This window comes from Tauraco erythrolophus, chromosome 16, assembly GCF_009769465.1.
Source record: "Tauraco erythrolophus isolate bTauEry1 chromosome 16, bTauEry1.pri, whole genome shotgun sequence".
Lineage (NCBI taxonomy): Eukaryota > Metazoa > Chordata > Aves > Musophagiformes > Musophagidae > Tauraco > Tauraco erythrolophus.
In genome coordinates, this window is record NC_141480.1 from 5574652 (window position 1) to 5646740 (window position 72089).

General features: G+C 41.6%; 3 protein-coding genes across 3 annotated transcripts in view; 1 reads left to right on the plus strand and 2 right to left on the minus strand.

Annotated features, from left to right (window-relative positions):
* The first annotated feature begins 24404 nt into the window (after window positions 1–24404).
* On the plus strand, window positions 24405–26037 carry LOC147527632 (rho GTPase-activating protein 24-like). The gene is made up of 2 exons (XM_086621479.1): window positions 24405–24658; window positions 25830–26037. The coding sequence occupies exons 1-2, from the start codon at window positions 24405–24407 to the stop codon at window positions 26035–26037; spliced, it is 462 nt and encodes a 153-aa protein (XP_086477605.1).
* A 7809-nt stretch (window positions 26038–33846) lies between these two features.
* On the minus strand, window positions 33847–59127 carry MAPK9 (mitogen-activated protein kinase 9). The gene is given in 13 exon segments (XM_086621735.1): window positions 33847–35686; window positions 36466–36537; window positions 38193–38256; window positions 38780–38904; window positions 39438–39620; window positions 43808–43879; window positions 45151–45316; window positions 47670–47808; window positions 48879–48937; window positions 50126–50255; window positions 55031–55083; window positions 55085–55204; window positions 58886–59127. Coding segments are annotated over 12 exon segments (1275 nt in total). The 5' UTR covers window positions 55154–55204; window positions 58886–59127; the 3' UTR covers window positions 33847–35543.
* A 3426-nt stretch (window positions 59128–62553) lies between these two features.
* GFPT2 (glutamine--fructose-6-phosphate transaminase 2) overlaps window positions 62554–72089 on the minus strand; it is a 13790-nt gene continuing 4254 nt past the window's right edge. The window contains 17 exon segments of the mRNA XM_086621815.1: window positions 62554–62645; window positions 63250–63291; window positions 63294–63329; window positions 63332–63358; window positions 63361–63409; window positions 63766–63933; window positions 64604–64731; window positions 65349–65463; window positions 65599–65756; window positions 66039–66159; window positions 66504–66601; window positions 66707–66802; window positions 67361–67524; window positions 68227–68344; window positions 68632–68711; window positions 70218–70279; window positions 71711–71845. Of these exon segments, the coding sequence (XP_086477941.1) occupies window positions 62554–62645; window positions 63250–63291; window positions 63294–63329; window positions 63332–63358; window positions 63361–63409; window positions 63766–63933; window positions 64604–64731; window positions 65349–65463; window positions 65599–65756; window positions 66039–66159; window positions 66504–66601; window positions 66707–66802; window positions 67361–67524; window positions 68227–68344; window positions 68632–68711; window positions 70218–70279; window positions 71711–71845 (1689 nt within the window).

Genomic DNA, 72089 nt, shown 5'->3' on the forward strand with positions numbered 1-72089 from the left:
GAGGTCCCTGGGAACACCATCCCAGATGCACAGGGCTCTTAGCAGGCAGTACTGACAAACAGAAGTGGAGGAGCAAAAACCTTGACAGGAACACCATGTAGGCCAAATCTCCTGTTTCTCTGTCAGTCCAAGCACAAGGTGTATGGAACAGAGTAGGCAACCGCCTTTGGAGAGGAATTAACCAAAAGGGAAAAGCCCTATCACAGCACAACTTTGGTTTCAATCTCCAAGACTTGACAGAATATATAATTCAAGGCCATGTCCATGAAACAAATGATTTTGCAACCTGACATGGCTCGCTCCCCATTTAGGTGACAGCAAGCCTTTTCCTGGCGCAAGATGCAGACCAGATTTTGACACTAGTAGTTGATTCACTGTGAAAAATGGGTGTTGATTGGCTTGGCTTCTTCCAAGCACATCGCAACCCAGAGATTAAAGACCACATGGTGAGGATGTATGAAACTGATGAATTTTATGGGAGCATCTCTCAGCTGCCAAGCAACAAAGAAAGAAAGTCTCTGGCTTCAGTGTTTTCAAACTTGTTTGTCCCTTTCTAGGCTTTCAGAATTGTGAGGTTGGGAGGGGGATTTTTTTTTAGGGTTATTTAAAATGTGATAGCAAAACCTATCTGTACACCACTGAAAGTAGCTCAGCTTTTGGTATCTGCAAGCTGAATTCTCCTTTGTCTGGGACTTTGTCATCGCTGCACGCCTCCCAAAGAAAGTCTTCATGCTTCCTTGGCATCAGGAGAAATGGGGAAGAATGAGGGACCCACACAGAGGAAAAGGCAGAAAAACAACACTCAAGTACAGCCTGTGTCATTAAGAGAGTTCTTTAGTTCCAGACGAGGGTTTGTTTTCCTTCCCATTTCAGGAGATGCTTAAGGGGACTCTAAGGGTCTTACTTGTGCTAAAGCTTTAGCCTAAATGGCAACTTACGTACGGTAAGAGAGACTGTGCTAAGGCCATCAATTGTCAATAAGAGTTCCTCCATGGGGCTTCAAGAGTGGCTGAACAACTCCCTCAACAGTTCACTCAAGTTGTACTTTTTTTGAATGCTTTTGTGTAGACAAAGCAACCCATAGCTACACCTAACAGATCTTGGCCAAGAACCCACACAGATGTTAAGCACTGTAGGACTACAAGCCATAAGCAACCAGATCTTTGTCTCCTGGCCATTGGCCTGGGACAGGCCCTTTACTTCATGCTCTGTGCGATGAACACAGCAAGCACCAGCACGCTTCAGAGAAGTGGGTGGACAACTGAGACACCTCTGTCAAAGCAGATGTCCAACAGGGATGCCACCATCCCAGCTAAAATATCATGAAACAGCAAGGAGTTCCTGGTGTACCCCAAAACAACCTCCTGCTGTGTAACTCTTGCTGTCCATCATTAGCACTGGTGGAATAAATAATGGTTAAAATGGAGTATGGGGTGCTTGATCTTTAGTTCTTACATTAAAAGTGGGTGCAGCAAGTAAGGGAGTGCATAGGAAGGTGCCCTACCCCTTAGCAAATTCTTTGCCATCCATCTGCCTTCCCACGTGTTAAATCCTGGAGACACCACTGGTGTGCAGATAACTGGGTGTTGGATTGCAGCCAGCCCTGCACAAGTAAAGGCACATTCAGGCCTTTGTTTTCTGGCATCAGTATCAAGCTTCCTTTCTAGCAACTAAAGATGCTTAAAGGGCATTATAATAGCTGCCTGAACATCAGAGACACTCCCGTTACTGTTTGATTTCTTCCTGCAATAACGCATGGTCAGATTCACACAAGGTTTGCAAAGGATCAGATCTGCTCTTTTCAGAGACAGCTGGGAATACCCCTGGAAAAATGTGAAAAACACAGCATGTGTTGGGACCGGTGCCTCTCCCTCATTATTCCATGTAAATACAAGCAATCTGACCTCTCCAAAGAGACTTTGCATTTCTCAGAAAATGACCATCTGTCAGGCAACAAGGGGTGCTCATTATTTAAATTAAGAATCTTTTCCCTGCTGCCATTTTTGCTCACATCTCGTTGTAACAGAGTGTCTCAAACACCTCGTTCCCCTAACACGATGAGCTGAGATCACAACTCACCCCCTCCTTTCCCAGCAGCTATGACCCATAGAGACCCAACCAAAGGATGCCAAAATTTATGGGCCAAGAAATGACTTTTAGACATCTTGTTAGGAAACCTAAGTTTTCTTGAGGGGTGTGAGTGCGAGTGGTGGGACCACACAGAGATCCATCTGCAGGCTGGGGCTGGCAGGAGCTGCCTTTGCACTCTCTGCGGGCTGCTGCTCCTTGACATTTCCAAATAACCTGCACTGCACTGGGGAAAAGGGGATGAGGCCACCCAAATATTGCAAGTCACCATCTGTGAACCACAGCAACACCTTACATGCAGTTGCAGAAACATAGGAGTGTAGGAAACTCAGCAGAGCCTTGACTCTCCTGCACAGCTCTGTCGCTTTTGCAAGTATTCGCTGCTGAAGAAGAAACATCTGGGATAGCTTTTCTTGCTAGTCCTTGTTAATCAAGAGGCTATTTTTCCACCACCCCCATCAGGCCAAAAGAATCATATTAACAAATCCTCAGCGTGACATGATTTGCTAAATGCCACTTGTCACAGGACTGCACAGCCACGGGAGACGCGAATGAGAAACCAGAGCAGGGATCAGGCCCCCATGCCTGCAGAGCTCCGTGGCTCTGCCTCGGGCTCTCTGTGGGCAGCCCCTTCCCTTCTCCAGGCCTCATTTCCCAGCTAGACAAGAGGCGATATGGAAAAGCCCTATTTCTCATGGTCTGGGGGCAGGAAAGTAAATTAAAGGCCATGACATCCCCAGATACCTCAGTGGTGTAAATAAGCCAGGCAGGTCTTTGAAACACCAAATTCCTGCTCCGCTGGTGGAGCAAGTCCGGCTTTTAACAGGCTGCTGCCTCCGTCACAAAATACCCAGAGATTTAGCGGGTATGAAAACGTCTGACTTCCCTGCGGCTTGGAAGACAGCGGGAAGAGCTTGTGCCAAGCGCCATTAGGGAGCGCTGGGGTTGGCGCTGACAATCGCGCGTCGCCTGGAGGTGCCGTGCGAATTAAGAACTCTTTGCTAGAGGCAAGTCGCATGGCCAGACACCGGAAAGGATTGTGAAGTACTCATCTTCTCTGCTGGAAAGAGCCTTGGGAGTGCAAGCTATTTATTAAAAAATAAACCCCATCAAACTGCTTTTAATATTTTATGCGAGGGGAAATGCATTGATTTCTGTTATTTTTAATAAGGCAAATTTTAAACGTCTTCGGAGGAACAGGAAAGGGATCTATTCAAAATAAGCGTAGATTCTCCACAAGCAATCCCAGCCCGTGTTTATTATGGATATCGTCACATTGCAAGACACAAAAATAAGAATCAACAAAGCACAGCCTGTTGTGTCAAATTGCTTTCTACTCTAAAAAAAGCCAGAAGGGAGGGGGAGCTTTAGGAATGCTGAAATGACATCAACTCCTCTCTTGATCAAAATCAAGACTGAACAAGTAGAAGTATGTGATCTTTCCAAGTGCTGAATGCCAAGTGACCCCATACCAGGAAATTCTGAGAGCTGCATTATAGATTGAGCCTGACATTCATCAGGGAGACACAAAGAAACATCTAGTGAATGTATGGGGGATGGCTGGAGCTGGTAATAGGTGACCATGAAGAAGATTGGTCAAACGCTAGCATAGCTGTCCAGCTCAAGAACATGAGAAGAAATCCTATTAAACGTGACTAATCAAAGATTTGGAGGGGAACGGTCTAATAATGCCTGTGGTTTGCCTCTGTGGCATGGCTTTCATGCTGCTGAAGGTTTTTGAAGCTCTGCATCCTGGTCATTTGTATGTTTGGTGTCTGGCCACAAAAGCACCCTCTGCTTGAGCTTGTTCCTGCTGCTGCCAGCTACGTTCTGGGCAAAATCAAGCCAGCAAACAAACAAACAAAAAAATCTCTGGTGCGAATTTTAGGAAAGCTGGACAAAAATAAGTCACAGAGCTCATCTCTGGAGCACTCTTCAGAAGAAATTAGTTGAAAGTAAATCAAAGGCTGTCATCCAGGAACGGCAATGGAAAAGCATCGTAGAGACACCAGTTCAAGCAGTGCCTTTAGGAGATGGGCAAGTGTTGATAGGAGAATACAATACTTTGTGCCTTCCCTCTGGAAGTCTTTACTTCTATCACAAGATGCTTTGCCCCAGGGCCTGCCTGTAGGAACAGGCTGTGCAAGGTACCAAAAAGCCCCAGCTGCACACATAGACAAGGAATTCGTTGCTTGTTGATGGCCCAGGTTGCCCACACAAGAGAAAAAAAACAAACAAAAAAAATCACAGGATGTAGCCCTGCTGAAAGTCAGTGCTTTCTATTGCACAGACAGGAACATAACCCTAAAAAAACGGATCTTCCTACGCTGTTTCTCACTGGAAGAGCCTCAGCTTAATTACTGTGTCTAGCTGGGTGTCACACAGCAAAGCCAACTGCAATAGGTTCAGAGGAAAACAAAAACACCCTGGGAAATTAGTGGAAAAAGACTGAGCAAACTGTGACTATTCAGCTGGAAAAAAAGAGCAATAAAGGAATGGGATGAGCATTCCTCCATGTGGATCTGAGCTTCTCCAGAAATTAGAAAACAACGGGAAGCTGAAGAGCAAGACGGGCAGATGGGGTCAGGTATGACTCAGTGAGGTCTCAGCGATGTCCAGCCTGCAGCTCACAAGACCATGGGACATCGTTGCCAGCACACGCAGCCGTGCCAGGCTGAAGCACACCCCCACGCCGTGCCCACCGTGCGGTACCAGTGTCACTCTTAAGACCTCAGCTCTGCAAACAGGGACAGGTGAGCTGCAGCATCTCACAGCACGAGAGCCCCATCCACCCATCTCATGGCCACCATCCACCGGGTGCAGCTCCTGTTTTCCCGTGGGACTGGTGGGGAACACCTGGGTCAATCCATATCTGCATCCCTCAGGACTCACAGCTTTTTTTTTCCTTACTTCTGCTTTGGGTTCCCATTTAGAGAAGCAACACTTTACATCTCCCAGCCAGCTCAGCACCTTCGCTACCAAATTGCTGCTTAAATGAGAATTCAAAGGAACATTTAAAAATTTCATCAATGCCACTTGGACATATGCCTTTGGGCTGTTTATCTTTAAATGAGATGTCACATGTAATTTAGTGGCTATATTAAGTATTGTTTTTCACTTTCAGCTGCATTGCTGTGGGCAGCCCTGTATCAGTGCACACCTTCATTCTTCATTAGGGGAGATAAATGAAAACGGCACCATTTTTCTGAATTAAAGTCCAAATATCTGACATGTCAATACCATCTAATGGAACAAAGCACTACAGATTCCTAGAGCAGGTGTTTAATTTGCATGTTATTACTGACAAGCAAGATTAATGCTTTGCTAAATACTTCGGCTGCAATAACAAGAAAAGCAGAGGGGGTTTATATTTAAAATGGCAAACAAGGACAAAATATTGTAAGTTCCTTTTGCTCCTCAAGTGCTTCTGTCTTTGCAACAGAACTAAAATCTAATAGCTTTGTTAGCTCTTTTTAATTGTCTTCCCACTCCCTCCCAAAAAAACCCCAGCCTGTGGAATAAGGTCCTCAGATGCAAGAAACTTATATTTTAATAATAACAAGGAGGTGCTGTACTAAGTACACTCTGCCTTGACTTTTAGGAGATGCAACAGCTCTCCCTGCCTCTGCTGCCAAGCAAGCTTGGAGAAATCTTTTTGCTTTCTGTGCCTCAGTTCTTCCAGCTGTAAAATGGGGGCAGTGATGCCAACCTCCTTTTCTGAATTCCTTCAAAACACAACATAAATGTGCTACATCCAAACCAAGAGTTTTCCCATGGATTTTCTTAACAGGAGATTGCTTAGATTTTTATTGCCAGGGCTATTCAGAGAGCCCTGAGCAGCCAGAGACAGCGAGGAGCTTTGGGCAGCCCGAGGCTCACATCGCCCAGCTGGGCATCAGGGCTGGGAGAGCCCTGGCAGCACAGGCTGCCCTTATCCCAGCTCACAGGCTGCCAGCCCCGAAACCAGCCCAACGTTACATTCACTGCTGTTGCTTAAGGCTTCAACAGCATGAAACAAAAGCACATGTCATCTTTTCCATCACCCCATCTTATGCTGCAAAGATATGAGCCTCAAAAAAAACACCTTAAACACACCAGATGGGCCTATGGCTTTTTAGGGTAGCGATGTTGATGCTTTGTGCCTCAGTTTCCCTATTTTATCCCTGGCAATGCAAGTGCCCTCCTCTCTCCATCCAAACAACAAACCAGCAGTGCAGAAGTCCCTGGAGGCTCCTGCAGAGCTGAACGTGCCTCCTTTCTCCTCAGCTCCAGCTTGCAACCACTCCACACTCTGTCCTCAGGAAGAAAAACACCTGCATTTCCTGAAATTTGTTTTCATTAATGGGGATGCTTCTGTGACTGTCTCTGCCAGGGGTCGATAACACTTTGGCTCTTTGAGGTCTATTATGGGCGAGATGCAAGAGTTAATTAGACAAGGAGTCTCTCAGTCATTAGGGTGGGTTTCTTTCCAATGTAGGGACCTGGCAGAGCAGGCAGGAGGACAGCAGAGGTGATGTCCTACACACACCAAATGGATCTGCAGCCACTCAGGACAGCTGACAGGATCGAGGTCCCTCACCAGCATGGGCAGGAGGGACATTGCTCCCAGCCCTTCCCCAGGCCCCTCTCAGGGTGGTGCTGGTGGAAGAGCCACCATGGAAAGCAGGTGACTCTGTGGTGTCCAAGGGGGTTTAGAAGGCTGTTTTCCACCTCCATGCTATATCTTGTGCATTTTTGGGTCGCACCACCCAGAAATCCCACAAATTCTCCCTACGACCTAAGGCCAAAGCTATGGGATGGCGGCGATGCTCTCGGTGGGAGCAGGGGTGTAACCTGCTGCTCCACTGCCTCAACCTTTCCTCCAGCGAGGACGACTTGTGCAGGGAAACCAGGTTTAAACCTCATCCCTGAGGCATTCTGCCCCTCAGGATGTTTCTTTCTAGACTGTAAGCCGGCTTCCTACACACGCGTATAACAGCAGAATATCACAGGAATCCGATCTGCTTGTGGAATAATAATAATAAACAAGAAAAACAGAAATGCAATTAAACTGCAGCTCAGGGCCACTTGCTTTACAGCAACTCTTTGCTCTGCAACGACTTGCCATAAGAATTCAGCAGGATCATCCTGTTCTCAGCACCACCATGTGACCTTGGAGCCCCTGCCATGGATTCAGGACGGCTCCTTTGGATTGGTCCCAGTACCATCATCTTGACAAGGACAGGGGGAAACACGCTTGTTTTCAATTTGCAAAGCTGTATAAGTTTATACACATTGAGTATCCAGCTCCTGCTCTCCCCTGCTGACCAAACTAGAAGACTTGTGCGTCGTCAGGCGTAGGAAAAGCTTTAGGACAGCACTTGTCTAGAAAATCTGCCATTTTACAGTGAGCACATCATTTGTCACCCAAGCCGTGTGACATGATAACCACTCCCACTGTCTTGCAGGGTTGCTCATAAACACAGACCCAGTGACATCCTGCCCGAGAGCAAACCCAAATCGGTAGGTCGGACCCTTTTCCTTGGCACAAGCCAGCAGAGCTCTGCCATCTTCAGTCAGCCCAAACACAATGAAGCTGGGGACAGATCTGTCCCGAGGGAGCTGTACAGGGGTAAAACCACCAGCTGTAATGGCAGGATACCAGCAGTGTACGTGTCGTAACGGCTTTAGGTCATCCCAAACACACAGTGCCTTTAGGGATCAAAGTTGAGGTGCAAACCCAGCCTGGGAAAGGCAAGGATGGTTTCGGGGCAGGTCATGCCTGCTCTGGGATGTTTTTGGTAACAGGGTGGGTGGGTGAATAGAGCCCTCCCCACCATGGGATGCATTTGTAGGGAGGATGAGATGCTCCCCCATGGAAAGGGCACCCCACAGCTGTGTTTCCCTTTCTCCCACAGCCCTGTTCCTCTGCGGTTCACATCACTGCTCATCCAATCTATTATGGATGTGTATTGTTCAGTTGCCCTTGAACTATGTCTTTAATAATTTGAGGGTCTTGCATTTCCCTGCTACCTGTGTGGATAACATCAGAGTGATGCAATCGAGAGGGACATGGGCTTTTCAGCACCTCTCCACAGTACGCCTGTAGGACTTTTATAACCTGATCTATTCATTTTCCATGAAAGAACTTTTATTGTTTTGGAGACAGCCAAATGAAGACTACTATTCACTGGTTGTCAGGTTAATGATTCAGAACAGGCCTGTGTGCATTGAGGAAAACGAGTTCAAGGAGCAAAACTAACATTAATTGCAAATAAAAAGCGAGAGTGATGTTCACATTCATTAGCCGCCCTGTCCACAGTGCAGTGATGCTTCAGCGATGCTTCAGTCCCAGCATCGCTGGGAACCACACCTCCACCAAGCCACCATCCTCAAACCAAGCAAGTCCAGCCCAGCAGGTTGGCACGCAGTACGTCTGCATGCTCAAGGCTCCCAGAGGGACACCAGCCAAATCCCATCTCAAACCAGACACAAGGAAATGAACCTCAGGCCAGAGAGGGAGACTCTGAGTTACCACCTGTGACAAAGTCCTTCCAAGGCTTTTGATAGCCTCCAACTCTCCTCTGACAGTAACAGTGTCATTTAGCTGTTTCCACCTTTTCCCATGCCAAATGCTTCCAAAAACACTAAGCCCTCAGCTCCATGGTGTTTTAAAGACTCTCAGTTTTAAGAAGGGCTTCCACTTGCAGGAGATGCTCATGGTGGCACCAGTAGCCAGCACCTTCCCCATCCCTGGTGCCAGTCCTGTCACAGCAGTCACTTGAGACCTTTTGCAGAGCAAACCATCCACAGCTAACATCTCCAACAGCTCTTGCAGCCACAGGAGGATGAGGCGCCCATCAGGGATGGCTGTTACTGCATGGGAACACTAGGGCAGGGACAAGGAGCAGCTGAGGACACCACTCCTTACAGCTGTGCTAAGGGACACGTCCTGAGGTCACACACAATCAGGTCCACACAGCCCCACTCTGAATACTTCTCCATGTGGCCACCAAACTATGGGGACATCCTGTATCCCCCTCCCACCTGGGTCACCATTCACACAAGGCAGATGCCCAAGCCAGACACCATCCATTACAAGTCTGACATCAAGTTTCCAAGCACTCAGTAAGGCATTTAAACATACCAAGCTCTCCTGCAGTTCCTTACATTAAAATAAACCATGGTATTCAAGAAACGCTTCTCACCTGGTATCCCCTTCAGTCAGCTTAAGGGTACGACTCTGCAGCTCCACAGCTACTTCTGCCCTTCAAAACTTGTAATCAAGATGAAAATCTTTATTACAATCATAAAGCATGGACTCAGCCTGTCTCCAACCTCAACCACACTAAATCCCCCCAATTATTGGGGACTTTCTCTCATTTATACCCACCCACCTCATGGCCATTAGGTGAAGGACCAACCTCTGTAACGAGCTCGTCCTTCCTTCTGGGCAGCTAATGGCAAATTGGGCAAAGGCTTTAGGGAATTATTTGCCCTGAAGGGATTAACGGAGCTGAGGGCACCACCTGGGCCAGGATGTGGGGAGGATCCGGCCCCGGCAGCATGGCTTTCTCTAACGCATCCCAGGAAAGGTTAGCCCAGCGCAGTTGTCCCTGATTAACTGCACCGTAGCCCATCGTTAACATTTTTTTTTGGAAAAGCCAGCCTCATATTCCTGGGGATGAAACTCAGTTAATAAACAGCTCCTTCAGCTGCTCCTCGGCGACAGCCGGTGCATCGCAGCCTGCGGGCTGGCAGGGAACTGTTGCCTTTGGAGTCATTAAATAAAGTAAAAACCTGTGTTGCTGTGCTCCTGCTGCACTGCATAGCACAGGCAAGACAAAGAGAGAGAAAAAAAAGTTAATTGCTATTGATTTAAATAAATGCACTCATATTATCAGATGGCAGCAACAAATGGGCAGCGACAGGGAAGCCGCTTCTCAGAAGCTGCGTGAGCGGCTGCCGACCAGTGGGGCTCAACCGGAGGCTCAGCTGAAATGTGGAGACAAATGGGGACATTCCAGTCTCTTGGCCCTAATGAAAACAGAGCTCGTTAACGTGATCAAAAACTTCAGCATCTCCCACTTGTTTCTATCTTGAAAGTGCACTTTCAACAATCGCTTTAATGTTTGGGGGAGGTAAGAATTATTTTACCAAAAGCCTTCCAGGGCTGTGACACTGGCTGGAGCCTCTTCACCATCTCCCATCCAGCCCGGCGTCACACACAGTGCACAAATTCTGCTGCACCAGGAACATTTCATGCGTCCCCCTGCCCGCATCGCCCCCCGGAGCCAGGGAGGTGGTCAGGGGCCACGAATCTAAATCCTCTGTTGCCAAACGTGGACAATTTGTCTGGAGCTAATTTGGTTCCTTCCCATTTGGGGTTTGCTGTTGCTGTCGTGTTTTGAAGTCCTGACACTAAAGGAGCCCTTTTTTGGGGGATGAGGCTCCTGGCATCTCCACAGGGGTGGTGGGTGGCAATTTGTTGTCTCCTGGGCTGGAGATGACCCACCACGTATTCCTACCACCAGTGAGCAGATGGGCTGATCTCCACTGATGATGGAGAAGACCAAGCTCAAGGCACTGAGAGAAGCTTTGCTCCACTGGTGAACCACAGAAATTGAAAAAATCACCCAGTGTGATGAATTGGACCATAGTGTTGTGGCCACAAGTGCAGTCAATGCCCCAATTTGAGAGATGTGCCACCTTCATCCTTAGCCAACCTAGTCATGCTTGGGTCAGGTTGGGTACAGATCCTCAACTATGGTGTAGGTTTGCCCTAAGATAAAAAAAAAAAAAAAAGGCTATTTTAGGGAATTTCCTCCAGCAGTCACATACAGTAGGAAAAATTTTACAGGCCCAGCGGTGTCTGAGTCAATGGCAATGTTCAAAGGTTTGTACGCAGTGAGATTCTTGGTGTCCATGGAACATGGGTTCAGATTTGTGTAAGTGGTTTCTTAAACTGGCAATGTGGAACCAGGCTTTGGCTCTGCCATGGCTCTTTCACCCCAGCAAAGACTTACCACTACAGAAATCCTGAAATATCAATCCTGAAAATACCAATTTAGGAAGTCCTTGTAAATACCATGGCCGCAGTCAACACTTGTGTTTTCAGCTTAGGGTTAGACTTCAACTTCTGGCCAACAAGTCTGATATGTGGCTGCCTTGGGTCCTTATTTCAGCAGTGTTACAGAAATATGAGCCGTGCATCTTTAAATAGCCTGATAAGAGCCTGATCCAGGCACAATTTATGTTGTCCAAACGCTGAGTTCCTTCCAGATAAAGTGTAGTTTCTCTTTGGAGCACAAGCCATGGAGCTGATCCCTCCCGGCGCGGTGATTTACACCGCTGGGTTTCTCCCTGGAGTTCCGATGTCAGGGTGCTGGTGCCTGCAGAAGATGCTTCGGTTGCCATCAGTCATTTGCACTATTTTATTATCCTAGAAGAGAAAAAAATAGCATGGTAATTAATTCCACAGCTTCAGTTGTGGTTTTGCTTTTATTTTATTTATTAGTAATTATGGACTGAGAAAAACGAAAGACAGCACGTGGGCTCTATCTAAATAACTCCTTTGCCCACCATTGCACCCGTGCTATAATCTGCAGGGCTGTCTGTACTCTCAGAGTAAACTCTTTAAAGATTTAATCAAACAAATTAATCCCCTACCTCGCCTCTTCCCTTGTAGCTGTCATTCAGAAGGCAGCTTATTTTCCCGTTTCTAAGAGCCTGATTTCTGCCGAGTGCAATTTTAAACGAAACAGTCCTTAAAAAAATGGCCAGATAAAAGATTTGCTGTGAAAACCCCAGTTTATATGCTGGAGTTTGCTGTATATGAAATTGAGATCCATTTAAATTCAACACCACGCCACCGAGCTCTGCTGAAGGCAGGGGCTGCTCAGAGCTATTAGAAGGAGCGACGGGATTTAGCAGGATGGGGCTCCCCTCCCAGCCCCACCACTGTCTGCTCTGACCTTGGCCAAGTCATTTAAACGCTCTACGCTGTTTAGTCATCTGTAAAATTAGTATATTACTATTTACCAAGCTCCAAGAGATACAGCGAAGGTCACCATTTGCGAAATACTTGGAGACCTTCGGGGGGAACAGACCTTACGTCATGTCCGCTGCTTTCTGAACAGCACCCTGAGCCGGGTCCTGCAGATCCCCCGTCTTCATCCGAGCCTGAAGGAGAGACCCCAGTGCCATGGGATGAGCTGCCTGTGGATGAGGGCCAGAAGGTGAGATGGATATTTTTCAGGTCTAGTAACAAAATACTGGGTTTTGGCAACTAAGCTGGATCACCTCTGCAAACAGTTCTGTGGCTTGAGACGTGATTTGACCTGTTTTACACTTGAAATAACAAAATAAATAGGGCAGTGACTGTGGAAACTCCTCGATGTTCATCTTCTAAATGTGAATGAAACTGAAAATCCTTTAATTGGTTCTGCCAGCCATTTCCCCTGGAAATGCTCCCCATCCTACAGACTGCATGAGCTTTGCTTGAATTGCTGATGAAAACAGCCTCAAAATCTGATGTACGCGACAGCGGTTGAGCCATGTCATAGCTTTTACTTATTACCCAGGCCTTTAGGATCTTCTCTGCAAAGAGATGCTAATACCTGCTAAGAGGCAGAAGCGAATGAAAAAAGCTGTATAGAAAAAAAAATAAATTAAAATTTTTATGCTTCAGGATCTTTCAGCCTTTTCGTTAATGCTGCACCAGAAAGTGATGCTGAAAGATGAGTCGGAGGCAGATGCCTAAGGTGTGATGCTGTGCCCAGCTCAGCCCTCTCACCCAGCCTTTTGCCAGCTCCAAAGTGTTCAAGGGAGCCGCTGCACTGCAAGAAAAGACTTGCCTGGATCAGATTTAGGGGCTGAAGCACACAAGGCAAAAGGAAATTATTGGGATTAAACTAAATTAAAACACCTTTGTGCTACAAAGATGGGGAATGCCCGGCACTGCGCTGAGCCCCGCCGGCTGAGCGCTCCCATCTATCTCCAGTGTCCATGCATAGAAAACAGGCTGCTGGAGAAGCAAGTTAATAGAGCCACTGCTATATTTGCATTTATTGCCCTTTTTTCCATGCATTTAAGGCAGCTGTCGCCATTCTTAATTCCTGAGGGTTACTGTTGGGAGAGCGTCACACCAGTGCAGTGTATTTTCCACCCAGCCTCTCCAGAACATGGGCAAGAATGAGAAGGCTTTCCAAATGCAGAAACCCTGCAAAAATGGTTAAAACTAAGTAGGGCAAGACCGGCACACAGCCCCACATGCCTCTTCGTCACCAGAAGAAGGTACACATGGAAAACCCCCTCAGCCCAACGAACCGCGACGCCCGTGATGGGGCTGAAGGTGCTCTACTCACGGGGAGAGCCTCAGCCCCGACACACGTCCTGCCCACGAGCCGTGGTGCTGCATCTGCAGGGGGGCTGCTGGATGGGTGCTGGGAGCATCGCCAGGTCCCAGCGTGGGCACCCCCCAGTCCCACGGGCCCCCAGCACCGTGTCTGGCTCCGGGGGGCTGTTTGCAGGAGCTGCTTTATCGGCGATGCTGAGCCTCCCACAGAAACGGCTGGATCACCAACCTGAGCTTGGCTTCGAACCAGGGCTTTAAGAGTTTATACAAGTAGTAGCTAAAAGGCATTTGATAGCACAGTGCAGCCAATAAGCAATGAATTATTTAGAATATTTTACTAAGAATAATTGCTGTTTTTAAAGAGACTTCTTTTTTTTTTTTCACCATCCTCCCTGGGGCCTATAAATGATTTCACGGTAGTAATAGTGAGTAAGGAAAAAACCCCAAAATACAAAGCCACCTAAAAGTGGCTGCCTGGGATCAGCTAAACCATGATGCAGGGAGAAACAGTATCTCAAATGTGGTTTCAGCACATGTTTATTAATTAAAGTAAATACACAACCGCAGACAATAAAGCAAACGCACTGCCAAGAGCCGGGTTCACAGCCCAGCTAGTCCAGGCAGGATCGTGCACACTCTCCCACTTTTAAAATTTATTATAACTCCCCCAAAATGCTAAAAAAAAAAGTTGCTCCGGGCCCTGACCTCACACCTGAGACCCATTGTGTGCTCCCCGACACGATGCCGTGCGTGATGCCGCAGGGACCGCCATGGCACATCCCTGGCATGCACCTATCCCTAACAACATTCCTACACTTTCTCTTCCTTTTGGCTTACAGAACTGTCACAAAAATAAGCAAAAGCATTATTTTTCTTACCATTATTTGTTTACTTTTTTTCCCCCTGATGTGTAAACTGATGTTTGCGAGTGGGTGGGCTGGGAGCTCCAAAACTGGATTTGGGCACAGGGCCATTTCCCAGCGATCGGGCACGAGCAGCCAAAGGCCATGGCACAAACACTGCCCTTGGATGGTGCCATGAGGTAGGGATGGCGGGATGCCATGGATCTGGGGACAGCTGAGGGGGCAGTAAGGCTCTTTCCTGGAGGTTTGATGCAAGCCACTCAATTTGGATAAAAGTGAAGGGTGATGCTCAACCCACCTGCCTGATCCGCCATCCTCAGAGGATGCTCTGCCTGCCGAGAGCCCCCTCTCCTGGAAACCCGGCAGCTGCTGTTTGTAAAAATAACAAAATACGTTTTACATGCTATTTTAGGCTGTAGGCACTGCTGGGGGCGGGGACGGGTATGAGAGAGGAGGGATCAGAGATTTACTGCCCAAACATTTAAGAGAGGGGTTAAACTTGAGCGGGGCTGCCCCTGGCTTTTTGCTCATGTGTTTTGCTTTCCTTTCCCAAAATCCTGGGTGAGAAACCGCCCTTCCTTCAAAGCACAGGTGTGAAAGAGACGCTTCATTCGGGACATAGAGGAGTCCAGAAGAGAAAGGGAAAACAAACACATCTCTGAAAACTCAGTTTAAAAAAAAAAAACTGAGGGTTTTCCAGCTGCCAGTCATTTCCCCTGGACTGCAAATGTTTCCTCTAATTAACAGTACTCCTCTCCTTGAGTGTCTACTAATGATAAGCTCCGGGCAAAAGACCTAGAGCAGGGAGCTCTCTATTGATTCCTGTATTGATTTTTTATCTTTTTCCCTCTTGTTATTGTACATGCAAATGGCTGGTAATGACTCAACATTATGACCACTCTCTTCAAGTGACATTTAGGGAAAAGTGATATAATCAGAAGTCCTAACACGGCTGTTTTCCCTCTCAATCCCCCCTCCCTGTGCTTGGCCGGGGTGATCCTAAGCACTGGCCTTGCCTGAGCCCCCTACTCCCCAGGACCATCCAAGCAGGACAAGGCTCATGCACCATTTCACTTTATTCTCCCCAAAATCCTGCCCGAGTGCGGGCTGAACCAGGCACCCCGGGGGTCTCTCCCTCGCGCTCCCCTCCAGCCAAAAGAAGCCCCATCCATGGGGGGACAAGGGGAGCAGAGGGGACTGTCCCATGCCACCCCACGCTCAGCATCCCCAACCCCGCAGGCAGGACCCCCAGCTGAAGGGCAAGTTAAACTCTCCCCAACGATGCCCGCAGCCCCCAGCAGCGGGTGCAGGGAAAAGCAAAACCATTTTCACAGGGCAGCAGTTAGACAGGAACAACTTTCAATCACTTACTTTCAAATCAGTAACTTGTTGGGGCTTTTTATGGCCAGAATTTTAAACCCCCTAAAGCTATCACTTGCTTCATTTTTCATCTCTGTTTTTTCTAATCAGTTTGAACAAGAACATGGATTTATTCCTTCCACTGAGTTCACTGCTATCAACTTGCTTTGCCTAGATAAAATAACTTCAGTAAGTGACGTATATCCTTTCTTCACTCTTTGCTTGGGACTGGTGAATTTTGTGCTCTATTTTCCAAAAACACTAGAAAAAAAAAGTGCTATTTTTCACAAGCCTCATCATTTTCTTCCTGCTTTTTCCATCCTATGACACACAAACAACACAGCCACGTACTCCTCAACACAATCATGTCAACACAAACCAGAAGAAGTAAAAACCAAGAAGCATCAAATAAATTTTGTTTGAATGTGGTTAAAAAAAATAGAGACATCTGTAAGAAATGGCAGGTCTCGGTGTTGGTGAGGAGGCAGGACACCCATGAGCTCCTCCATCCCAGACAGCTCTGGACAGTTTGGCTGGAAAGCCAAAGAATACAGATTTTCTTGGGAAATTCCTGACATTTTCTCCTTCTGGATGAACCAAAAGGTATTCTGGGAGAAGTCTTTTCTCTGGTGTTTTGATATTTCTTTTCTGGGAACCTCCTCGGTGCAGGCAGGCAGAGCCGAGTCTGCCCGGTGGCATCACCTGTGGCTCAGCCGGCCACGAGGGATGGCACAAAACCCACTCCGATCCCTGGCATTGCACTCAAGCAAGTAATGTAACTTGCTAAATAGCAAGAGATTGGGCTTTTTTTTGGTAAAAATTTATAATGTTTTACACATTGACTCCTGCAGCTGGGAGATGGTTTATTCTTGCCCTGAAGAGCAGCCTGGCTCAAGAGGTCATGGCTGCACTCGACCCAGAAACGGTCCCCAGCAGAACGAGCTGCCCCTTCTCGAGGTGCCCTGGTGCAGCAGCCAAAGGAGCGGATGGGAGAGTGGCTGGAGGCTGGGAGAAATGTTCAGAGCAGGGTCAGACCTCAGGTCCGTCCCATCTCCATCACCCTGAGGAAAGGCCCAGGGAAGGGGAACGTGAAGCCGTCTGACCTCATGATGGAGCCCATCTAAGCTCTGACAGCCTCAGCCCATCTCACAGCCACAGGTGCTGCCATCCTGCAACAGAGCTGGATGCTCGGCCAAAATGAAGCAACCTCATCCCTGCCCCAGGAAAGTTTGCAAAAAGCGACTGGGTTTCTGAGCAAAGGTGTCAATGAGGTTAGTGACATTAAATGAGGGTCACTGTTGTGTGCTTCAAGTTGTGATCAAAGACCTGGAGCCTCTCCTATGAAGACAGGCTGAGACAGTTGGGGCTGTTCAGCCTGGAGAAGAGAAGGCTCCGGGGAGACCTTCTAGCAGCCTTCCAGTACCTAAAGGGGCTACAAGAAAGCTGGAGAGGGGCTTTTTACAAGAGCATGTAGTAGGACAAGGGGCAATGGATTTAAACTGCAAGAGGGGAGATTTCCATCAGATCTAAGGAAGAAAATCTTTCCTCTGAGAGTGGTGAGGCACTGGAACAGGCTGCCCACAGAAGTTGTAGGTGCCCCATCCCTGGAAGTGTTCAAGGCCAGGTTGGATGAGGCTTTGGGCAACCTGGTGTAGTGGAAGGTGTCCCTGCCGATGGCAGGGGGGTTGGAACTAGATGATCTTTGAGGTCCCTTCCAACCCAAACCATTCTACGATTCTATGAATCATAGAAGAGGTGACCCATGACACTCAAACCCAGATATGAGAGGAGGGAAAGAAATAAGTAAGAAGTGGGACAGAGGAAAAAAGGAGCCCTTCAGGGTTGTACTGATCCCTGGAGGATCACTTTTCCCAGCTCTCTTTAAGAAAAGTAGAGCTGTAAGCGCAGAACGTACATCACATTAATCTGATGACTCTCCGAGATGTCTAGACTATTGTTGGAGCTGATAGGAAGCTGGCATCATCCAAGCTCTTTGAGTCTTTCTTGCCTTTTTTTTTTTTTTTTAACTAGTAATAAGATTCTTTTCATATTATGCACTGCTGGAAAGTCCCGTTTGCAGGCAGACAGCTGCTGTGTTTATAGACACCATCCAAAACACGGCTAAACACGACAGCTCGCTTTAAGCAGAGCAGCAGGCATTTGTTAAAATGATCATTTCCAGAGGGATTGCAGGAGCTCTCGACTTTCTTTTTGCTATTTTGAAATCAAAGCCTTGTCCTTATGCAAAGACAAAAGTCCCACATGGAAACACACCTTGGGAAGATCCCAAAAGGAAATAAAGTCCTTAAAACTGAATGACATCCTGAAAATCAGCAACTCCCATTCATGTTAACCAGAAATACAAACGCTGAACTAAACTGGCCGTTCCCTGTGAGTGGTTGAGGGTCGTTTCGAAAACACAAGACAGCCGGCTCGCCTGTGCCGCTGAACAAACCGAACACCTGAAATCCTCCCTTGCAGATCTGCAGAGCTGAAATAAAAATGAAGTAGGGCACTGCTTCAAAACTGCCTCCAGTTAAAAACAAACTCCATGGGAAAGGCAGTTTGGGAGGGTTCCTTCCAAGCAGTTTTTCCCCATTATAACACAACAGGAGTTACAGTACAGAAGAAACCGAAGGACGAGAGAGTTAATTTGAACACGCGTTTCAAATGAATTAATTTCCCCCAGATGGAAACCCTACACTTAAAGCAAATAGGTAAACTATGTTTAGGACACAAAATAGGGAGAAATTAAAGCTATTTGCATGTATTTAGTGAGGATGCTTTTGTTGAAGAGCGATGCAGGCGCTGCCCATGCTGCGGCCCCGGTTCACCCCTCCCCATGCTCGCTCTGCCTTCGCCCCAGCCCTTTCCACCATCAGCCCCTCTACCCACTTTAACCCAGCATGACAGACAAAGCAGGTTTGAATTCAAAACCAGCGTGGTATGGGAAAGAGGAGCCGGGAGCAGCTCTGGGCTCACAAACTCTTTCTCTGGGAGCTTTTCCCCACGGCACGGGGCCTGTATCACACCGCAGAGGGAACAGGGTGGCCGCTCTGCGGCTGCACAGCCTCCCACCTAAAATAAACTCATCCTAAATGCACGTTCCCTTGGATATAGCAAAGTACACAGTGCCCTCTCCTGCCAGGAGCCTCTGTTGTTTGGGTTTTTTTTTAAATATTCCCCCTCGTCTGCCTTTTTGCCCTTGTTTAAGTGATGAAAAATAATTTCTGGCTTGCTTTTAGAAGACGTTGGTCAAAACCTGTCAGCGAGCTGGAAAAAATTGCGCAATTTTTCTTCTCCAGTCGTTTGGGCTCAGGCAGCACTGGACACAGTAGCACAAATCCAGACCCAACCGTGACATCTAGTGGGTGAGCGGCTGAATGCTGCTCTTCTCTGGAGAGAAGAGGAAAAAAGGCCATTTTTCCCTTCCCACTCGTTCCTGTTCTCCGGCAACAACAGCCCCTTCCGTTTGACAGCGTCTCCCATTGGGAAGGACTCCAAAGCCCCCAGCCAGCCCCAGCCCCGGAGCGTTACAGCTGGGCAGCAGCTGTTTGCAGGGACACAACGCGGCTCCGTTGGGGAAGAGGACGATGCCGCAGTCAGCTGCAGCCCTGCGACGAGCAAAAAAAAAAAAAAAAAAATAAAATTCAAATGCTCCCAGCTCTTTGCTGGGGTCACAGTAACAACGCTCCAGCTTTATTTTTCAAGCAGCTTTCAGCTGCCCGGAGGCAAGTGCCCTCGTTTTCTGTGATGCTATCTATCTGCAGACCTCCGTATTTATGCACAAAAACATTAAGTTATGCAGACGGGGCAATATACAACATTCCTGACAAGCCCCAAAGCTTTAAAAGCTCAGGTTGTTACGGTATCGAGCCATACATGCCTCCTCCTCCCTGCTGCGATGCAGCAACAACTTTGTATACAAATAAGCATCATAAAAAGGCAAAGATTAAAAATTTAATTAGCTTTCAAAATCAAGTTATGAATGTTTGCTCTTTTATTATTTTGTTTCCATTTCTCTTTGCAAAAAAGATTGCTACCAGACAACGTGGGACTGCTGCCAAAAGTTTAAAGGAGCTCAGATTCCCGAACAGGTCGGTGAGAACCTGGAACCAGAGTCAGTCCCAGCCAAGACTGATTTGTCCTGGGCCTCTTTCTGCAGGTGCAGAGAGAACATTTTCTTTGTGTCTATTTGTTTACCATATTTAGCACAGTAAATATTTCATTCAGAGTTAAAAACACCAAATGATATTTGAAAAAAAAAAAAGCACAGGAAACTTGTTTTTATCTTGCACTTGAATTAAAAGTAAATCAGAGACAAGACTACAGGATTCACCATTCTAACATCATGGAATTCCAGCCTGGAAAACAACAGCAAGAACAAACCTTTCAATTCATTAATGGCAAACAAAGATAGTGTTAAAGTCAATTTTAGGTGCAAAAACATGTTGACTACAGGTAGTTTCATTTAATAAAAAAATATCAGTTCATGCATTTTTGTTGAGTTCTAATTTCCAAACATAGCTTAAGACAAATCATTTTGTTAATATTGAGTCCATGAGAACTGTTTCTTTCATTACAACCTGGAGACGGTGGGGGAGTCCAGCCTGAATAAATGTGCACAAGCAAACAATTCCTACAAACATACGGGTCTAAGCGGGTCTAACCCAGCTCTAAAATAACTCTATAATATATATCAAGTTTACCAAAGACATTTCAGGGTGAGTGTGTCATTGTTACTAAAGAGAATTACAGTATTTTCCCAAAGAATGTCTGAAATTGTTAAACTTCAGACCCATCCACCACGCAGCTCTGACCACATCCCGCTGCCGAGGGCAGTGGCCTCCCAGCAGCGCTTCCCCAGCTCAGGACACCTTCTCCAGCGCAACAGCCCGAGGGGCTCATCAAGAGCGAGGTGGTTCAGGAGCACAGTGACGCTTTTTAGGTGTTAACTTGTCCAACCGTTCTGGTGTACACCTGGTAGCACGTTTTGGCTGCCCATGTGTGAAACAGTTGAGGTTGGCGTAAGGAGATGCCCCACGGGCCGCATGGGGATGACTCTGGTTTCTCCCTTGCTGGCAGCTGAGCTCGTCTCCACCACCAAAGTGAAGAGGAGAAAGTGTTGATAAACCTGGCTTAACAAAAACAGAGTCCAATTATCAGCAGCTTTTGTGCAAATGAAGTTATGAGCTTTTATCTAGGCAGTAACCTCAAGTACGCACGTCCCCGGGGCACACTGACATTGTTTTTGGAACGGTCGCATCTCACCCCGCTGTGGTGCAAACGATACCCTACAAAAGGCGAAGGGAGGGTACTCAGGTCTCTCCTCTAGAGCTCAGAGGCGACGCAGGGGAACAGGCAGCTGGCACAGGACCAGAACCAAGGGAGGCTGAATCCCACAGCTCGCCTAGAGGAACTATTTCAAGCATGTTCAAATTTAACCACACATGGCAGCATCTCTGCGCTCCAGGGAGAGGTCATCGCAGAGAATCACAAGCTCCATCCCAAGTCACTCCAAAATAAGAAACAATTTTTCAAAACATCCCAGCTCCCTGCAAGCTGAGAGTCTGGAACAGAGCTCTTCCTCTGCCTCAGGGCAAAAAAACCCACACAACTCTTCATTGCTGACCTTTAAATCGTCAGGAAACTCATACAAGCAATCTTCCCTGAGAAGCCACAGGGAAGGTGAAAGGAGAACACGGCATATGAATAAATGTAAATCCAGAGGGGTGGAGAGTGTGGGAGAAATCAACATTATCTGGTGCTGTGCCTGACGAAGGTTATAATTAGGAGGGGAGGCACAGACTAGACGAGATCCCAGCTGCCCTACCCCATTGATGCTGCTCTGATGCACCCCATGCTCCTAACCTGGAGCTCAGCAGCTGCCCTACAAAAGGGCTGCTATGGGGCTGTCTAAGAATCACATAGGTGCAATTTCTGAGAACTCAGGAGTTGCCAGTACTAGCACACGCCGCAGAAAGCCACCCGAGATCCTCAAACCCTTCTGTACCCCGGGTCCGTCACCCAACTGCAGGGTGCAGTTGCAGACCCACCCGCGTTGCAGACAGTCTCCTGCTTGAAGAAAACATTTCCTGTGGCATCGCTCCCTCCCCTTCATCCCATCCTTGAATCCGACCCCTGCGCAGCAACCTTCAATGCACTTTTTTATTCACTTATCTTCCGCTCTCCCCTCTGACACTGCCAGCCCAGCTCATGCATTAACAACTTGTCACAGAGGAGCTGTCACCATCTAACCCAGGGAGTATTTTTCTTCCTGTGGTTCCTGCTATAAATCCGCCCTGCCAGCACTGATCTCCAGGAGAAAACGGAGAAGGTGCATCCTTCTCAGCCCCTCCGTTCATTGCAGCATCAGCTGACGTGCTTCACACTGCTCGGAAGCCACACCAGCACCAGAACCGAGCATGTGAGGGGGCAGCTGGGAAGGGGACTCCTTCCATCTGTCGTGGTCTTTTCTTTGCGCATCAGCTCCAAGATAACATCAAGGTGAGTAATTAGCAAAATCCAAAACCAGAGAGAGCCCCCCCCCGAAGAGTACGAGCTCAGGCCAGTGCCTCAGCCAGTGCGGAGCTGCGCGAGGAAGGCGAAGCAGAGGAGCACAACGCGCCGCACACATGGTTGGCTCCACAACTGAATGGTGGTTTTACACTTTCCTTGAGCAGTCGAGTGTCAAGAGAAACGAACTGGTCGCTGTCTCAGTGCCAACACGGGGCTCTGGTGTTACAGGTACAGGACTAAGGGCTGTTTGTTCCCAGGTCCCAGTCCCACATGCAGAAAGCCTGCTGCCTCCAAAGGGTCTCCCACAAGAACCACCTGAACCAGTTCAGGAATACATTGGCTTGCTGACCATGGCCAGCAGTGACACGCCATAAGCACAGCTCTCCAAGTTTCCTATAGCCCACCAACCTCCTTAATTTCATCCACATCACGTCGTTATAGCACTGCAACAGCAAAGGGGACCACGAAGGTCGGACTCCTCCCAGTCTATCCACTCTCAAATGGGGACCCCTCAGCCATCCCAATTCTCCATCCTGCCTCAGCAGAGGCAACAGACTGGCTCCCGGCCAGCCTTCGGACGGGCAGCAATGCTGGGATGGTTTCGAGTGGAGGTGCCTGCAGGAATGGGGGATGGAGACGCTCTCAGTTGTGCAACAGCAGCTGTGGGTCGGCACAGCTGCTGCCTCTCTCCTTTGGGGTGGGGAGAAAACAGATTAATCAATGAAACCTAATCCAATTCATCAGAAACTACAGCCATCTGTTAGATTATTAATAGACACAGAACTCATGTAAAGCACTGGTATTGACACTCCAGGAATATCTTTTTCTGGAGGAAATGTTTAGGTTAGGAGCAACTGCAGTGTCTGTGTGTGTGCATGGGGGGAGGACAGTGGTGTTTAAATCAGCTGATTATTTTCCCTCCACAAAAACCAATTAGTGGATCTCTCCCCACCTTCCTCCAGTACAGCCTCTCACCCTCAAAAGGTGAAAGCCTTATTTACTTTTTCTTTTCCCTCCTATATTATCCTCACCCCAGGCCTTCTTTGGATTGCTAAAGCATTCACCTACCTGCCTGCTTGTTCCTAAGGTCTCTTCCAACTGAAGGGAGCTCAGGTTAAAGTGAGGAATTGTCTCAATAACGTCCCAGCCTCGACTTCTGCAAGGAACACATGGCAGCTTTGGCAGCTGTGCAGAGTGAAGCCGGGGTAGTTTTCACATAGAAGACCAGTAAAGCACTTAGAGAAATACAGCAGCATTTAAACCAGCTCATTTTCATTCCTTGTACCATAAGACTGAACAGGTGGGGGCCGGGGAAACAACTTTCCCAATTACTTTAAAGCATCTCTATTACTTTTAAGATACACATTTAAAATCTGTGCATAGTTTGCTCTCCCTTTAGTTATAATCAAGTTATTTCTGTACTGTGCTTGATTCTCTTGTGACGGCAGGCAGCTAAAATAAACACTCCAGATTTACCCACATCAAACAGTTTTTCTAAGAGGAACAGAAATATATCTGATGAGTAGCCTATTTTTCCTTTAACCCCCAGCTTCTTGCCCTGGAAGCACAGTGACTGGAGCAGCCAGCCCCCCTCTCTCCGGAGCAGAGTGGATGCACCAAGGACGAGGCTGTTTGACATTGGTACCATTTTTCTCACGCCAAAACAGATGGAACACGTCTCTTCTCTAACGCCTGTGGAGGGGAACACAAGGCACCCCGTCCTCGCAGCGGGCAAAGCAGGGACCCTGCTCCCCCCACACAGCCCCAGGACTGGACTGGTGGTGCAGAATCCACCTTCCCACCCAGGAGGGAAAGCAGTTGAGGGCGGACAGCTATAAAATGGGCCACCCACAGATGTCACTCAAACGACACCGCACAGATCGAGGGTAGGAAAGCAGTAGTAGTTCCTGGAGATGAGCGTAAACCACCCGGGACAACGAAGGCAAGCAGGCAGGGGATGGGCGCAGCAGCTCAAGACCTCGACCCGCTGCGTACAAGAAGCAAAGCTGGAGCCTGAAACCAGATCCAGGCTCCAGCAAAATGGCCTATTTCCAAGTATTTGAAAAAGCTTCAAACAGCTGCGGGGAGGAAGAAAACTCTCACAGCCCGTGGCGAGGCAGAGCGAGACAGACCCGAAAACAAGGTCTCCTCTAAAACAGAGGAGGCATTGAGGCTTTGACAGTGCCCGGAGGGCACAGGGTGCTGGCTGGGCACGCTCAGCAGGCTCCCGCTGCTAAACCATGTTTGAGGAAAATCCTCCTTCAGGATATTTGACAAGGCTTTCCCACCCAGAAGACTCCCAAGAAACCAACACAGCCGTGAGTCACGTTCTGGGGGACCAGGAAAACACGGGACGTGTCCCAGCGGACAACAGCGACAGCTTTGCTTCGTCTGGTGACCTGTTGGCAAACCCAACCTCCCCGCAGCACCACCTGGCAAACCTGAAGACGCTGATGTCCAGGCAGAAGGCAGAGTACGAATCTAAAATCACAAGGTAAAAGATTTTAAAAACTATGAGGCATCTGCAGGGAAAGCATCTCTTCCTCCTGTGTGCAACCACTGCGGGGTCCTCATTGGCGAGCAGGGTCTATGGGTGCTGCCGCAGTCAATGCCCTCCGCGTCCCACTGGGAACGTCACCCAGGACCCAGCACTACAGGATTGGATGAGCAATTACTCAATTATTTGAATTCATTCTCACGGGAGGTGCTTCAGAAACTCCAGAGCATCTGTAAGATTTTTTGCAGGGCTGCACAGAGCTCTTGAAAAGCCTCTGGTCCAGTGGGTATTTTTCCTTTTGCCTTAATCCAATACCGAGTGTTTCTCTAGAAAAAAACACACGGTTTTCTTGGCAGCATTAGTAGTAAGTCGTTATTCTTTACAAATTGCAAGTCATGAATTTTAACAACTCTGAGGAAAGTGTTCATAAGTATTTTGCCAATTTCTAAGATTAGAAATTGAATATTTAGCCATAGCTTGTTATCGAAGCAAAAAGGCAGCAACATTTCCAGATTCCACTTTACAAACAGTGCTGCTTTTCTATTGTATAGTTAAATTAACAGTTTAAATATAACACCGTTAATTAGTTGTAAGTTACAGCTATGTCATGTGAATTGACATAAAATACTTCAACACGCATAGTTTCAACAGATGGCAAGTGGGTAACATTGAATTATGCTTTGCCTTGAACACTGTGTAAAGAAAAAAACACTCCATTTAATTTCTTGAAGGATCATTCATTGATTTTTTTTCTTAGTAAAGAAACTGTTCCTAGGTTTTTAACTTTTTTTTTAATCTCTTTGCTGTATTCTGCCTATATTTCCCTTTGCAGTTCAAGAGAACTGCAATATAAGCAGAATCCTCAGTGTTTCCTAAAACATGTTGCATTGCCATTTTCTGTTAGACTGTAGTATTCTAGTACATAAAAAAACCCAACCCAAAACTGACTCCTTTGGCCATAAGGTTACTTATATTTATTGTTAATTAGGATAACTAAAAATTGCAGCTTTTACTTTAATACATAACATGCTAAATTGGAAAAATATTGGGGATGCCATTATATTTATGGGAACATCTGTTAAAGAAGGCCAGCTTTAAAAAAGCTTGTAGCTTTATTAAGAAAGGGGGGGGGAAATCCTGTAATTTACCATGTCTGTCTCTGCAACAGCCTGGAGCAGCGGAACAGAGAGCTGCAGTCAGAGATTAAGGACATGCGTTCAAAACTGGGACAGCAGCGTAAGTGGTATGGTCTTGTGGAGATGAAAACACGAAATGCAGAGAGAGCAAAGGAAGATGCAGAGAGAAGAAATGAAATGCTCCAAAAAGAAATGGAAGAGTTTTTTGAAACCTTTGGGGAAATTAACAGATGGAAATAAACGGGAGCATGTTCCATTTGAAATGGAGCTACACTGTAGGAGAGAGAAAGGCCACATTCCGATTTCAGCGCATACTTCCATTTCAGAAGTGAAACAAATCCAACCGTAACCACCAGGCTGTCAATTATAAAATGAGTAGCTGATAAAAACTTGTTGGGATCCCTGAACTCCAGGATCTCAGCACCACCCTGCTAAATGCCAGGGATGCTTTCTCTTTTTCTTTCACCAGAAAAATCTTCCAGGCACGCTTTGCACTCCCAACTGCCAAGCCAGCGTGCGCAGCGTGCTGCGGAAGCACCCAGGTGCTTTTTGGCGAGCCTTGACTCTTGCAGCGATGCCCTGAATGCCCAAGTGGCTGAGTGGTTTCAATCAAAGGATGTTGTGCCTGCTGGAGTGTGTTTTACCAGCCACCCTAGAAGTCACAACGATATGGCATGGGCTTTGAAGAGTGCTGAGCTTGTATCTGCAGCCCAAAGTCAGCTGTTTGGGTTAGAGACAAATCCAGAGGAACAATGGGACAGCACGCACCTCCCAACAGCTCCCACCAGCACTCACGTGGCCCCGTGCCGGGGATCCAGGGCTGTAGTGCAATTCCTGTCCTCTCACTGAAGGGATATTCATTCATGGAAGAAGTGGGGCAGGTCTCTTACAAAGCCATTAGCTCCTCTGGATTATCATTAGCCCCCCCACAGGACTCCCTTAAGAAGACATTATTAGTCCCTGGCAGAGTCCCACTCCCTCCCTCCCATCTCTCCAGAGCCGCCTCTCCCCACACGAGAAGTGTGCTCACGATTGTGGTACCAGCACTAACGACACACACAGCTAAGCATCGAGAAAATAACCGCTGTTCTTTTAACCCGCTGTAGAAGAACTTTAACATGAGTGATGGCATCTGTATACGTAAAGCTGTACTGAACTTAAAATTACACTTTATAGGAGAAAAACATGTGGTTCATTATTTGCTCTTCAGCAAGATTAAATGTCAGTGACCATCTACTTCATAACTCACTGTCTCACTAAAGCAGCTTACAATGTGCAAGCAGAAACTCCACAGACGTTTTTCCTCTTCCCCAGAGAGAAGCAAGCAGCTTATTTGAAGATTAAATACGAGTGAATCAAAAAAAACAGTCTTATCCCACGAGGTTCATGGGGTGAAGCAGCCATGCCCTATTCCATGCCCAGGGCAACGCTGCAGGCTGCTCGTAAGCGCACACTGGCCGACCCCTTCCCTGCACTGCCTGGTCTCCGTGAGCACCAGCATTGAACTTGTTTCTTTGCTGCCTTACCGTCACACCAAGTAATCCTGAACTCAGCAGTTTTTTTAATTTGAATTCCATGCACTTAACATTCTTCTTGTTTCCACTTTTGATTTTTCATCTTCTGAGACTTCATTACTATGAAAACACCCCACTCTGAAGTCCTGCTTTCCTCAAAAATTATTTGACTCGTTTAATCAGCTCCCTCCCTCCTCGCCTTTCTAGGACTGTTCTGCCGACTTCAAGAACTTGCAGGAAATAGAAAGAAAAGATGTGGCGTGAGGCAAGGGACACACTTGGGTAATGCTTTGTAAAGCACTTCCCTGCATGCATGTCATAGTCCTGCTTGATTTATTTTTTTAATTTTGTTCCCTATTTAACGAATTAGTTCCTCCTCTGGAGCTGAAGAAGCAACCTGAAAAATATGCCATCATCAAATACCGGGGAGCTTCGGGACCTGGGGGCACCCCCTGCTTTATCCAATACCCTGTTGCAATGTCCTATAAGTTCTCCGTGCAAGAAACAGTGATGTGGCTGTAAAAATTGTTTCCGACTGTCCTAAGTGAAGCTTTTACAATGCAAAAGTCTGGCTGAAAGCCCTAGCTGGAGACAAGCAGCTATATTAACCCTTTGTTTAATATCAGAAAACCTCAACAAAAGCAATTTGTTCAAAGCAGCAGTTAAGTTTTACATCACCTTCCCCGCAGTTAGAGCAGACAGCTTTGCCACATGCCTGGACAGCTCATCACTGTCTTTGCAAGAATACTCTCTCTTCCTCAGAATAAGTACAATGGAACTATTTTTTCAAGTTAGCTGTACCTCTGTCTTGTTCAGTGAGAAAAAAGTGAAACACTACTTGTTTAAGCACAAGGTGAAGAGGAAACTCTTCCAAAGTCCTTTTATATATGTACACATATACACACAGACACACCCATATATAGCCAGTAGCTTATCTGAAACTGGGAAGGACAACCCAGATTACGATACTGTTTAAGCACATGGATAGAGAAAAAAAAATTCAAAATACACTTGGCAGTAAAATCAAGTGCTGTTGATGTGTCCAAATGCTCCAACTGATCAGGAGAAAGCAGCACCCACCTATCTCTTGAAGCTGTTCTTCATTAATTTCTCGTACCAATGCTTCCTTTTTGGTTAAATGGAAGCTAAAGCGGTAACTGAAACTTCATGTTTCAAGATAACGAAGAGCATACATCATTTTGCTTGCATAAAACATTCCACTTCAACAAGAATCCAGAAAAAAACAAACACTGCTACAGTAAATAAGACAGACTGCTCAAATGTTTTAAGTATACATATTTATTTGTAATTTTACAGTGGCTTTAGTACTGTTTTACGATAAGGTTTTTGAAGAAAAACAAAACAAAAAGCTTCAGAACGAGGCTTTAACTAGCACTTCAGAACTAGTTATTGACAGTTTTCCTTATGAAATTCTAGTTTTCTTAAAGAAAAAGCAATCCAAAAAACAAGGAAGCATGACTGCTGTCCATAAAAAAAAAAAAAAAAACAAACCACAAAAAAACTTTCTAGTCATCCTGAAAACAAACTCCAGCATCAGACAAAATAGCCACTGCACTGAAAGGAACATGTTCCTATTGCACAAGCATCAAAAATGAGATATGACAATCAAAGCCTAATTTCATAGGCAGAAGAGGCCACATAGTATCTATATAATTAGACTTCAAAGCACATGTTTCTTCTGAAATTATATATCATACTATAACTAATATTAAGGCCATAAAATCAGAACACTGTAACAAGTGATAGGGCTTGATGCTACTTTTTGTGACATCTGGTAAACAGAGGGTGAAAGAGGGCCAAAACAAGATGTACAAAGCATTCTGAAAGGAGTTAAAACTCAAAGGCATTTCCAAAGAAATTCTCAAGGAACTAAATTTTGGAGGGGGTTTATCTTGAGTCATTAGATAAAACTGGATTTCGTAACAAATCACTCAAGGAGCCTATTACACTCTTTAATGGCATGTGTTCTGCAGTACACTATAGAATATATTCTCTGGAATTCACATTTCGATTTGTATGAAAACGGTTAATTATTTCTATTTGCTATTATCTCTGTAAAATAGATGAAAATTCATATAATCTTTATAAGTTATCTTAATGACCAGGTAAGGCTTCACTGTACTGAGTTAACTGCACACAGGTATCTGTGGTTTGCTCTTAATTAGGGATCTTGATTATCCCTAAACTTCTAAGACCACCTGCAGAACCCAACATGTCACAGAATTTAAAGAAAGGGATAGTTCTGTATTGCTATCTTTTCTAATTGTGTTTTATTAGTGTATAAAACACCTGAAAGCAATAGCTCCAAAGAAGCAGTAACAACCATGGAAGTTTAAACATCTCACTTTAGGATAATCTGGGAATCTGATGAAGCTGAAAATGCACATTATAAAGTTTGGCTTGCCACCATTTAAGAAAATATAGGTATCAAAAACAGACAAATACACTGCTAACCATCTGTTACATTTTCTTTTAAAAAATTAGCACCAATTTAAAGCATCTGAATTCATAGAAAAGCTAGTGACACACTTGGTTTTCAAAAAAGATTTTCCCCATTAGAAGACACCACAGTAGCATATGCTCACAGGTATTAAATTAGCTTTGTTACCAGTAACAAATACGACTGTTCCAGGTAGCAAACAGAAAACGTTGTTCTTACCCGATCACTTCCTCCTCTGCTTTTTTTATTGTAAGAAACTATGGAGCACGAACTATAGACCCAGCCTGGGAAACAAATATTCGTGTACTTGCCTAAGAACACCCTAGAAAGTACCAGGGCTTGGACTGGTATTTCAGAGCAGGGACAGTGTCTTCCTGTGGTATTCAGAGAGCATCTGTTGCAGCAGAGCCCCAGTAAGCAGAGGTTCTGGCCTTACCACAGGACGTACAACTACCTTATAATGCATAGCCAAAAGTTAATAAAAAGGTTTTTTGTTTAAGAAAAAGAATCCTAGTGCTCATAGCTAGGTGATCCTGCTATGGGACAAATGTTGTCTCTTTTATAGAACAGATGGCTAGGTAGTCACATGGCTAGTCATGTCGCCTTAAAGGCATGTGAGTACAAGATGTTTCTCAAATGGTCTCTTACTATGTGTAAAATTTCAGCCCACAAAAAAAAATTCTAATTTAAAATCTCTGGAAACAGGTTTATATTTAAAGGGACATGCTGATCAAAGCTATCAGAATAGCAGAGACTGCAACCAAAAGTTAAACACATTAAGCATTTTTTTTGTCAGTCATTTTTACACCGTATACTGGTTGTATTTAGGAGAATCCTAAAGTGCTTCAAACACAGCAATTAATAAAGTTGATTTCTTTTGTGCAAAACTGCAAGCACCTTTTCAAAAAAATAAGCAGCAGCATCACGGAATAAAACTTAAATAGTTAAATGTATTTTCTCTATTTTGTTTTGAATTCTTGGACCAAAATAATTTGCCACATTTTCAATAACAAATTGCAGAAGAGCGCATTTTATTAGTTTAATTTTATACTGGATTTGTTATACATATACTGTTTGAAATAGCGGACCCAGGTAAATTTATATTCACAAAACAACACTGTAGGATTGAAATCCAACAACTAAAATTTTAGCTACAAAAATAGTAATTTTATAGAACACAAACAGAAACGATGGTTCTCTCTCCACTTTCCTCCAACACTAATATGAGAAAAGATGGTTTATCTAAAACATTAGTTTAGCTCCAGACATTTTTAGCATGCAGAGCAGGCAAAAAAAAAAAAGATTTGATAAGTTGTGTAATAAGCTTTGAGAACATCGCTATCACTCATGTAATAGACAATCTAAAATTATTGTAAAATAATAAGCCAGAATACGTTTTTTCTGTCATAGTTCAACATGTTAAAAAAAAAAAAATCAAAAAAATCTGGCAAAGCAAAGAAGTTACTATATTCATCTATAAGAACTCAAGACCAAATTCTGCATCTGAGTGCAGGTGTCCCTGGCTCAAACCCAGCTTTGAGCAGGAATTGCACAACAGACATCCCAGGAAAGAATTTGGTTCCCAGTATAAGGTATCACGAAGTTTAGCATCAAGCCCTGATAGAATCCATATGACATGTGTAGAACATACAGACAAAGGCTGTTCTGCATATACCCCCCACCGTGCTTTAGGTACTTCCGTCTCCAGTGTCACAACTCAAATGGGACACTCCACACAAACTGGATTGCTGCAAGACTGAAACCGGACTCCAAACCGGAGTTATGTTCAGTAAAGATTTGTCTGCACTTGAACATCCCAACTTCCAGCACACACCAAACTGGAGGACAGCACTTCTGCCAAAAGAAGGGTCATCCCCTCAGTTCTTGGAGACTCAGTATGTCAGCTATATTTTGGATGTCTAAATCCCACTTCATTTATAAAATTATAATTGTCAGCCAAATACAATCAGATCAAAAAAGGAAACAATTTAGCATTTAAGGTCTTTCCTTCATGAAACAAAAATTAATCAAATGAATCACTTTTTTTTTTTAAATAATTTTGAATACACAGGTATGCTCTGTTAGGACGAAATAAGGACAACGAAAACCTCAAGAGCCCTCTGGATCATAACAGTTTTTGAAACTTATCAACCAACTAGTTAATTTCTAGTTAAGGTATAGTTTATTTTTCATTATTTTGACAAGGAAACACAAACCCTTACTGGAAACATCACAAAACTTCTCAGGCTGTTTGCAAGCACTGGTTTCCTGTCCTTAGACTAGTTCACTTTGTATGATCCATGCAGACAAAGCCTTAATTTTGACATTCGTTTCTCATCTTTTTCAATAGAAAACTAAACCTGTCATATCACAGTATTTCCTCAAAGCACACTTGCAGGCTGCTTATCCAGATTTCAAATGCCGAGCTCCTCTTTCTACGTTTTTTTGAGGAAAAATGATATGAGCACAGATGAAATGAACTGTTTAAAACATACTCCATTTCTGCAATGCCATTCAGCTACTCAGTTTTCATATATTTAACATAATGTTTCTGGTAAATAATCTGATTGGTAGCCCTAGATCTCTTTTTTTTCTTTCAGGTGAGCAGTTAAGATTACAGATTGTATCTATGTTGATCACCACTTATTTTTTAGTCATATTTTATAAATTGTTTATGTATACTACAGTAGTGTTAACACTATACAAAGCCTCTCATAAAGAAGTAGTAACATTCATGTTTACAAAACTGAGCAGGTTTTTTAATATATATGTATATGTATACACACACTCACATATTCTTAATCTTTAAATACATATAAATATTTCAATGCCAAAGTGCAAAAAAAAATGGTCAATTGCATCTCTTTACATACATGATCTTAGTATTAGGAATAAAAGTGATTATATTGCACACCAAACTCTCTCTAAACTTTTAAACCCCTGTCACGTTACAGGTGCATTTTGTTTTCCATCAGCGATGAGGGTCTCAACCATCCCACAAACGTGGCACTGAGCTGAATCTGCAGTCAGGAACACGACTGTATGGACACAACCTGCATGCAGAGTGTATTTATAGCTATATGTGCACACAAACAGCACGGGAACTTTAGCATGCATCTAGCTGCACGCGTTTTGCTGAATGCCATCTGCCTACGTGCCTCCTGGAGATCAATGTTCATTCAGGCTATTGGCAGTTTGGGTTTGAATTGTAGTGGAATCGAAATCCGCAACATCCACAGCCGTTCCAAGCACACTCTAAAGGCAGCAACATCTCTGTCAAATTTTGAAGCTTCAGTGTACACCACAGCAAGAAGACATTAAAAAAAATAAGGCATGAGGCAGCTTTTCCTACAATAAGATTTACAAATAAACTCAGTTAACCTCAGAGGGTTTTTTGTTCCAAGAGTACGTATTCGAGCTAACAGTATGTACTAGAAGAAGGTCAGATACCAGTTCAAATCATGGAGATAGGACAGTTGTGTTAAAAAACAACATTAAAAGACAGTTTGAATCACATAATAATTCAGGTTGGAAGAGACCTGGAGGCCATCTGGTCCAACCCTGCCTTCTTCCGAGCAGCCCAAGTCCAATAAGAAAAATTCAACTCTGCAAATATGCAAAAAAAAAATAATCTTTGTTGCATTAAGTCTTCTAAAACAGTAACTGTTAAAATGAACATAGCACAGTGCAACTTCAGTGGAAAAAGATAAAAACCTTGAAAAATGAAATCCAGTAGATTACTTCTATAGTGAATCACTGATGTTCAATTTGAATAGGTGTCTTTAGTAATTTTACCTTACACAAATAACAAGGATTTAAAAAACGCAGAACAGCAGCAATCTGTACCGTTCTGCTATATGGTAAATAGGTATTTTTAAGTAACAAAATGCACTAAATATTTCACATATATCGTCAGAATCCAAAGATAAATTTAGGTATCTGTAGCTTTAGAACCAAACAAGAAAAAAACCTAAGCCCCAATATCCTGCAATTCAATTAAACAGAATTTTAAAAATCCAAGATTTCAGATGGCAATTCTGAATTTATCATATTAAGTACTTAGTTAATTTTTAATTTTTTTTTATCCTTCTGGGACAGTAAAATCTTAATATTTTTGGTAATAGTGAATTAAGCTATTAAAAAGGGGTACGATTTTTATTAAAAACAATGTTTGCATAAAGAGAAATTCCTGTTTTTCAAATAGTAAGGTCAGAAACAATGGACAATTTTCCTTTACAAGAGAAATATGTCAGTAATGCAGTGGCTGGCTGGGCCAGTATATTTTGTAAGATCTATTTATATATTCAAGTCAAGAGTATCTGGATCAACAGCTAAGTATAGTGCCTTCAAGAAAGTGGTGTTTTACCTCATCTTGTACATCTCTATTACAGTTATATAGTTTAATCTCACATGCATGCACACACACACGATCCTTTAGCAAAATTCCACACCTAGGCACTCCAGAGTGAACGTGCACAACCTCACAAGTGTGCAGCACAAAGCCATTTAAGCTCTACTCTACCGCAAACACGTTTTCTAGCTCCACATATTGTGCAAAGTAACAGGCAACGTTTGTATTACCCGATTCTGAAAACTGTATTGATAAGCCTGTATTGAAACTGCAAATAATCTCGTCGTCTTCTCTGATACTGTATATAAAAAACATGTATGAAATAGATTTTCCTCCCCCAGTACAGAGAGGTTTTCCTAATGTGGGAATAGATCTAAGCTCTGCTAGCTAAATACTTAATTTATAAGTGACTCAAAACTACCATATTCTTATTTAATTACTCGCTAGATAGAATGGACCCATTAAAAAAGTGGAAAACATTTATGCAGCTCTTTTAGAGGCTGCAAATTTCTCCAATTCATCTGTCCTTTTATCAGGGTTTGCAGCAAATGAAGAGCATCACAGATATAATTTCCTTTTCTGTTTGTTTTTTGTTAAAGGACCAGTATCACAAGCTAGAAAATACAGAACATTTTAGCACTCTCTCCTCTTCTAAACAGGCACTGCTTCAGAGATAAGTCATTCATCCTCCCTTAGGGTTTAATTAAGCCACTGTATCTTCATCCACATTTAAAAAACTGAAAAAGTTAGAGACACATACTCCTAGGTGAAATACAAAGTAATGGCTATATTCTTTAAACTTCACGTTTATCTCTTCTACAAGAAGGTAGACAGAATCGTTGGAAAGTGAAGACAGAAAGGGCTCAATAATAAAAAAAGTGCTATGTGGAAGAATAACCGCCCTTTGAATGTAGTACTGAGAGCGTTCAATGTGCAAGTTCACACTTACATGTAACACTCGAGTCATTAAACAAAGCCACCTGCCGCAGCCACACGTTAAAACAAACTTCATAGAGACTATACATTCAAAAAACCCACTAACGAGCAATACTGTACTAAAATGTAAACAACCATTGTGTCACAGAAGCCTGCCAGTTGGGACTGAAGATTCATGAACTCACTTAAGAGGAGTTATTGGCTAAAAGTCTATTATAACTGCTCACCTGAAATAGGCTGAAACAAAGAAAAGCCTGTAACAGTGTCTAAATTTATTTTTTTGTTGTTCTTTAGACATCGATTTGTTTTCATTCTACAACATTAAGCAGGCAACTCCATAACAACTGAGTAAAAAAACAGGCATTACTTTAGCAGAACATGCAGAACATGGAGTTTTTCTACTTGGTTCCATTAACTTACAAGCAATTCAGGCCCAATGGAAGCAAGAGTTCTTTTCCAAAGTCAAGTCTGAAATCCCGGCTGATCATCGACATCCTTCAAGGGGTCCTGTCAAGGCGTCGAGGCTGCTGTCTGTATCTGAGGCCAATGTTTGCTCTGTTGACATGGATGAAATGTCATTGATAGATGATGACTGGGAAGGACTGGTGTTGCTATTCACTGCTGCATCTGTGCTAAGTAAACCAAACATAATAAAATCTGAGGCGAGACAATATTGCAGGTACAAATAACCACACTTCTAGGCTCCGAGCATCACTTTCCCTACAGAAATCCTTAGAAAATACAGAAATTAATAAACAGTAGAAAAGCAAGCACTAAGCTCCCTAGCACTCAAAACCTGAGGTGAACATTACGAGATTTTTATTTTTGTCCCTCTTGGCGGGGAGGGAGGAGGGGGAACAAACCAATGTATAATGCGAATAGTGACCTGAGTATCAAGAAATCTAATAGGTAGAGTTAATAAATATATTTACTAACATAATATTGCAATTTCTGAACCAAGAGAACAGCTGCAAACATCAAGAATTCAGTCATGAGCATAAATACTTTGCACTATTAACTACTTGAAAAGAAGGAGCCCTAGCAAAGTTTAACCCTGTGTGGGAGGGACTCCATTCATGCAGAGCCACAGAACAAGCGTTCAGCAGAAAAGGCATCTGTGCAACAAGTGATGTAACACGGCACCAACTGCTTTATTTGATGACTGAGCCCTGTGGGGAAAAAGCAGCTCAGGGTGTTGGACACACAAGGCTTCTTAAGTTTTCCTACAACTTCATAACAATGAAAAACTATTGCACATGGATCTCTGAAGGCTGATCAACATCAAGAATCTTGAATGACAGAACTTTGCCTACCTGGGCAATTAAGCAGGATTTCTTCTTTCACTAGTGCGACAGATCAGCACTATGTGTCAGAGTTACAGGAGAATGACTGAAACAATGACTAACCTGAGGGCTGATCTTTTACCACACCATTCTTGCTCCTTTCTTCCCAATCCATTACTTCTTTGTATATTAATTCTTACGGAGAGAAGGGTGGGAGGAATGAGAGAAGAGACAGAAAGAACATTTTAAGATCACAGAGGATTCGTATACAACTTACACATGTCTAAAGGTACAATGACATGGTTAAGGGTCTGTCTGGAAGTACAACAGTATAGGTATTTATTTTTTAAGGTCTACAGCAATGATTAGAGAATTCTACAGATCTTCTTTGTGCACCACAGAGAGACACCAAGCATGTACCAAAATCAACATATTTTATAAATAGAATAGCTGTCTGTTTAAAAATAACAACCATCCCACCCAAAACTTTATGTATATCTACGATGCACTAACTGTAAAAAAAACAAAACAAAACCAAATAGACTTGAATTTTAAAAAAAACGTATGACTAACTCCTGTGAAAATTTTACTTTGATAACAAAATCCTACACAAATGTCTTTATTCTTGAACAATAATCTCCATGGATACATTGAGGAAAGTTTGAAAATTCCAAAGTAGGTTAAACAAATAATTAAAATATTGCATGACAGCCCTCACTAATCAAGGATGATTTAAGATACAGGCACTTGAACAACAACAAAATTAGAGCTGCAACTTGAAAGGAGCACCCATTATTCTGTCTGGTATGTCTGTAGTGTGGTTCCCACAAGATGACTTACCCCAGCCCCTTATGGAGCAGGGTTATTACTGCTGCAGAGCATCAGGCACACTCACTTTAAGTTACACCTCCACTGAACTCACAGTAGCTTGTGCATGTACCCACAGTCTTAATGTAACTAAGAGCAACAATATTTCAATAGTTTAAGTCCTCTTTAATTCTGAGTAATAACTTTTACAAATCGATCCAATTAGGTTTAACTGATCCATTTTATTTTCCAGCTTGCATTAATCCAAAATAATTTGAAAGGTACCTATGCAGACCTGCCTTAAAGAAAATACATATAAACCAGAATCAAGATCTGAAATTTAGAAAGCTATTTACAAACCCGAGCAACTTCCAAAGTACTAAGCAAAGATATCTATCACCCTCAGTCCTCTGATGATAGATGTGTAAAATCTGAACTGCCTCACAACTCAATGTTTTTTCACTAGAACTGTAAGGTGTAATTGATTTCAGTACCACAATGCTGTTTATTCTTTTGTTTAAGTCAACAGTTCAAACTGTTTGGTTAATAAATAGGCAAAGATTAGAGGAAAAAAACACACAAAAAAACTTCTCTGCTGTTTAAGACCTCTAGAATAAATTAATTGGCAAATATTGTCAAGAGATATAGCCTAAATAATGCACACTAAGAGGCACATGTTGCTCTTTCAGAGAATTTTCTATCAGCAAAAAACCCATTGAGATTATAACCACTTAACAACAAAAAAATACTCAGGAAAAAATGAAAACTGCGGCATTTTGCTGAATAGACTTCAGAATGTTACATGTATGTATAAGTACACATAGGCATATATATATATATATGTGTGTGTATATATATATGTATTCACTCCAAATAGAACATTTTTCCATTATTGATTTCTTTTCCTATGGCTACAAGCAGTACTGCATAACTGGAAGAGTGGGTTCCAGCCAGTTACACGATCCAGCACATGTGCACTACGAGCCACCCATTAATAACACAAGTTATTACAATAAATGGCATTTGTCATGCTCACTTTTTACCTTTCCATTCTTCAATTGCATGTTCTCTTTCTTCCAACTGTGCATCATAGATTTGAGGTGGAGGCTACAAAGAAAAGGAAGTCTACAGTGTATCTACCACATCAGGTTAACATAATCAATCATAACTAAAAAAAACCTTTAAAATTGTAACTTCTTAGCATTTTGTTACCTTCATCTTTGGCAGTCTATTCTCTGTACCTCAGAGAGACATTTATTTCACAACTCCAAAATCTGATTTTAAGTCCTGCCTCCCACTGAAAGGCTGTTCAAAAGCATCAACTAAAATTAAACTCATTGTAAGGCTTTCTGGGGCTTTAGAGAAAGTCCTCTTTTCAAAAAGCCCTAGCTGACCATCACACAGGCAACTATTTCTGTAAAGTAGAAGTAACTATCAACAACTACTACCAAAATTATATCAACTCCATTCCAGCAGCTTTAGTTGATTCTATCCCTAATGTTGATCCGAAGGCTTTATGTATGACTTTTGCTAGCCAAGGAATGAGTTCAAAGCACGCTCTTGACTAAAACGAAAGGTATTCTAAGTTATTAAACTGATATCTTAAAATTTATTTTAAATGCAAACTTACAGCTTCAGCTTCAGCAGGATCATACCAGACAGTAATATAAGGATGACGTAAGGCTTCATCTACAGAAATTCTCTTGTCTGGATCTACTACAAGCATTTTTGATAATAAATCTCTAGCTTGGCTGGCTAGAAAGTAAAAATGAAAGGAACATACATGTAAAAGAGCTGCAGAATTTAATGTCTGACATAGAAAATGAATACTGGGAACATAGGACATACACTGTAACACATTTCACTGTGAAAACACGCACATAAATCCAGGCTTTCCTATACAGCTACGTATTTTTTTAAAAAATGAGGTCCCATCCCTTTAGTGTAAGTGTTATTTTGCTATTATCCAAGATAAACCCCGCAGCTGACGCCAACCAAGCTCAATTTTGAACAGTTCTGCTGTTACATGGGTCACAGTTTATTTGGCACTAACTACTGAACATAAAACACACTGAACATTTTTAATAAGCTTTTAAAAATACATTTTGGTACAGTAATGATCCAATTTCTGTAATATCAAATTAGTTTTTCTTTTAAAAGGTGTTACTGCATGATAACTGGCTACCCACTGTTGCAGTGGCACTTCACTGACATTTCTTTTTTGTCTAAAAGTGTATTGCAGACTTTTTAAATTAACATTAAAAAAAAGATAAAAAAACTCGCCTTACTTTTTAACTTGTCACGATCAGATTCTGATGGAAATATCCAGTCTGGAAAGAGCTCTTCAAATTTAATACCAGGGTATTTTGGCCTGTTTTCTACATAATTCCTCACTGTAGGCTGTAGTTTCTTCATGAAGTCTGCTGATGGCGTTCCTAATTGTTCAATAACTTTATTCCATTGATCAATATCTGCACCATATCTTTAGGAAAATCAGCTGAAGAATTTGAAGTCTGCACTATACAAAAATATCACTTACAGAAATCTGAAAGTTAATGAAAACTTGAACAAAGGACACAAATATGAACTTAATTCTAACATCAGCAGTATTCTGAGCTGCCATGCAAAAAGCTAGAATAGATATTCAAAATAAGATTCAGATTTCGTAATTTTAAGGACAGGTCAGAAGTGCTGCACAATGCATTACGCTTAAGTATCTTTTGCTAATTAACATCCATTGGCTAGGATTGAAAGCAATACTTTTTCAGAGTCTAAAAGAAGCTTTATTTGGCAACTGTATCCATAGCAAAACAACCATAAGGACAGAAAAGAAAGGCTGCTGTTGAATCTTCTGAAGCACAACATAATACCATCAACACTGAAGATTGCTGAAGGAAGGGAAAAATACATGAAAAAACCTAAAGCACAAATACATCCCATTCAAAGTAAGGAATTTTGTGCCTGTCTCCTAAGGAAATTAGGCTTTGGGTTGTGGGGTTTTAGGGGGGGGGTGGTTGGATGGCTTTTTTTTTTGTTAGGTTGTTCTGTTTTCTTTTGATTTTTTTTTGTTGTTGTTTGTTTGGGGTTTTGTTTGTTTGTTTGTTTTTTTAATATTTTCAACTTCTGAAAAGGTTGAAAGGAGTTCTGAACAGTGAATCCAGAATCTTGAAGGTTTTTAGCAGACTCTTAAGTGTATCAACTGTGGTAATATTTGAAGACTACTCTGTTCCTTAAACTCAGAATTTAAGTATCTTATAGGAACTATATTTACAAGCTACAAGTTGAAATTGTGCCTCGTGTTTCTTCCAGGCTGTCCCTTCTCCCTCTTTCAAGTGAAGGCTGCTTCCCTCGACCTGGTGCCACTTGCTATAGAGATACCAGTCTGATCTGGACAAGCCTAGTCGGGATAGCAAAGCTCATTTATCACACTGAGAAGACAGTGCAGTAGTATTCCTGACAAATTTAAGTTTACTCAGACTTACACTTTACAGTGTTTCTGATAAAAAGAACATGCAATTCCAGCAGAATCTAACCATGGACTTGGCAAACATTCATAGCTAAATTCATAATCTAGCACTTCAGCCTATTTGTTCTTATAGACAGATCTTGTAGCAAAACAACAAGTTTGCTGCACTTTGAATTAAGATGTATTTAAAAAAACACTGAGGTGCTTTTATTTCAGTTAGTGTGCCAAAAATACAACCAGTAATATATGCATAGTCACTGCTTCATGATAAGGCTTTAGACTTCTGATACAGAGATTGAAAATTATATTTTCTTATTGAATGCATTCCAATGGAAAAAACTATATTAAAATCAAAATTAAGAAGTCAATATTTTTAACTCATGCTAAAACAAAACACATACAAAGAAAATTTTAACATACATCAGGAAATTTTGTTCCTCACTGGAAAACTGGTTTCTGAGAGATCTCCACCAATCTAGATTCAAGAAGATGCTTTTTCTAGGAGTAGCAGCAGTCTGGTTAGTCAGCTAATCAAATCAGAGTCCAGCATATCGTGGTCTCAGAGCACTGGAAGGAGGGCAGAAAAACTTAACGACCTATCCCACCTTAGCAATAAAAACTGGAAAAAAACAATGCCTCAGTTGGATTGCTTCAAAGTGTTTTACATATGTGAAAATTGAAAAAAAAAAAATCCCCAGTATAGAGCTGGATTTGAAATAAGCTAAGCCTGTTATCAGAAGCCCAAATGGGAAAAACCCCTTAATTTCAGCATAAAGCATGCAATGTGAATAACCTTGCAACCTGTAGACAAAACCACCCTGCTTGTTCTAGTGACCTCAAGGTCAAAAGCAACCAGAACAGTGTAGTCCATTCCAAGTATGCGTGCATACTTCTAAAGGCTCCGGAAGAAGTTGAAAACAGAGTCCTTATTACGACAATAACCCCTGATTTCTCCCAAGAAAGCATGAATATACCTTCACGCTTTCTCCATCAGCCAGGCAGTTAGTTTCCTTCACCACCTGGGCAGAAAGAGCACAAAAAACCCCGCTCTGGTTGCTAGGTCTTCCATTATTTCATCTTAAGGGATCTACATCGCCCAGTTTTTTCTTCTACATTTCTCATTTCCAGTGCAACAGCAACTGTAACTACTCTAAGAGCCCTGTTCATCCTCCATAGCACCAGTCAGGAGCAGGCTCAGTGCATCCATCACCCTGGCAACACGGAGCATCTCATTCAACCCAGAGCACTGCTGCAAGCATCCCGGCAATCCTCATCCACCATATGGGAAAATACAAACTATGGAGTGTAGAAGTAGGTTTTCCTGAAGATAGACATGGGCACATCACTAGGCAACATGCTGAAACTTGGTTCCCTGCTCTAAATTCCCAAATAATAAGATATTTTAAAGTTTAGGTCAACAAAAAAAATTGAAAGCTTTATGGCTTTGTACACCAGTGTGTCCATAAACTACACTGTCAAAACAATCCTGTGACTGAAGGTAAAAGAAAATGACAATCTGACTGAAGCATATCACTCAAGGAAAGTTTGGACAACATGAACAGTTATCAGTATTTCATGTTAAAGAGAACTGAAAGTCTTAAAAGAGGAAAAAACATCCCTCTAAGTGTACCTGTGCACTTTGATAAGATACTGGGGGAGGAGAGTCCTTGAAACGTAGACTGGCAGAGCTTCAGTGACCTCCAGAGCATCACAAATGATAACTTGCATATTCAACAAGTATGGACAAAATTTCCTTCATTTATTCATGAATAAATCAAAATAGCTCATGCTAACATGCAGGTGAAAGACACATAACACACATGAAGAATTGTGTTAGGTTGGTCTGAAGGCTTCAAAAGGTAAAACAATAAGTATAGAAAGGAAGAAAGGTGGAAAACAAAAACACTTATTTAACAATTAATCATTTGTACTACTAAATAATGCATGATCAACTGCTGAAGATTAGTGTCATGAAATTTAGAGTTTAAATTTAAAGTTCTCCTCTATAATACACATATATATGAAAAGATTCTCTGAACATATACTTGATATTTTGGTGGTGGACTCAAGTTTTACTTGCTGATGAGCAAAAATATTATACTTTCTTCAAAATCTTGGATCACAAGTAGCTATGGCTTCTTATGACCTACAGTCATAACTGGAAATTGTGGTTTAATGACATTGTCTGGGTTCTATTCGTTTAGACATCTTTCATGTCTAGGCCTACAACACTGCTACTTAGGAAGGTTTCATTTATAAAGGACGAAATTGGTTTTGCTCCAATAATTATAATTGGAGTTTGCTAATGAGTCAAATGTTTTGTTTCTAGGGAAATATTTTGAAACATTTCAAAATCTTCAAAGAACATCTACTTCATTAAATAATTGCTTCTGTTCACGTAATACATTGTAAGACCTGTTTGTGATCCAGTGATTACTGAGATTTCCAGTCTCCAAGGCATGAGAACATACATAGGGGGGGGTTGGTTTGTTTTCAACACAGTAAAGTTTCCTGCAATTACCATCACACAAGAAAGTAGAATTTTGTAAAGACAAATCTGGGTCAAAAATATTGGAGGGAGGAATGGAGAAATGACAATTAAGCCCAAAATAAAATTTTCATAGAATGAAGAAAATTCCGAAAAGTTTTTCTTTTTGTCTTAGATAATAATAAAGAAAGATTTTGCATGCAGTGTGCTTGTGATTAGGACACTGCTGTCCAGCAAGTGCCAATAAGCAAGAAAAAAAAAATCTCATTGAAATTCAAAAAATCGTACAATAAAAAAAAGTCTACTGTTCAAACAAATAAGTAAGCAAAATCCATGCATAGTAAAAAGTAACTTTGTAGGCTTTTGCTTATAACACTTATCTAGAAAGAAAAAGAGTAAGAAAATATACTTACTGCTATTTATTCTTTAAACCTAGCAGTATCCTTTTTTAAGCTACGAAAGCTGAAGCTCGTGATATAAATTCTATGGATTCAACCAGTAAAAGTTACATTAAATATAGTCTATTAAGAAAATAAAATGGACCTCTCAACAATTTGGTTAATGACACTAATTTCAAATAGTACAGTAGATCTATTAAAACATACTATTGAAAATATTGCTTATGCTTTTATACTTATACAGATCAAAATAATTGTGTTTCTGTTGGAAGTGGAAGGGATTCAAGGATGACTAGGGAAGGATACGATCAGTGCCTTGGAATATCACACAACCTTTCACCAATTCTCCCATGATGCACCCAACTGACCAGATATCAACTGAAAGTAAAAATGAAATGATCAAATTATGAAGTATCATGAACAAAAGTGAGGAAAACAAACAAAACATCTAGCATCTACAATAAAACACAACAATGTGGAAAACCAAACTGCTAACATGAATTTTCAATCATATCCACACCAACTGACTGTTGCTAAATTTTGTTACTAGCATTTCACAAAATATTATCAGGTTTACATTTCTGAAACAACTGTGAAGAAGGATACAATCTCTTCCTGGGAACAGGACTTTATGGAGGACCATTTCTGCCATAATGCACCCAACAGACCAGATATCCACTATCATATGTTAGGTGCAACAAGGACAAAAGATTAAAGAGGGTTTTTTAAGTACCACAATTATTTATTTGTAAGCTCACACTGTATTCCTACAGTCCTGCAGATAATTTATGTTTTGTCCCATCCAGAACAGCCTCTGCTAAAGCTCTGATCCACCACTGTGCCTGCTCTATAACAAGCTGCCTCGTGCATTAATTACAGTTTTTTGCATCATCAGTGGCCCAGCAAGGTCCTGCGAGCCCCTGGTATTACACAGCCCAGGCTACATGCACACAGAAAGCACGGCACCCCCAAGCCCCTGCCATAAAGCAAAAAGATGTACCAGCACAGAAAACCAGAGGAGGCAGCGTTATTACTCCACCTAGTAAAAATCAGCAGGTAAAACCCCAATAATGCAGGTCAAGGACAATTTCCTAGCCAACAATTTTGTTGGCGGAACATTCAATATATTATAGATGTGTTATTTTCAATAACGCAACACTCAGCCCTCGGAGCGCTACGCAGATTTAAGAGAGTGTAACACATGGTTTATCATAGGGATCTGAAACGGATTGTAATAATCAGGGATGCAAAAGGGGACAGAGTGTTGGAAGAAGATGCTTCAGAATCAAATCACATTGATAAAAGGTTTGTTATTCATAAATAATATGAATAATATTCATTATCACCCAGCATAAATGTCTCAATAGGTTTTGGTAGAACAAAAAAACGGCAACATGACAACACATAAGAAGAGATAACAAAAGCAGGGGAGAGGGAGCAGTACATGTGAAATGGAGACAGGCACACACAGCAGAAAACTGTTATCTTCATAATTATTACAGTGTAATTTTTGTTGTTTCCAATACCATGATTAACATACTTTAACAACAGACATAGCAGAGGGAAACCAGCCCTCCCCTCCCCTTTTGTATCATCTGAGACACATACGCTTTAGACAAAAGATTTAAAGTGTTACTCCAGCAACTTACCATTCTCTTTATATCCCATTCCAAGGATAACCTCTGGTGCTCTGTAATACCGGGTTACTACATATGGAGTCATCATGAAGTTAGTACATGCTGTTCTTGCCAGTCCAAAATCAAGGATTTTGAGCGTACAATCTGATTTTACTACTATGTTGCTGGGTTTCAAATCCTAACAAGAAATTACTTCAGTTAAGGAAGAATCAACATACTGAACAATACATCCCCCCCTCCAAAGTCCATACACGCCACCAGGTCACTTCACATTAACAACTGCAAATTCACACTCTGATGTATCTGCTCATTTATACACAGACTAGAGAAAAGTTAAATGCTGCACAGCCAAGTACTCAAAAAAACTCAGGGAAAACCAGAATCAAAGCTGCCTCAATTTACCCTGTTGTGCACTGACAGTACGGTCAGTTACACAAAGGTCTGTATATACGTGCAATGCATACGTGTATCTGCTTCCTTTAACACGTTACTGAAGTGGATCTATTTTGGATATGAATAGTTGCACGGAAAAGGAGACTACGTTTCAAGTCTTGTCAATACTAGGGCACAGATCCTAAAGACATTGGGAATAAGTCAGGTATCTGTAGGAAAAGGAGTGTCCCAACACACAAAGGGTTAACAAGCGTATTTGTTAATGACAGATAAGCCACTTGCATCCCAGAGATTGCCAAATTTCACAATTAGAATTAGGATGCAGTGAAAACACAAAGTTACCCAGTGAACAAGGAGAAAAATAGTTTAGGAGATATGCCTTATAGGAACAGTCATTACTGCACCCAAAGGAACACAGACGTTAGGGAAAAGCTAGAATAACTGGGGTTTATTCACAAAGTATCAGAAGTAGCCAAATTACAGATGTACTAGTACATTTAATTCTGCTCAAGTGTTTGACTTTGAACCACAGGATCCACGTTCTCGGGTACAGAACTTCCTTTTCTTAAAGGAGACGGGACATGCAAATAGTTCACGTGGGTTTGCATGTTTTAGGCAGGCAACAAATCTGCAGAACGCTCCTGAATTTACCATCAGCTAGGTTGGAGTTTCTCAGGCTTCACTCACGCTTTTCTCTTGAAACAACAGAATAATTATTTGCAGTAGTAGACAGTGAAATTTGTTGTTATCTCATCTTACTATAACGCTGGGCCATGTGAAAGATAATGGATTTCAATATTCATCAACTCACGACAGACACTGGACTCATGCACGTCATTTCAAGCTCTGTTTGGTGACAGACTCTGAGTAATTTCTAGATGTAATCCCTACTATTCTATTCCTTCTGAACTGTCCCAGCTCTGTTCCTTTCCTAGTTGGTTTCTTTTCAAAACCCAATCTCTCAATCTCATCACGACTTTCTGCTCCAGAAAGGTCATTTTGTTTTGGTCCCAAACTAACTCACCCTAACGCTTGCCACTTGAGCTTCTCCACTCACATCAACTCCACGCCTGTTTAACTATTCACGGTGCGGTTCCTTTTATTGCCTCTTTTCTTGTTCAACTAGTACCAGTTCTGTCCGACAGCTCTGTTAGCGCCTTCGCGCCCAAGATTCTCAGCAAATGTTGTGTCTCTCCTTTAGCTCCAAATCCCAGTGAACATGTCAGGTGAAGTTCAGCTGGAGTTTCAGCCTTCCTCTCTTCAGTCTCTTACACACCTCACTGTAATTTTAGGAAAGCCCAGTACCAAGACTATCTGGATACAGACTTCAGTTAACGATATGTAACTTCCTTGCTAATACCACAGAATTTTCACGGTAGATTTTTTCAGCAAAGTAAGGAAGTACATTGGTTGTAATTTACACAGCTTCTCAATTATGTTTGTGGATTGAACATAAAGAAAAAAGCACATTAAACTAGAACTGGATGGAGTTTTCAGCCACCAGGCAAAAAAGAAATTAAATTAAAAAGGCAAGCATGTCCAAGAAGCAGAGGAAGAAAAGGAAAGGAACAGAAGACAAGCAGAATCATCAAAGAAATTAGTCGTGAAATTTAAAAATAAACAAATAAATAATAGCAGCAGAACAGAAACAGAAAGCTATATGAAGTCTGCACAGGGCTCTGAAACTCTGATCATTTACAAACTTTACTTTTCAGTATCACAGAACAATTGAGGTTGGGAAGGGATCTCCGGAGGTTATCTGGTTCAACATCCCTACTGAAGCACGACCACCTACAGCCACTTGCCCAGGACCATGTCCAGATGGCTCTTCAATATCTCCAAGGACAGAGATATTTAGGAAGTAAATATTTTAAAGACTTATTCTTTAGTAATTTGAAAGGTCCACAGATACTCAGGTTTTATCTTTTAACTAAAGTTAAAAACACAGAGCTAACCTGATTTAAGATCTATTCACAATGCAGCCTTTATCTTTGAACTAGAAACAATCTTCAGGTTTGATACTACTCTCACGAATGAAAGAAATACAAACTTATGAAATAACGACCCTGCCTTCCCCCCTGTTTCATTAGAACATCCGTGTTCATAAAGAGTAGTGTTAATGATCTAATACTACCTACTCTGTGGATGATACCAGCTGAGTGGAGATGTTTGATACCACATAGCATTTGGTAAAGAAGATAAGACATTCTTTCATGATCCAATTCCATATGAATAACCTGGCACAAATTTGCATCCATCAGCTCCATAACCAAATACCTAAAGCACGAGAAAGAAAGCATTAAGAAAACTTGAGTCTTACTTTTCGTATAAGGTTTAAGCTTAGCATGAGAGATGTTTAATAAAAGTCAACTACTTTGCTAACATAAGTGTAAAAGAGCTTATTATTAAAAAAATTCAGGCACAACCAGTGACAAAATTAAATTATCTATTCAAATAGTTTTACTGTTAAAAATTAAGTGTTCAATAGTCTATCACAAGAGATTAGAATTCCACTAGTTTTATAAACAGTAATACAGAAGAATAATTCTGAGTTTACGCAGCATGAAAAACTAAGACTGAAGTTGATGGAAAAATTGCAGATGTTGCAATGTATCAACAAATGATGCTTCTTTTCACCGTATTTTAATTTTTAAAAATTAAGAAAATTACAAACAGCACAGTAAGAAATAAGAAGGAAATATTTTATATTATATTTATACATATTATATATGAGTATTAATAATATTTATATTATTTATATATTTTACATTTTTAATATATTCTGCTTATGCCCCTCAGACTCACATACTCCCTCATTTACCCAAGAAACCCTTTCATAAACTACAATGGCATATTCACTGGAAGCTATAAATACCCCACCAATTAAATCACAAGAAATCCTTTCTAGACCAACTGACATAGCCTGAATAAAAAAGAAATATATTCCGTTCTTAATAGAGGCCAAAAATACTGGTGTGCTGATGTGACTGGTATGGCAAAAAATTATAACAGGTTATCCAGGCCAAGTTGTTATCCTGAGGTGACCCATTTAGCTAAAGGACAATGCACACAAACCAGGCACACATGCAACCAACCAAGTATGGCAGACAGATGAAGAAAAGGTAAATAACCTGGTTTTATTTCCCACTTCCACCTTATGCATGTAGTGAAAGACCTTTCTTGGTCTTATGTAAAGAAATCTAGAAATAAAGACTAATTAAAGGCTAAATTCAGCCTTTAGCTACCCTCTGTTTTCCAAGTGTGAAGTCTGTAGGACACTGGAAATACAGCTTTAGGGCTTAGGCCAGCATTTGTCAGGAAAGTTAATACAAAAATCTAGTACTTACACATCCTGAAATTCTTCTAGTGACTTCTGTGGTGTAAATACATTTAATAAACTAATTATCTATAAAATAAAAATAAACATTAGAAGAAAATTCCTCTTAAATTCATCAAAAAATCTACTATTGCAGAAGTTACCATGCAAAATCAAATGCACATTGTTTACTGCACACTATTTGAATGTTACTTGGCTTTACTTAATTCACATGTGCTGAAAAACTGCCAACTCAGAAACAGTTCAAAACTGCAGCATGTATGCCAAGGGAACTAAGACAGGACAAAGCCACTTTTTTCTTTTTAAAGTTATATGACATCTTCTATCTCCCTTTACAGTGCCTGAAATATATCCCAATTTTCCCCCACAAATAATAATCTCTTGTTTTAAATGACATTTTGTGCAAGGAATTTTAACCAAGGCTATCCAACAACACATGCACAGAGACGCCCCACACCATCCCACTGAACTTAGATTATGATGTACTATTTCTAGAAGAACTGCTAAAATTACTGTACTGCTCTCCTTAATAATGACCTTGCTTTATTCTGCTACTTCTGGACTTCACCAAAAGCTTACTTAAGAATCAGCCTAAAGGCTAATTAACTCCAGGAAGTCTGAGATCTGAGCGCACTTCAGCGATCAGCAATGTTTCTAGTTGATGTTAGTATCAGAACACAACAGTCACATAAACCTTATCTTCTTGTACTTAAACACTGAGGTATTGACATTAAGGCTTGTTACTGCAGAAGGTTCAAAGATTTTAAAATACATACATATTGCCCACAGAATTCCACTTCTGTTTACCAATAAATTGTTAGATAGTGCTGCACCCCTGCAAACCCCAGTAGTTAAACACTGTATTTAATAAATACATTGTCTAAGCTCAGAAAAGTCCACCACAGTGCAGTTACAAGAGCCAAACCCACAAACCAACCCACTGCCAAACAGCCTTTGATGCAGTAGGACTTCAAAAGGCAAAGGCAATACAGCAAGCCCAGTTCTATAAAGCTGACACTGGTGGTAAACCCACACCAACACAGCAGAAACCTCCTCCTCTTGGCACTTCAGCCTTCAAGCAGCTCACCCAAGAACTTAATAACACATTGTGGAGAATTGCATTACCCACAGCACATCTTTCCAGTCTCTCTCCGTTTTTTCCCCATTACTTGGGTTACTAACAGCAAGTAGGAAAGCAAATCCTGAGCTTTTGAGACAACTTAGTAACCAGGGAGAAAAATATAAAGCCAAACTTACATTTTTGTGATTGACACATTTTAAAAGAACAAGCTCTCTGTAAGCTCTTTTTGCGTGGGTTTGATTCTGAAAAGGACGACTCAGCTTCTTTACAGCAACGTTTATTCCAAGGACTGTATCAAATGCAGCACTACAAGATTTCAAAGACAAACAACTTAAGTCGAAGTCAGTTTGAGGGAAAGGAGGGGGCAAAAGGGAGACAGGAGTAAGGAAAGAAATCAAGATTTTGTAACACATATCCACTAAGCTGTTTACACTAACTTCAGCTAATTTTCATTTAAAAAGCAAACATCCTTTGAAATCTACACATCCTTTAATAAATACAAATAGGTTAAGCAGAAACAAACCACTGACACTCATCAGAAGTCTTCCTGCCCCTGTTTCTGTCTTAAGACTGAATATGCTGACTCAAGACTCACATTCAAAATTGCAAGATCTAAAAGTATTTTAAGATTACTTGAAATCAAGAAGCATTTCAGTTGCCTAATATGGATATTTGGAGTACTTTTTTTGGACACTTGCTGACTGACAATCATTTAGTATTTGCAATAAGAATTTCTCTGTGCTAAAGAAGAGTTGCAACCACGTCTTTGTGATCCATTCTGCAGGTACCAATACTCTCCTGTAAGTACACAGTTTACAATTACAAACAACCGTAGTGCCTAGCAGAAAATTGCATTCATCGTTTCGTTTTGGAAAAAAAAAAGAAATAATGGAAAAATCAGATTGCAGGGAGCAATAAAAGAGTTTAAAAGCGAACATGACCATTAGCTTTATCTTGTTTTGCAGTTGTGCTGGTTCCTTCCCTCTGCAGTTTGAGGTACAGGTATGAACTTGCTTTAATAGCTGTAAGAATCTAAAGCTAAATTATCTGTAAATCCAGAACAAGACTAAAGTGGGAATATTCTTCGCTATTAACAACAGAGTATTCGGCAAAATATATGTGAATTCATATCACAAACTGCTCAAGAGTTCCAATGTTTAAACAGTTCCAGTTTTAAATAAGGATTCCCACATTACTCTATTTCCATTTAATGTTACTTTCACAGGGTAGAAAACAATTCTCATTCACATACATCTTCCAAGCACATCTAAGCTCTTTGTGAGCTCCTTCCCTATCTCATCAAGATACGTACAACACCAGACTTCAAAGGACCATCCCATTATGGCACTCTTACGAAACATACAGCTCCCCATGATAACACCACCACCCAAATTACATAAAGTTTACCAACATAAGTCACTGCTTTCCCTGCTGGAAAAAGCAATACCACCACAAAGCGGGGCTCACCCATGAGATGATATGTTTTCTTGGAAGCATGTCCCAAATTTGAATCAATGTGCCATTTTCACTAAAGGCTTGCTAGCATTTATTTCAACTTAGTTCTGTGAAATATGTAAGTCATTATTCAATGATATACAGATTTATGTCTGTGCAAAACAAAACACAAGAGGGGAGGAAGGCAACTGCCCAGATAATTGGAGAAATTATTTTCCTCCCAAATATGAAAGCACTGAGGGATGTTTCAGTATTCGCTTCACCTAGAAGATGTTATATGTAAATTAAAAAGTTTTGAATATGTTAATGACTTAACTGCAGTTGGGAATTAGTATGAAATCAATAACCAAAAGGCTCTGCCTGAGTCAGTTGTTCAAGTCCATCACGGGTCAGCAGTGGATATAAAGGAGTAATTGTAGGGGAAGCGTCCCTTTGTGGTCTGACAAATCTGGTGCATGTCAAGACTCCGTCTGAGCACATACGAAGAACTTCATGTGAACCTTTTATTTTGCTCATTTATATGGGAGTGACTGACACTGCATTTCCAAAAAAAAAAAAAAAAAAGCTGCCTGCTACCTACACAATCCAAAGGGAAGAATCAAAACCAACAGTCTGATCGAGGAAGAAAAAACATGGTAAAAAAAATGTATTTACTAAGGAAAAAAAAGAAATAATATAATCTCTATTACCACTAAGACCACACTTCTAAGTATCATGTAATCTTACATAAACAAACAAAAAATCATGGATGTAATTGGCAATTAATTTCTTTCCCCATTCCTGCTCATTCGAATTCAAGACAGACTTGTTTCATCACGGCAACCATTTCAGACACAGATTTGAAAAAAGCAGATTTGCCAGAGTCTTACCCAGTTCCTACCTTGGCTACTACCAGAATGTCTATAAATTATTTCAGTGTTTGATATCATTGAGGAATCTCAATGTCTACCTCACTGTGTAACAGCAATTGCAGCTTGATCATAGTGACTGTAGTAGGGTCTTCACTGCACTTGTGATAGTTTGTATCTTGAGCAAACATTTAATATTAAGAGTAGTGATGTCTCACATACATGACAAAATTATTAACAAAACATTCTGACCTAAATGATAGTAGGAAATCACACTTCATTTCTGTAGGCAAATAACCTTTAACTGCAATACGCTACCACTATGGACTCTTGCTCTGCCAGTTCCACTTCGCTAACTCTTTCCATATTGTCTAAATTGGAGTTTGCAAACAGGAACAAACTTATCCAGGCTGTTTCTTCATCTGCAACTGCGAGGAAAAAGTTACCAACACAGTCAAAGCTGTGCTAGTTGTAAGATCAAGGTTTTGTTGCATTGCAGGACAAAAGAAATTTTCTGGGACGGAAAAATGAAATTCACTAGAAAATTACAAAATCAAGGACAAGAAAGGAAAAAAGATGTCAGGAAGTTGAAGATAAGAATTATTTCAAAAGAATAATTTCGTGCAAGTGATTATTCAGTCCCAAATAGATTATAAGACTTCAAATGCATTAATACTTAGGAAAAAAGAAGTGTGGAAAGTGATGTATAGAAGTGTACTTTATATATAAAATACAAAAGGCATACCAAATTTCTCTCCTAGCCTGTTTGCCATGTGAGCTATAGATACCTGCTACATAACAACTGAGTTCCTTTTTCATCTTCCTAGAGCTTTCACTTATTGCTTTTCTTAAGCATGTATTTTTTTAAACTACCTGTTTTTCTAAATTTTAATATCAAAGAAAAACTAAGCAGGCACAACACCAATGGAGTTTCCCATTAATATTTTGAGAAAAAAAAAAAATAGTAAAATTCAGAACCTCTCCTAGCTGAAATGACAGATGTGGCATTAAAAACTTCTCATCAAAAAATAAAATACACAAACATGAAACTCCATAAATACTTTTCCTAATTCTTATGTTAAACGTTGGATGATAAAAAAATAGCTTCACGTCTCTGTGTCACACTACTGACTCAACAATTCTTCCAGCCAAACATGACAGGACAGCACTCATCTTACACTGACTTATATACATTTTACATCCTAAATACAATGTACTTTGTGTCTTTCCTTTGTGCACTATAAGGAATTTTAGGATAAATTAAGATTTTGCACCATCTTCAACTTGGACATAGCTTTCAGATGTTTCACATGAAATTTACACAATCTTTCACTCTGTTGTTCCATAAATTAAGTATTCTCAAAACAAGTCAATAAGTCAGATCATTCCTCTCCTCCCAGAATGTTGGCCTTAGCACTACCATAACTTCATTTTGAAGCAGACACCTAGTTTAGGTCATAGAGTTTAGAAAGGCACTACTTCTAATGAAGGAGGAACACTTACAAGCACCCTAAATTTCTGCATGCCATCTAGAACAAGCCTAACTTAAAGAATTTTTATACCTAGCAAATGTTAGCACTATACTAAGTCTTACCCAATCACTAATAACCAAGATCTAGTATGCCTGTCCACTCATCACTCAACTCACTGAAGAAGGAGGAAATCCAGCGTTCTCATTTTCTGTATTTTTCACCTATTAGCCAGACAATAGGGGCATCTAAATCATTTACAAATAAAGGCATGTTGTCACACAAAAAGCACTCTTTTCCTACATATGTAACTCATTACAGTCCTTAAAAGGCCAAAACGACACAGGCAGGTGCTGCATAAGCAGCTGCTCACAATACATGAGTCATCACACTTATTCTGCAGAATTTATAAATGAAGAGAAACTGCAGACTGGATTTAAGGCATGAACAGCCCACCACGCGTCGTGATTAAGCCTAATACTAGAGAGTTCCTGAGCAAATCTGTGCACTTCCCTGTGTACGGAAATGTAAATATGCATCAATAAACATTTCTGCTGGTACCAAGTAAGTTTTGCCCAACAAAATACGGGCTGGCAGTAAGTTGTGTAAAGTGGATTGCTGCAGTCTAAAAAACATTTGAAAATGTTTACCTTTAGCTGGCCCAGAGGTGTGGTGCCACACAAGAGACTAAGGTTCAGGATCAGACTAACGACTCTCACGTCCTGGGCCAGTGGAGGCTGGACACATAGCTGAGGTGACACAACATAGAAGAGCCGGCCAGCCCAACCCCTCACACAGCATCCCTTTCTGGTTAATCCATGGAGTGACATGACACTGATCTGCCTCATCCTGCCAGTTAATGGCAAGGCACTGCATTGATGGCTCCTAGAAATGGACAGGAGTGATCGGGAATAAAAGGAGGGGAAGAAAGGGGGCCATGATGAAGAAACGAGTAAAACCCAGAATCTCTCACCATCGCATTGTCATACCTTACACTGCAATATCATAACTATGTGGGGAATGTGAGAACTAGAAACAAAAATAAAGTGGTTAATGAGAAGGAAATGCGTTGACCATTTTAATTTATGCAGTTATCCAAATATTCATTTTCCTTTACAAACAAAACAAAATAGTTTTGCACATGAACTACAGCAAGCAAGTGTTCTAAATTGATTTAGTCCATAACCCTGTGGCAAGAGAAAGATATTATCATCAGTATTTGACATTTTGGCGCCTCTATCAGGAATACATTCTCATATTGGTTTATATTTATAGCTTTTTATATTTAAATTAAGTATTTATTACTCACCAAACAATGCCCTGTGCCCCTGATCCTATAGGCTTCAATTGCTGATAACGTTTTTAGTACAGTGAACGTTGAATCTGCAACTTGAACACTATAAAACTGACTATCACATTTACTGTCACTCATGGTGTAGTGTCATGTAGTTTTCTCTCTCAAGGACCTGGTAAAGTTCAAGATCTGAAAGAAAAATAAAGAAAACACATGTTCATCTCTCACTAATTCCAGGTAGAGAAGATGTAAATATATTATATATATTTTAAAACGTGAATTTTTCAATAGCGTACCATTAAATAAGCGTTCTTTCAACTTAGTGTATTACCACTGCTAATTAAAATACTGGCAGACAGAGAGCAAATAATTATAGCCTTCACAGCTCTGAGTAAATACATGTTTCTATTCCAATCTCTAAAACAAAAAACAGCTAAGTAACAACTGTAAAAACAAACAAAACCACCCAAATCCAACAACTCACTCTACTCCTTCAAGGATACTTCCTAACTTAGAATACTACTGTGTGCTAGGACTGTATTAATGTCTGTATTACAGAAAAAAAAGTAATAAATGATGTCTTTCAACATTGATAATGCAGATAAAAGCAACAGCAGAACCCACAGAGTCCACAGATAAGAGAAAGAGAGAGAGTTTTATTAAAAGACTTGATTACAACTGCAAAATGAGTTTGGAACAAAACAACTGCCCCCAAAATCCCTGTGGCTGCTTGCAGCTTCTCCAACGTCCCTTTCAATCTAGTTCAGTAGGAAATTTCAAGCAGGGCTCTGCCTCCTCATCTCTGCCAGGCAACCCTTCCCTGATCCACACCTATCACAACCCACCTTCTCTCCTGTTTTAAACTCACCGTAACATCCTGTGCTATCACTTAGTGTACTTACAGTCCTACAGAAACTAAGAGTTCTGTGCTACAGTTTGAAAAAGACTTTCACACCATAACAGAAAATAAGTTATATCCCTCCAGAATGAACTAGAGGTAGGTAATCACATCAGAGTGCATGGTGATGGACTAAACCTCTTTAGCTCTAACGCACTACAGTAACGAGAGTACAGACCTCTGGGTTTCCTGGGACTCCATCCCTCTTCCAAACCTGACAAGAAAATTGTACAAGATCTATACCAATTTCTCCATTTTTAATTTCACATTCACCATGACTGACAGTGTCATTACAGCCCAGAGCAAACTGTTCAGCCCAGCGTTCCTTGAAACAGGAAACGAAAGCAGACCACCTTCCCCAGGAGCAGCTGTCCTCACCAGCAGCCTGTACAACGTCTGTTCCAGCTACAGAAAGAGCAGCTGGTCTCTCTCTTTGCTGGCCTACGGAGTGTTCATGAGCAATGCAAAAGAGAAGAGCCTCAAGAGCAACCAGAAGCCTGTCCTAGAAGGGCATGCAGCCACATGAACAGCTTTGGGTTGCTTCAAGAATTACAACTTGGACCTTTCTCTTCCCAGGCACGCGTAGGAGTCTTTTCCATGGTTTAAGCCAGCAGATGAACTCCAGGGAATCCGCAAGAAAAACAGGCAGAAGACCTACAAATCTTAAGACTGGGTCTAAACTGCTTGTTTAATGGTTAGTCTTAAGAGATTCTCAAGAAATGTCTGGAGTCTCTTTTACCTTGTAGTTTCTCAAAACCTAAGCAGCATTTTAAGAAGTAGATATTCAACTTGATCGTCTCTGGCAACAATTTAGACAGTAAGTTTACCTGGTATGTCCTCTTAGAAGCTTAAGGAAAAAGCAGAGGAGAAAGGATCAGAGAAGGGAAAATGTGAGCTACCAAATTTCTGCCTCTGCCACAGCAGGAGCAGGGAAGAGGAAGAGAATTACATCTCCCTTATGGTATTTTTAGGGGCAGTCAGATGCAGTTCCACAACCAGCTCACACTAATATCAGACCAAAATGCTGTCTAACAAGCACTCTCAACCTTTCCTACCACATCCCAGCAACAGCTCCACTTTCCTTTCTGACCCTTTTTGTTACTCCAAAGCTCTGAACTCCAAGGTACCAATTTTTTTTAATTAACAGTCACTGAGCAGCCATAGTATTTTCAGTGACTCCTCACACACTGGAAGAAAGGTACGGCTGGAAGGTCAAGATCCTATCTCTGAAAAGGACAGAGCAAAACTAAAAAAGGATTGATTTTTACATAAGCTGGAATCATTAAAGACTTGTTAGCTATGTGAGAACTATGCTGTACCTCCTCGTGGGTTAATGAAACGCTTTTCTGTAACAGAGATAAAGTAGGGGAAAAGGAAGTTATCCTGAACCAGAGGAAACCCTCTGTTTAAGGAACCTTGTCTGTACAAAGCCATTTTTTAAAAAACAATTCAGAGATCAGGACAAGCTCTTTAGACAAGACTCAAAGAGGGATTTAGGCGTCACAACATACGAGTTTTGTGTATTTGACACCCTCTGTGATTCACCATCCTAAGTACCCCACATCTCCATAAAACATGGCAGAAAAGCAAACTGAGTTCTAATTTTCACTTGGGCTGCAAGCTGCCTGGAAGCATCAGGATACACATTATTCCAGACACACACAGTAACGTCACGTTAGGTGACTAGGGGTTGTAGGTGTCCACGGGGCTTCAGAAAGACAATCTATTTTGGGGGGCCAGAGCCCTTGAACAAAAACAGATTTCCCATTGCTCACAGGAAAAGTATGTCTGGCAAATAAGTTTCTTATTCCTGAACTGTTAATCTCCTACCTGAAATAACTGATTCATCACTCCAGCTAACGAACTCCACTCTTCTCCTGTACAGGAATTTTTTGGAAGTAGGTGTTATTTCCATTTCTGAATTATGAGTTTTCACCTACAGCTTTCTAGCTGCAGCCACACCAAACAGAACCAGCAGCAAATGTAAAAGTCATAGGAGATCAGCAAACATACTTCTATTTATTGATAATAGCATGTTACTGAATCACAATGTTTCAATATGTTTTTCTATTTTAAAGCACGCATAAAATGCATATAAATTGAGTGGGTTTTTTGTTTTGCTTTGTTTTTTAATATAATTTGCTTGAACAACTGGGGAATTTACAAATCACAAACATGACTGAGCACATAACGTACAGGAAACTTACAGGAGTGGTTTTCAACTTGTACTTCAAGAAAGATAACCAGAAAAATAACCCACATCAAACCTATCATCAGTAAGTTTATGAGCTGTTATACAGAATTCCACTAAGAAACGTTTAGGAGTTGAAAGCAACTGCACTATAGCTTACATACTGTATTAAAGTCACTTCCCTAAAAGGCATTTATTAAAATGGAAGCTCATATTAACTAGATTTGTTCTCTGGATGCCTTCAAGACAAAAGCTTCTGAAACAAACAGGTTGTAGCATCTGAGAACACATTCCCAGCAGTGTTTTGGTTACAGAAATGTTACTACTGGCAATGAAGCATAAGAACACCAAGAAACTTTGCTTGATTTTTAAAACTCAAGCCGAAATTCTACTGCTAACAGAACGAACAATGAACACACATATATATGTACAAAAGATATGCAAATTCTGTGCAGAAAATCTCCCCCCGTTCTCTTATTCACCCTTGCAAAAGCACTTCAAACTGCTGTTGTCTAATAACGTTGCGTTGAGTTTTTTTAATCTTTACAGCAATATATCACAGGTGTGAGTTCGGCTACAAAAATCAGTGAGTTACCTCCTATCCCACTACTCACCATCCTGAAGACTCTGTTACAAAAGGCAAGTGCACCAAAGCAGTGGCTTAGTAACATCAATCAGTTACAGCAGAGTTCACAGGTACTCTGTATCTGTTTAACTCTTTAAAAAGTCGACCTTTTCCTTTAAACCCGAACTATTACCGATCAAAGATTTTAACAACTACCTGTTACAGCATCCTTCGACTGTTAATAATACGCTGCACATGGACACACTGGATGTATCTCAGCACCCCTGCTGGGGCAAGTTGGTGGAAAGAGAGAAAAAGTTTAAACGCGCATCTGCTGTCACCAGTCGCGCTGTTGTAAAATTATGTAACAGCCATTTAACTGAGCCAGAGCACTTCTTACGTCTCCTCTAAAACTTCTGCTGAGAAATCGCTTCGGCTCAAGAGAAAGCTCGGGCTCGCCTTCGGCGCATCGAGGGGCACGTAGCAGGGGCCTTCCCTCGGCTCGGCCGCGGCTCCCTCTCCGGACGAATGGGCTTCCAGGGGCCGCCGAGCGCTGGCCCAGCCGCACGCCGCGGCACCGGCGGGGCAGCACCCCCAGCCGCCCGGCGGACGCGGGGCAGGGGGCAATCCCGCCGCGGCCCGGACGCGAAGCAAGAGGGGAGGCGGCGGAGGAGAGGCAGCGCCCGCCGCAGCGGAGCGGAACGGGCCGCGGGCGGCACTGCGGCACGGGAAGGGCGGGGGGCTCGGCCGGGGCAGCCCCGCAGGAGGCAGCAACAGGCCCTCGGCCCCGCCGCGCCGCTCCCCCCACCACCCTCCCGCTCGCACGGGCCCCGGGCAGCGGCGCACGGGGCACCCCGGCTCTGCCCGCGCGGCCCTCGGGAGCAGCCGCGGACTCCGGTCGCCACAGGGCCCAGCCCTGCGGCCGGGAGCTCGCCCCGCTCCAGCTGCGGTCCCGCCGCCCGCAGACCCCCCGCGCAGGCGGCCTCCCTCCACCGTCTCCTCCCTCCGTCGGGCTTCGGCGGGACGGGACGGGGCGCGGCGCTCGCGGGCCGCCGCCGCCTTCGCCGCCTCCTCCGGCGGGCAGAGCAGCCCCAGCCACAATGGCCTCCCAGTGCTCCGCACAGGCCGCGCCAAGCCTGCGCCCGCTGACAGGCAGCCGCTCGGCCCAATCACAGCCCTCTGCCGGCGACGATCAACCAACCAAGCCATGGAGGCGGGACATATTAGCCGCTATATAAGGGAGGGCGGTGGAGCACTGCAGTGGAAACGGGGACACTTGGGCCAATCGGGTCGCAGTCCTCGCCCCCTGGCATGATGTCATCATCGCACGTCAACTTGCCACCATAGTCATGATGTCACCTGACAGCAGTGCCTCGTCATGAGTTGCTGTGGCACCTTCGCTAGTGGGTGGTGCTGTTGGCTCCTCCCAGCTGCCCTGCTCTCCCAGGCAGGAAGGTCTACTTTCCCAACGTCTACTTTCCCATGTACAGGAAGCCCTCGAAGTGCCACACCAAAATGACATCATGCATTGCCATCCTGTCACAGCACCGCAACATACCACAGTCACCTTGCATCCGTGCTTTGACATGGGACAAGCCCAGCCCTGACCCGTTGGGTCTGCAATGGCCCTGAGCGCTGGCGCATGATCTTCACGCAGCTTTTCCAGGAGGGATGGCTCAGAAGGGATTTATTCCCTCCCTGGCGAGCCATCTATTTTGACCCCACTCGAAATCATAAGCCTTCTATATATTACTATACCATCTGCCTTGATGTTAGGACTGCTTGTTTTTTAAAACAGGTGCTGTCTAAAATAAACTCATATTGTTTTTCCACCTCTCCTAGGACTAACAACAGCTTTCTTTTCCAGTGATTTCTATTCCCACAGATGATTTTAGAAAAACACATCTGTAATTTTTTTTTAATAAATCAATGTAATGTGTCATATAGGCTAGATGACATCAGTTTCCTTTAATAGCACCACTTTTCAATGAGATGAAGATACTAATTCTAGACAGACAGTAAAAGGGGCCTTTGCATCACTTACCAAAACATGTTGGATACCGAGTTACATATTCCTGGCATCTAGGTCAGATTATTCACTATGCTTTTCGTTCTGGTTTGGGTTCTTTTCTGTGGTTATAAAAAGTACTAGATGAGTTTCCAGTAAGAAGCTCCTGTTACAACAGGCTAGTGTAGGACTTTCAAGCTGCTAGCCTACATAAGCATTCAAACATCTCCATTTAGAAGCAAGCCTGCAGAGGAATACCTAAAGACAACTTTACTAGTCAAGGATTTAGTTAATAAAATGCAGAAATTAAAGATTATTATTTCTGAATGTTCCAAAATAACAATGAGCAGATACACACACAAAGTTATCTACCTTATTTCTTTGAGGTTATAGATGCTTCCTACTGCTAGTTAGTCCACAACTAGTAAAGTGTGCTTTTGCAAATATATACCTTGATAAATAGGGCCTTTAGTCCTAGGCTTGAAGATGTACTGAGTATTCTCTTATTTGCTGGTGTAGGGTGTTGGGTTTTTTTCATACCCATTCCAGTATCTGTAATTTAGGATACTATATTAAATGCAAGTTTCTTGGCAAGAGAGGCAACTTCATGACCATAAACAACATACGTAAAATACAGACACATCTTCTATTTTTACCTGCAGGAATTTCTCTCACATCCACCTTCTCAGTGGAAGGTAAAATATGAAAGTTTAATCAAAAGCTGGTGTGAACGAGTAGGAGCTACAATCAGAGATCATGCTGCTGTATCAGTACGTGTCTGGCAAACACTGACAAACAGTCACCAAATTCAACTCTCCTGTACTCAGGTGCTTCAGAAAGATGGTGATACTGAGCAAGCTACCCAAATCTGACCCATCACTTTCAAACACAGCTGCTGGATAAGGCAAGTAAGGTATGCCTATCCAGGAGACTCGTGTAACAGATAAAGAACTAACCCAAGAAACAGAGGAAAACTCTGGTACCAGGATTTAGGCAAGATGACAGAGAACACTCTCCTACTTGTATCAGAGTACTGTGGTGGTGTACTGTGTTCAGACCTGAGATGAGGAGTCATCAAGTTAAAAAACACACACACACACAAAACAAGAAGAATTGTGTAACATTTTAATTGCATTGTAATTCATGTACACTCTTCCAACAGAAATACCACTTGGAAGACATTCAGTTCCCTTATTTTGTTGCACTGTACATGTTATGCAAATAACAGCTGAGGTGGCATACAAAACAAAACGTTGCTCTGGCTTTTCAAACAATTACTTGAAAGATCAGAAATTTAAAACATAGCTGGGAATTTACAGCCACCAAAGAGCTTTGCGAAAGACCGGTTAAATATGAAATACAGATGCAAAGAGGGGAGGGGAAGCTGGGGAGGAAGAGGGACAACAAATTTCCAGTTGAGGCTGAAGTAGGAAAAAATCTCTAACAACTGTACACAAGTGTCAATATGCTCAGTATTACATTCTGAGCATACCAATGCTACAGGTAAGTAACATACTAAAAAAAATAACTTAAAAAAAGCTATACAATTGTAGTTATAAATACTATTTTTTTTAAAAACTAGTTAAGTAGTGTAGGCTAAAAAAATTCACAGTTACTCTGAAGAGAGCTGTATATATATATTGCACAGTAGAAAGTTCATTCAGTATACCATGTGTAAACAATTTTTATTTTCTCCTTTGGCAATTTCAGGACTTAGAGGAATATTTGCTATGAGCAAAAGCACTTGGGTACAAGGCACATCAAAAGCTTTTAAAGCTGCGAGATAAATCCTTCTGACACTTTCAGTAAGCACTGTCATTCTCTTTAGAAAACGCGTACCTATCAATTCAAAACAAACAATTTCTGTAAGTATAACTCAGAGGTCTGGTGACAAAAACATCAGCTGTTTCTTGGTTGTTATTCGACAAGTAACAGACTTGGCCAAATTTCTTGGAAAGTCCACCTAGACTGAAGAGGACAGACTTCACGTATATGACAGGAGTAATTCTGACATTCTACATTTGACAGTCATTTAGCATGCTTTTTTTTAGACTTCCTAATGCGTTCTGCTTTATTCTAGACACATTGACACACACAAGAGACTATAGACTGCAGATAATGACTCACTGATGAATTCATCCTTGTTCCTAAACTCTCCTAACAAAATACCTATTAGTTTTGCACAGGGTCCTTTCCAACACAGTCATCATTATCAAACTGGCACACCTAGCCAGCTTCACAAACTAAGCTGTACGAAGCACTGAAATATTTTAAGTTAAAATGCAATATCCTATTTTAAGATTTAGTTATCTGAAAAAGCCTATCTGCACTCTTAACCAATCAGACTAAGGAAATATCTTCAGAATTTTTTTTTTTAGAAAGTATCAATTAAAAAAATATAAAGCTGAAGAATTGGCACTGAAATGCACCTCAATACCACAGTCACTATAAGCTCATAACTACCATCATAGTTCTTTGTTAGATATGCCATATAACTGGGTCTCCACTTTACACTAGTAGGAGGAAGTTCAAAACTGCACTAACTGGAGTGCTAAATATAGAAAGCACTTACATCATATCCCTCTGAGAACAGCCAGGTGGAACGAAAGCAATGGAGAGGAATAACCACTCAGACTCCTTGAAGGCAGTCAACGTATGAGGCAGCTCAATGGTTTTGTAGCAAATTTTGAGCTTTCTGGTTCTTCTTTAGAACACAGAATGATTGGACGACCCTGAAAATAAAATTTTTCAGTGTTAAGTGATGAGCTGGCCTCGAACTGCTTTGAAATATTGGTTCACAGTGTGCCTGCAGTATGTCTGAAAGAGCTCAGTATCTTACAATGGCAACATCAATCTTGCATGATGACTTTTGTCATTCACTGTTTTGTGAGACTTGAATGTGAAACCACCCAAACACAACCAGTTTTCACTACTGGTGTTAACCTGTAATGACAACCTATAATGCAGATATAGCATCTTATTTATAACTTAATAATTAAAAAAACCCACACCAATATGCCCTTTTTCTGAGGCACAATCAGCAGCAATACAACATGCACAATCTCTTTCCCTATGACACACAGTTTACCTGTCGAGCAGTGACCTGTTGCAGAGCATTCTGGCACTTGGTGAAACAAGGATCCTTCATTATCACCATGATAACAGGCATTTGTTTATCTATTAGGGCTAACGGCCCATGTTTCAGCTCACCAGCCAGGATACCTTCAGAGTGCATGTAGGTGATTTCTTTTATTTTCTAAAAAAAAGCAAATGCCATCAAGTTACTAGTAAATCAGATGAGAAATAAAATCCACAAGAACCAAAACACCAAGGCTGTACATCTGCCACTTCAATGCAGACATACAGTACCAAGTTGGTATTTTCAAAGACCAGTTAATAGTGAAAACAGACAAGCTTGTCTGCTGGGATTTCTAGCAGGCTGCTGGCAGCAGCAGATTTTGCCCATACACATGCCTTTGCAGATAAATAAATGGAGTAATCAACAGGAAATTTAAGCACCGAACAGCCAGCACATCCTTGGCTAATGCAGTCTACCTCTAACACTTCAACTTCTATGAGAGATGGATATGCATCCATTCGATCAGAACATTCATAACATAATTTATAAGTTTCCTGCATAAGCATCTCATCTGAACATCAGCACATTGTTTTCTTCTGATGTTTTTCACATAGTTGGCATTTTAAGTCACTCTTTAAACACTGCACTTATGTAAAAGAAAAAAGAAACTGATATCATACTCAGGTTCACCTTATGTATGTGTTCAACAGGACTAAATGCTCTCAGTTATAGACAGCAGTTTTACTGCAGCAGAATTAAGTTGCAATGAAATATTAGAAATAAACTATGTTGCAGAAGTCACAAGGCTCATTTTAAATAACATCCAACAATACTGAGAGGTTCCTACCAGAGCTCCTTCCAGACAAGTGGCATAATTATATCCACGACCCATAACCAGCAGTGATCTTTGTTTGTACAGTTCAAGAGCCAAATCATGTATCTTCTCATCCAAAGACAAGACTTCTTTAATCATCTCTATTAGGGCACATAAAAAGCACGTATAAAAAAACTTTTATTAATTGGAAAAAATAGTTCGCTTGTAGTAGAATGTTCTAATGATCTGTTAGAACAAATATGCTTAAACATAATTCAGCCTTAACTTTGCATCTTTGACTGAGGCTTAAGGATGTTTTCTGCAGCCTTATTTACAGTAACAAATTTAAAGCAACTATTGGTTTAAGCAATGCTCATACATCCCATTTGTATTTCTAAAGGAAGCTGTGAACATCCGTTTTAAAGTCACCTTGAATTAGTTTCCTTTTGTCTATTCTGATTTAAAGTGAAAGGCTTTAAAAATTTTAAATTACCAATTTAGGAGATCAAGTAATATTTCTCATACAAAACTACCTTATTGCAATTAGAAAACCCAATCCATGAAAATTCAGATCTTCCCGCCAAGTTTCTTGGAAGCGTACTTGTAAAAATTGACAATTAGTACAGAAACTAAAAGTCTGTTTTTCTTATATTGTCTACCTTTCAGTAAGAGGGAGGGAGTGAAACTTAAATGAGAGAGAAACAACCCCAAGTAGTATTTTATACTGCGCATTGAACAACATCCCCTGTCCCTCCTCAAACGCAAAATATCAATATACCTGGCAATGATTTTAGTCCACTAATGATTTCCTGTCTCCTTTTCTGCAAAGAAATTCTGTCTTCAGACATCATTAGGCCAAACATGACAAGAGACACAAATTGGCTGGTATAAGCCTGCAGACAAAAAAAACATTTAGCAGCTAAGTCTGCAGTGAGTTAGGATGATCTCAGTTTGAAGCGCTACAATTAAAATTTTAATTGGATTCCATAGTGGTGAAGTATGAAAGTCAAATACTGAACAGCAATTACCTTTGTGCTTGCCACACCTATCTCAGGTCCTGCATTGATATGTACACCACAGTCAGTCTCCCTGGATATTGAGCTTCCGACTGCATTCGTGATGCCAACTGTTAGAGCACGACGTTCCTTGCAATACCTCAAGGCCATAAGCGTATCTGCAGTTTCACCTGGAAAACATTTACATCTTGACTTCAGGTTGACAGCAATGATTCCTGAAAAGCATGAAATTCTACACACGTGTGTTCTAAATAACTGCATCCACACTTACACAACGCAAAACGCAACCAAAAACAATCTTTCAGCACTCACTCATCGTCTATATTTGAATCAAGTCTGAAAGAAAGTTTCATTCCATCTTCCTTTGCAACGTGCAGAAAGTAATAAATCATTGCCTTTTTGTATTTCTCTAGTTTTCACTCCACTGAAGACAAACAGTAAAAGCAGCTCACCTGACTGACTTATAAAAAAGCACACGTCATCTCTGAATACAGGTGTGTTTCTGTCCAGGAAGTCACTAGCAAGTTCCACCATCACTGGTAATTCAGTTAATTCTTCCAAGACTTGTCGAGTCTGTATTCAAGCAGCACACAATATTTGTTAACATTGCCACCCATAGAAGTCTTGACATCTTAAGAGCAAGAGATAATCTAAACAGTTTCTTATTACAAAAATTTGTAATTACAGCTCCCCAGAGCTTTAAAAACCAAAGTGAAAAAAGTTAATTTCTAGCATGGTGGGTAACAGCATTGAAGCATTAATAAAGAATGTGGCACAAAGGAAAACTAAGTAAAAAGGCGAGATCCCTCAATGAAAGGTGAAGTCTGAGACACAGAAGAACAAGCATGTGAAGAGCTGCTGTCTAAAAACCCAGCAGCTAGGAGCTATAGATGCATTTCAGCTAAGGCTGAACATACAGCTACTGCAGCGTGGTAACTGGTCCCACAGCCAATAATGATCAATCTTCGGCATCTTCTGATTTCTTTCAGATGATCCTTCAGGCCCCCCAGCAGAACTATAAACAAACAAGCAAGTATATATCAAGGGTGTATCTTATCTTCTAGTTAATATGTTCAAAATTTGCAGGCTTAGTGCAGCTTGAACACCTATTCTGAGTTACCTGTGCTGCTTTCAAAATTCACCCTCCCCCTCATCGTATTGACAACTGATTCCGGTTGTTCAAAAATTTCCTTTTGCATGAATGCACTGAAGTTACCTGTTTAGAAAGATAATAAATGGCAATGGTTAGGTACATGGTTTATTATTTGGAGTCTTTTACAGTTACAGAGAGGCAAATTTTAAGATGACCTGTGGTAGCAAGCTAATTTAAGTTGCCTTTGTTAGGTTAAACAAAAGCTTAGGAATAGGCAAGAAGAAAGAAGGGATTGGTAGTTCTCTCTATTAGGTTGGTTTCATTTCCCAACACTGACAATGTACTGGATTCCTTTTTAAAGAAACTTCTCTATTCCACTTCAGTTCTTAGTTCACAGTCAAAGTTTGCCAACAACTACAACAGTATGTTAACATTATTTATATTTTCACTCAATATTGACATGAATAGGAGTATCTAGGACTTTTCCAAGGCTAAAAATGGGTGGAGTCCCATACCACCCATCTTCTCTTGGTCTTAAAGCTTGGGATTGCCACCTCCCAGTACAAACAGCCTAAATATCAGGTCATTTTCACAACAAAGTAGCAGTTTTCTGCCTTATCTACTACATAAACAGTAATTATCCATCTTTGATGATACTTATTTACAGATGTTTCAACTCACCTTTCATGATTTGCTGCAATTCCATCTGCAAGGTCTGGATGGCCCGGGATGGGTCATCACTAGCTGAACGCTTGAGACGGTGAATTGAAAGCTTCCCATCAGTTACTGCTGCAATGTCATCATCTTCTAAGAAAATTACTCTGTTGGTGTGCTCAATGATAGCACTGCAGAAAAAGAGAAGCAAGACAAACCTGCCATGTCAGTGAGAGCTGATATTAGCACTCCTCAAAGCAATTAAATATGCCACACCGCACTTCCAGGCCCCCTTCTATCTTCCTTTTGGACACAACTACAGATAGAGTCATCTTAAAGGAAATGGCTCCATCTGCTGCTCCTCCTGCACTCTCACAGGAGCCCAGAACAGAAGGCTTAGGAACCACGGCATCTCGCATCAGCGAGTTCCCACTGATCTGGTCTTGCCTTCCAGAGTCTCTGATGGACCCTAAGGCCAGGATCTTGCTTCTGAGAGAGATAAATGCATACCTGATGTCCAGGTTCCTGCTAAGTTTGTGAGGACACCACTATTTCCTTCTCTGATAGCTGGATTAAAGTGATAAAACCCAGACTAACACATAGACTGTCCAAACACGCGGCTGATAATGTCTATTTGTACCCAACTTACCTTTCTACACTGGCTTTATTTTACACAGAAGTTAGTAACTGGCAGATATTTACAGTTCAAATGCTGGTGTCAAGCCTCCACGTTCTTCAAGTACCTTAGCCTGTGGGCTTTATGAAGTTACCTGGATTAGAAGCTATCCTATCAGAAAACAATTGTACAGCCGCAAGACAGTGTAAGATTTCCAGAACTACCTCACTTCTAAACAAAACCAGTATTTTGATAAGTGTTTAAGTACTTCTACTACCTTGCATCTGAAGCAAAGAAAAATTCTACTGCTTTATCCCCAACAGCATGAAGGCATGTAGAGCTGTCCAGTCTTTTCATTCGTGAATTGCATATGTTCTTCACATTCTCAATGTTGCCTATAAAAGAAACGAGACACTTTAAATGCAAAATCAGATCTGTTCAAGTTAGAGCTTACAGACTATATAGGTTCAAGGTATCATAGTTACACAAGTCTTTTGGGAAGATGGGACTTTTACATGAACTAAGCATTCAGTAGTATAAAAACAGAATATCCTCAGCTAAGAAGCTATTTGGAGCATCAGCTGGTAGTTTTCTAGTACAGACCAGTTAACCTAATTTCTAATCATAAAGTAACAGTAATTTTTAGTTCTTAAAAATAACGTAATTGGATTTATCAACTTACATGTTCTATATAAAACAGGAATCTGTTCAGTGGAGAGCTTGTACTTGCTTCTAACTCCAATGAGCAAAGGACTCCCTCTCCTAGAAAGGGAAAACGCACAAGTTTATAAAGAGACAGGTGCATACAAAGAAGTCAAAGGACATCTGTGACGTTGAAAGACAATATCCCACCTAGTTTCCTAAGTAGGAAGATCCTCCTCAACCCTAACGCTAAGGCAGGAATATATAAACTTGGTTTGTTTCTGTAAGATTCTCTAAATATTATTATATGAGTAAGTGCCACATGCCTTGGTGATTCTTTCTCAAAGAGCTACACCCAGGTAGAGGAAAATGTACATGAACTAGTTGTTTTCCTTCCAGTAATCACAAAACAGCTTAGCACAGGCACCAATTTGAATATAATTTTTAAACATAGCTTACTCTGCCTCTGAAGTGAGCCAGCAATAAGCTCTAGTCTTTACTATTGAAATAGTGTTCCACCTTTCAGTGTTTTAAACTCAGAAATGTCAACTGCACCTCTGAAACTGTGGAATATTAAGATCATTTTTTTAATTATGAGTCATATGTCATATTGAAGAGATTAAAAAAACTCACAAAAATAAATGAGTAATTCACCCCCCAACACCTCAGATTACAAGTTTAGCTTCTCTTAACCCCCTCACTCCTAAAAAGCCAAAACTGAACCATATATAGAACAGCTCATTTCAGAAGACATTCTCCAGTTGGAGTGATGGTACAGCTGGCTTCTTCACAATTTTAATATAGTCCTATTTTAGGCCACAGAAGCAATGGGCTTTTTGGTTGCAGTATAAAACAGTCTTTATTTCCACTGCTACTCCACTTGCTACTTTAATATCTTTACATTTCCTGAAAGTTGTTTTCCAAGTCATAAATAAAAGGAGAATTTATACAGAAAAAAAACCTCATAAATGCTATGACAGCTCTAAAACGCTATTTGTATAACCTGTTAGTGTGATGGCATTTTAGGCAACTTGAACATAATTCTCTCAGTCTTTATTCAATACAAATTAAAATTTCCCTCCGTTTTTAGATACAGGAGACACTTAGCACAGCCTTAATATAACTTTAGAAACAGAAGATCTACTGTAACAGATAAAAGGCCAGACTATGGGAATGAGTTTGTCAGCGGTATATTCCTCTGAGTGCACCACCTGGACAATCTCCAATCGAAAGTGTATTTGCATGAAGCAAGAAAACATCATCTGATTACTTTTCACTACTGTCTTTGCATCCTCAAAAAGTGAGTAGTCATAGCTAATTTATTAAACAAAATCAAGTTAAAGATTATAGAGAATCAACACAAGGCTCTGGAAATTCTGTGACCTGCAGTCAGTACAGCTCAAATTAAGTTATATTTAATAGTGAGTTGAAATGCTCAGCAGAGTTTTGCTGCATTTCAAAGATTCCACTAGTGCAGCTATCTACCTTCTGAGTTTTGGTTAATTAAACACTAAATATCAGTATTCTAGTATCTTTTTGTTTGGTTGTTTTTTTTTTTTTACAAGATGTTTTCTTTATTTTTAACCTAAAAACCCATGAATTATGTAAAAATGGACTTTTACTAACCTGGTAGCAACAGCTTCACCTGGGTAATGGATGCTCTTGAAAACCAATGCAAAAGCACCTTCCTGGAAACCATGCACAAGAGGAGAAAAAAAAAAGTCCTAAACAACTTATCTCAATTAGTTGCATCTCATTAAACTGGGGCCCCTCTTCCTGAGAAGGAAAGCTCTTTACTACTATCAGGACTCTCTTCCTGGAGGGCAGACTGCACCTTTAAAGGAATTGGTCATGGGGCAGAACAAGCTAACATGCACGTAGCACTGCAACAGCTGAGCGATTAGGAAGTGAGCACTTAGAAGGTATTGTTTTTATTTATAAAGAGAGGCTAATGCAAGGGTTAAAGAAAAACTCTGAGATGTTACTTGTAATCAACACGAAGACTGTTAGACTGACTTTTAACAAGACTTTTTTCATAAGAATGTGCATGTAGCTGCATTTTATCATGCATTTTCAGCTAAAATTTTGGAGTTAGCACTTCTAGTTTAAGCAGTAAATTCTCACTAATGTATTTCCAAAAAAACCTTTCACCAAAAGAAAAAAAAAAATCCACAACGCAAGAACAAAACCAGGAACACAATCATATTAACGCAGCTTGCGAACTTGAGGAGAATTGCAAAAGCAGGAGTGAAAGCTGCCCCAACCTTGCGAACAGAAGAGAGGTGGTAACATTCACTCCTCTGGCAGGACTTCAGTCTGACACTACTTTGCCCTTGCCCTGCAGTCAGCAGAAGTCAAACCTTCCCCTCAACTAGGTGGCTGCACCACTACATCCTCTTGACCCATACAGACCTTTACTCCGTGAATATTCCAGCCCTGCTCTGGGAGAACCCGACAGAGCTGCTTCAGAGAGGACCAAGAGGAGGTGAAAAGAGCATAAGAAACTGCAGGAAGGGGAGGGAAAACATCTGCCTGGAGACTGGGGGAGGAAACAAAGCAAGCTTTCTCCAAGTTTGCAATGCATCCATCAAAGTTTTTAAGCGTTCACGTACTAAGTAACGGTAGATTCCCACTTCACAGTTTGGGAACCAGCTATGCCATGAATCAGTACAGCTTGTTAGATTTATTTCCAAACATGGGAGCCAAGGCATACTATTAGACAAACTTGAATCACAGCAGTGTTTTAACATGATCAGAATGGCCTTTAGAGCATATTACCATTTATGAGAGATTTCAACCACCAGAGGCTCCTACAATTTCTTTTAATTAGGCTGCTTTGTTAAAAAACTATAACCTTTTGCTTTAAAAAAAAAGTACCACCAACAAAACAAAAAACACATTGCTAATGCAATCTAAAAATTTACCATTGAAAAGCCTTTGAAGCTTCCAAAATTTTCATCTAATTTCTTGTCTATTCAGCATTCTTTAGAGGCCAAAAAGTGTTACTTGCAGCACTTTCTAAGGACTCCTGCAGAGGATCTAAATGCATAAATGCAGTACTAAGGAACCCGACAAATAGCTTATACTGTAGTACAGGAAAAAAGGAAATTCCCACTTACCAACTGTTGAATAACTCTTTCTACCAAGGCTGAAAAACTGGTGTCCTCACTCTCTCTGTTGTCATACATGTATTTGATCAATTTGGGGATCGTTTCTGTATCCGTTTCAGATTCAAATTCATAGCCTTTGCTCTCCTGAAATATCATATAGAGGAGTAAAAAATGTTTTCATCCTCAGGAAAGAAACACTTTTAGCTATCTCCCACCAGAAATTCCACAGAAAGACAGACTGCTTGGAGCACTACACTGGACTAGTGGGTATATATCTATGTAGCCAAAATATAAAGACTTATCCTGTCATAGCTTGCTCTTTTAGAAATACTGTAGTAAGACATGTAGTAAGACTTGCTTAGCATCTGTCAAGCAACAAAAGGCAGGA

Coding starts and splice junctions, on each gene's coding strand:
- LOC147527632 (XM_086621479.1), top strand. CDS start 24,405: ATGTTTGAGGAAAATCCTCCTTCAGGATATTTGACAAGGCTTTCCCAC. Junction 24,659..25,829: donor TACGAATCTAAAATCACAAG/GTAAAAGATTTT, acceptor TCTCTGCAACAG/CCTGGAGCAGCGGAACAGAG.